Source organism: Borostomias antarcticus, assembly GCF_949987555.1.
Source record: "Borostomias antarcticus genome assembly, chromosome: 6".
Lineage (NCBI taxonomy): Eukaryota > Metazoa > Chordata > Actinopteri > Stomiiformes > Stomiidae > Borostomias > Borostomias antarcticus.
In genome coordinates this window covers 23,395,173-23,467,261 of record NC_140239.1, presented here as the reverse complement: position 1 = coordinate 23,467,261, position 72,089 = coordinate 23,395,173, and the positions used below count along the sequence as shown (strand labels likewise).

Below are 72,089 nucleotides of genomic sequence, written 5' to 3'. Positions count from 1 at the left end.
TTGTGATGATGATGATGATGATGATGATAATAATAATAATAATAATAATAATAATAATAGTCTAATAATAATAGACCATTTATGAAGTCTAGCCTATAGTCTGTGATCTCTATGGTTGTCAATGTTAGAATAAGTAGGCTATTGTGCCTGCTATTAGGTTCCTGTATGTTATTTGATTGTGCCAAACAGAAATATCATCCTTTCCTTTCTCTCAAAAATGTTCAGTGAAAATGCAGGTATCCAGTAGTCCGTTCATCCCCACAATCAATGCCATCACCTCCAGCCAGGAGCTCCAGTGGATGGTCCAGCCTGCAGTCCTAGGCTCCATGTCAGGCTCATGCCTGCTGCCTCACCCCTACGACCATCCAGAGAGGAGCAGCTTGAAGACTCTGAGCCACACACGTCTGGGGGTCATACGGACAGTTGGCAGCACGTATGGACGGACTAGACAGCATAATCAGGTAATGTAGTAGGCCTATGTGTAAGCACACTACCGCCATACTCATGCTAGAGTAGACTGTGTTGAGCAAAGTTAATGACAGGCCTAATTTTTCACATTTTCTGTATAATTTCAGCTCAACCCAGATGAGGAGGAGAAAAGGAGACAGAGGAGAGAGAGGAACAAGCTGGCTGCAGCCAAGTGTCGCAACCGAAGGACAGAGCTGACCGACCAACTCCAAGGAGTACGTAGAATAAAAAAGAATTCTTTACATTGAAAAATTCAATGTGACCTCTTAATAAAAATAAAAAATAAAAAAGTAAAGTAAAGTGAAGTAATTCTATGCAAGATAACAGCGACTGGTCAGTGGTAATGGACAGCGCGGTTAATGGTTGTCCTCTCTGTCGTCGGTGGTCATTAGCAGACTGAGGAGCTGGAGCAGGAGCAGGCCAACCTCCAGACCCAGGTGGAGAAGCTTCAGGAGGAGAGACAAAGGCTGGAGTTCATGTTAGTGTCCCACGCCTCTGTGTGCAGCCTCCTGTGTATGCCTGGCCTGACCCAGTACCAGGCCCAGCCAGCCACCCATCTCCCCCTGGCCATGCATCCCTCAGCAGCCCTGCCACACTCGCGCACCCCCCTTAAGGTTAAGCAGGAGCCTGTGGAGGAGATGTCGCTTTTCTCCCTTCACCATGAACACTGTGCGAAGCCCCCCTGCCACCATAACGCCAGAGAGTACGATCCCACTGTGGACTGTTTCAGTGCCTCGTCAGGAGCTGACCGTAGCCCGGGCTGGGTCATGGATCTCTCCACCCCCATGCCAGGCCACCCCGGCCTAGAAGGCCAGGACAGAGATGGGGCCTCGCCTAGAGAAGCCCTCTCCAAGGACATGCTCTCCAAGCTCCAGGCTGCCAGTACTGCCATGACTCTGGAGTATGGGACTCTAGCTCCTCTTTTCTCCCCCACTCTGCTGACTCTTTGAAACCTGTGTGTGTGTGTGTGTGTGTGTGTGTGTGTGTGTGTGTGTGTGTGTGTGTGTGTGTGTGTGTGTGTGTGCGCGCACGCGAGTGTGTGTGTGTGTGACTCCTTTGAATGCCATAGGCCTTACACTGAACTGAAGGGAAATCAATACATTTTAATTTCATCAGCACCTGTACGTTATAGGCACCAGATCAGATGTTGTTGACAGTAAGGCAAGGCAAGTTTATTTGTATAGCACATTTCAGCAACAAGGCAATTCAAAGTGCTTTACATGAGACATTGAAAGTATCAAGACAAAGTGCAAGAAACAAAACGAAATGTAAAAAAGGACATTTAAAAAAAAATACAGGGAAAATACAATACAGAAATAAAAGTTACAGTACAGTATATTAATTAATCATTATTTTATTTAATAAAAAGCAGCTGCAAAAAGAAAAGTATTCAGTCTTGATTTAAAAGAACAGAGTTGCAGCAGACCTGCAGTTTTCTGGAAGTTTGTGGAGCATAAAACCTGAATGCTGCTTCTCCATGTTTTGTTTTAACTTTGGGGACAGTAGAATGGTAGTATTTTTTTATCAACCAGCAGATGGCGCTGCAAGATACTGGTACAGCATGTGAACTTTTTCCATCATACAGTAACTCAGCACTGGTGAACATGGTGGCATTTAAATTGTAGAAGGTGTAAAAATGGACTCATAATGGTCTATTTTTATATTAGTGGGAAAACAGTCCATAATAAGGCAAGGCAAGTTTATTTGTATAGCACATTTCAGCAACAAGGCAATTTAAAGTGCTTTAAATTAGACATTAATATATAATAATAACAATATGAAAACATAGCAAGACCTGTGACCATCCAGCTACATTGTTTAAAAGTATATCTCCTACTGCAAAATACATGGTTGGATCATAGATAACGTTGAGCCAAATATTAACATGATCTGTTAATCTGTTATCACCTTTTGATGGAGTGATGGTGTACCTAATTTCAACTATGAGAGTACAGTCAATTCTTAGGAAAAACATGTTTTGACAGATGCTTTGATGACAATGAATTGAATATGAAATCTGAAAAACATTCTTGATTTTCTGGTTTAAAAAAATTTGACAATTGTGTGTGCTTTTCTTGATAAACTGGAGTAGCTACCATACTTCATTAGGTGCCTCATATGCGCTCTTATAATTTAAGACCTCGGTGAGACCTCAGTTCTTGATCACAGGCTACAGTTCTGAGTCTTCCATCCCTCCTTGGTTTTATAACATGGAAACTGATGTAATCAACACTCTTCCTCAGCTATATGTGTATCCCCAGAGCCGGTTGCTAAGCAACAGCAGGTTTTTGTGTCTTGCCGAGTTGGGAACGTCAGCTTCTGCATGTGGACCCAACTCACCAAAAAGAATCGAAAATCAGGTCAGTCAACATAGCGAGTGTACAGTAGGAGGTCTGTCTCGCTGTAAAAGGAACGCTTCCCATAGTCATCAGAACTCCACAGACTCTCCTGTGGCCAGGGCTGGACTGGGACAAAAAATCGGCACTGGCATTTTTGGTCCAGACCGGCCCACCACAATTGGTCGGACACCACCCACCAGTACAAAATCCTTGCAGTCCCTTTAAATATGCAATACCACTGTTCTATTTCCCCAAACCACTACAAAGATGAGTAAGTTTCAAGTGTACCAGTGCAAATGAACAAGTGGTGGTCCGATGGGGCCATGGAGTACACAATCTCCATACTTAAGTAACAATTACAGTAGAAGTACAAGAAATTGTCAAAGAAAAAGCTCTATAGAATATCAGATATCTGATAAGTCAAAATATAATTTCAAATTATTTATTAAATTATTATTATCTAAAGGCTAACCGCAGTGACTATATTTTTGGTCAGAATTTAGTTCCAACTTAAAATGAACTCTGGTCAAATCAGCCATCATGGTTTTTGGCCATATAAATTACCCCATGAATAGGCTACATATACAATTAGTGCAATATCACATATACCTATAACCCATTTGGCTAGCCAGTAAAAAAAAAACTGTCAGGCTGCAGGTACCAATGACTGTAGCCTAGTTATTGCAGTTAGCTTTTATTGGGCAGAACAGGTAGTTTCTCCAAAAAGCATTGCTATGAACATTGATAAATAACACACATGGTTCAAAGCCTAGTTTTTACCAGCCAAAAATAATACAAAGCTTTTTATTATTGCAATTTGCTCTTATTATTATTTTACATGTTATATTGGTCTCACATGCGATTCTCAATCAATGTTATTGTAGTGTGTGTATAATAGTTGAAATTTACTAGCAGGGTCCAAAACTAACTTTTTGGCTGCTTGGCTTCCCTAGCCCCCCAACAGTCCCGAAAGGTGCTAGGCTTACCAATTACCAGACAATCAGATTGTTTAGCAGCCTGCCATTCGCTAGTAAATAGAGTTAATTTTGGGCCATGACCACACAGCTAACATTAGCCTGCTCCTCATTTTCTTCAAAGATATAACAGTAGCCCAGCAGCAGCAACACTGCTAGGCTCGACCAGAATAGCTAACGTTAGTAGTAGTGCTAGTGCTAAATGAATAGCGAACGTAAGTAGTAGTGCTAGTGCTAAATGCCAAGCTAATGTGCTAACGTTAGCACTACTAGTACTGCCGTTATCTGGCTGGCCTAGACAAACAGTGTTAACGCTAGCTAGCTCACAAACGTTGATGAACAGCATGACCCGATTTGCTTGGCGGGGAGGTGGGTAGCTAGATAATGCTAGCTAGCTGTACCTAGCTAATGCTAGCTAGCCAGCAAACAGCCGTCAACCATTCATATTTAACGCTTTTAGCTATATATTTTCCTTACCGTTTCAATTAGGCTACTCACTCCTCCTTCTCACTCTGTCCCTCCTCGGCTTCCCTGTCCTGCTCCTGGCCACCAGCCACCTCTCCTTCAAGTTCGTGTTCAATCAATCCTTATCCAATCCTTAATCCATCCTTCTCCATCCACTGACTTTTGGCTCCTTAACGGCCCACGCATCTGACACGTGAGTCCACACATCTGACACATGAAACTGACAGAGGGAGGGGTGGGGCCTACATATGATTGGGCCAGCTCAGTGTCAGTATAGAAAATTGACTAATGGGCCGCTGTCCTTGCTTTATGAGCCGTTCGTTGCCCCCCCCCCCCAAAAAAAAAAATTGGCCCAAAAAAAAACAACAACATATTTTTTAGATCGGCCCATAACTAGGCCCGGCCCACCGGGCATTTGCCCGGTATGCCAGATTGCCAGTCCAGCCCTGCCTGTACCAGAACAAAGAATTCCTTCCCAGCCCAAAGCTCCTCATGGAGGGGAAAGGCCTATGCATTAGTGATATAGAGGTACAAAAGCTTTGACTCCGAGAGATGATTCTTCTGCTTGCTTTTCCAGTAACAACAGGCTGATGTCACATGACCAACAGGAGGGAGGCTGGTTCCTGAAGACTATAAATACATCCTGTGTTTGTGTCTCAACCAAAGTCTGGCTTTTGGTAGAGGGTCTGGGGGTGGGACTGAAGTGAGGAAGGTGACCTAGGAGATACAGAACCATAACCTCAAATTAACCTGTGGCGCTAAGAAGAACCCGGCTCCTTATCTCTCCTCAATACACCTCTCCTTGATCTCCTCTCCTGTCACTTCCTTGCCTTTTATATTTTCACCTCCTCCCTCCTGACATTCTACTCTTGTCATCACTTTATCTCAACCCCTCACCTCAGAATGAAAGGGGCCTTTGGAGAGGCGACATCTTGGGTTAGGGGAGCGTCTTTCACAGGCAGACTTGTTCATATCACATACTACTTATGTCCACCTGATGCTTCCTAAGGTAAGTACTGCACTATATATCTTGATAAATCAGCAGATACAGAAAAAATATCAAACAAAAGTGTATCCTTTGCAGAAAATATGTCTGCAATGGACATGTTTGATATTGTGCCACTGTATGTTAGCTTTTCATTGTGTCATGTGTTGTATGCTTAAAGGGACTAGCCACATGGCATGTTCTTGTTTGTTTTATGCAGACTGGTCAGAAGAAAAAACGTCTGCAACCTGTGTGTAAAATGGTGGATAGACCCATCCAGAAAACGGACACTGAATCCTGGGGTGGAGAAAGCAAAGAGGAATTCATACTTGCAGCTTTGGGCATAATTGGGACCATACTTAATCTTCTTGTTGTCATTTTTGTTTACATCTACACAGCCAGTTGAACATGGTTTAGTGTATGTTCATTTAAGTGAAGATACATGCAGTTTAGGACTACACTGTCTCACCTGAGGGACTACAGTTGTGTCTTGTCCACCCAAACCACGTCATGTCTCAACAGCCCTCAACAGCGACTACAGTATCCACAGATGGAGAGAATGAATCAGGAAATTACTCATTTCAGTTTTAGGAGAAACCTCTGTTGTAGGAGAAATTACTCGTGGACTGAAGCGGGCATCTACAGTCGTATCTGAGAGATGTAAACATGCTCATTGACCTTTTCCTCAGGCTTTGTGTGAATCAAATGCCATGGTGAACAATTTCACAAAAGTGTATGATGGTTAATCATTTGTTGCATCCTTAGGCGATTATATATGCTTATAACAATCACAAATGTTTCTGTCCTCTGTATACTTGAACGTTGATTAATTGCACTGCCTACATCATGGACACAGACATAGTCATCCATGATTGGACAGGATAAGTAGATGAGGATTATACTGATCGACTGCTAGACGACGGAGAGTATAGTAAATTGCTAGTTTGGGAACCTTTCAATGTCCAGCTGAGTACCTAGGACTTGGATGAGAAGCTGATTAGCACTGATAAGATACTGTAAGGAGAAGTGATTACAAGAATTCCAATGTACCTGTATCCGTACTTGTTACACATGACAAATAAACGTTCTATTCTATTCTGAACTAGTGTTCATTACTCTCTCATAGCCGTGGAAGATCTGCATCTCATCAATGTGTTCCATCTATTCCCTGGTAGGAGGAACATGGAGGTGTGAGAGGAAGGTCTCATAGACCAAGATGAATGCCCTTCCCCTTGATTAAGTACCGCATAGCCTGAGGATAAGAATATAGTATCTCTCTGGCCTCATATATGGCATGAACACCATATAATGCAGCTGGGTCAAGTCCTGAACACCCCAGGGTGCCCTATACACAGACCAGTGGGCGCAGGGTCTCAATCTCTATCTGTGTTATTAGTAGGATGGTATTGATCATTCTACTATTATCAGGAAGGCTTCTCACAAGAGGCCCACAGTTGAAGGACCGGAGGGACTGGAGGCTGTTCAGAGCTCCCTGTTTATCACTAGATAGAAAGAGAGAGGCTCTCAGGAGTTTGTGCATGTGTACAGTGTGTGTGTGTGTGTGTGTGTGTGTGTGTGTGTGTGTGTGTGTGTGTGTGTGTGTGTGCATGCATGTCTGTGTACTCTGTATAGTAACTTGACTTTTCTCTCTCGTCTTTTTCCTCCATCTCTCTGTATTTGTTTTCCCAGGCGATTTTATCCACAAGGATGAAAGATTCAGAAGACCATCACGGTCAACAACACACTCTCTCAGAACCTTACAAAGCAAATGCATGCAATATGAATCCAGAGTGTGAAAACAGTGGTGAAACATTTATGAGTTGTATCTCTCTGTAAGGCCATCATTCTCTTCTCTGGCATCAATATTTAACAAAGTCCTAGACAGAACAATCACATCACACGACAGCTCCATCCTCATTATTGATAAATCACTGTGCTCCTCCACCAGTGAACTCTCATTCACAATTGAATTAATTTCCTATTGTGCATCCCACAGTGGCTCATATACATAAGTGAACATCTTGCCACGTAGAACATGAAAGAGAATGGAATGAACTCGCTAGCCTGAGAACTTTGAGTAAGCCTACAACTGGACCAACAGTTTTATTTGAACTTGAAAACCATAGAAATTGTGTTAAATAATTGTAGAAAATTGCTCACCATTTTGTTTATGCCTATGGGTGGTACTGTAGCTGGTTATCCATTGTTTTGTTCCAATCTGTGTGGTTTGAAGAATTGAGGAAGTTTACCACACAGGACACTTCTCAGCATGGTGCTTTTTAATGAGGAGGGAAGCACATACTGTTCTGTATGCAGGTTACTCACAACCGTCACACAACAATCTGTTATCTAGGGCCCATTCTTCAAACAACTCTTTACATTATACAGTGTAAGCACAATGTCGCCCCAAACTATATGGTTAGGCTGTTACGGTTTGTAGGTACTGTAGGAGCCACTAATGCACAACAAGCCTTGTTGATGAGGCTGATGGCCATGGGGAAGAAGTTGTTTTTGTGGCGCGCAGACCCGGTCCGCAGTCTCCTGCTGGAGGGGAGTGATTCAAAGAGACCGTGACCGGGATGGGTCTGCCACAATTTTTCTGACCCGTTTCAGGGCCTTGGAGGTGTGCAGGCCCTGTAGGGATGGTAGCTTATAACCGATCACCCTCTCAGCAGAACGGACTGCGTTGCAGTCTGGCCTTGTCTTTTACTGTTGGGGCAGAGAACGAGATGATGATGGAGGAGATGAGGATGGAGGAGATGATGGAGGTGTAGAAGAGTACCATCATTGCCTTTGGCATGTTGAATTTATTCACCTGCCTCAGGAAGTGCATCCCCTGCTGTGCCTTTCTGGTGACGCACTAGAGACTGAGGGGAATGAAGGGACTAGTGGTGTGAGAGGAACTAGAGGGGCTAGAGAGACTAGGACAGGGATACTAGAGAGGGGATAGAGCAGGGAGCACTAGGAGCAGTAGGACTAGGAGCGCAAGGAGTAGGGGGCTGGAGCTGGGAGCCCCAGGACAAGGACAGGGACTGGAGTGGGACTAGGGAGGAAGTAGTGGTGACAAGACAAATGGAAGACAGGACAATGAACTCAAGAAAATACACACTAGGAACATGAACATATCATAGTGACTGTGTGCAAGAGTCTCAGGGGGGAGTGACAGGGAGTTCAGGGTAAGAGGACTGCAGCAGGCAGGCACAACTTCAGGGGTTCCGGGGTCAGGTGTCTGGTGGAGCCATGCTGTAAGCTCATTGACTGTAGCCTAGTGCACCTCGCCTCGCGCAGACACACACAGAGGTGCGGGGTGTGCAGGGGCCGAGAGTCACTGGGAGGAGAGGCAGGGGCGAGGGTCCGAGCCAGGGCAGGAGGTGAGCGTGGGGGGGGAAGGGGCTGAGAGTCCAGGGGCAAGGGTCCAGGCCGGGAGCAGAGCCAGGACCTTAACATAGGCTTTGACAAGGAAAAAAGAACCCAAACTTTAAACAGAGATCCTGGGACCTGGATCCTGGGAGTAAATGCCATTTGCTGCCAGTGATGTAAAATACAGAGATATCCATCTTAAGTTCTTAAAAATCCCTGTCTTTGTGTGATGTGATCACCCCCACTGAAGGGTCGTGTCAGTATAAAGAGAACCATTTGAGAATGTCCCTCCTTGCAGTAGGCCTAGTGATTCTACACATACAGTCTTATGAGCTCTACTGTCACTGTAATAAACTAAAAGCATATATTATTTAAAATAATATATCAGTAGAATATCTCACATCATAGTGTTTTTTCACCAGTTATTAATTTAATATTTAAACCCAATAATTTTCCCTTAGAATGTCAGTATGTGATGGCAATCAGATGGCTGGTGGGTATATTCTAATGACTTCATAAAGTGTCATGAATAATGTAACAGTGTAAGTGAGAACATTCACTGCAATATATCACTCAAACTACAGTAGCCTTGCACTGTATACTCGGTTGACGATTGAACTGAACAGTGACCATTTTCATCTCTCACTGCCCTCTTCTGGGGGGAGAGAGAGAGAGAGAGAGAGAGAGAGATGGAATGTGTAAGGAGAGACGATTCAAGTCCAATCAAGCATGAACACACTATTCAATATAACCATACGGTAGATGGCATGCTAAAAGCCTCTTGTATATACTATAACTGGGGGAACAATCATGGATGTTTATTCTTTGCTGTATTTTCAGTCTGAATTTAAAGTCAAATGATCCTAGCTAAAGTAAAATGCTAGCTAGCTCCTGGTAGCATTGTAAGGCGCACCTTGGTTTATGGGGTTGACCGTAGCACTGGACCTGAGCATAGAGCCTATCCTGCAGCTCGGAACTACTTTTTACTGGCACAGCACACTCAATTTGAGAAACGCTCACCCAAACAAATTCACACAGGACACTGCACTTCCCTCTGCCCTGAGCAATACACCTGCTGCAGTTCTCGAGATAGTCATGAGACGAATGGACAGACATACACCCAGACATATACCCCCCACCCTACCCCAACCCCTGCCTCTATCTGGGCCCAGGCACGCACACACACACAGACACACATCAGTGTTTGCCACACCTCTCCCATGATGCTCTTATCCTTTCTTGCTCTAAAAATGTAGTTTGATGTAATGTATTGCTCTATATATGGCTCTGTGTGCTACTAACCCTGTTCTGCCTCCCCTCTCCCTAGTGCCTCTCTCTCTCCCTCCTATCTTCTAACCAGGTCCAGTGGATGCCCCACTGTCACCAGCAGACCACCCTGAGTCCGATAGATACCCCTGTGTCTGCTGCAGATGTCGTAACAAATTAGTTAACACACACACACGTACACACAGACATACAACAGTCCACTTCCGGCTTTAGGCCTGGGCCCAGTACCCCCTACCCCTCACCCTAACCCGGGTCCGTATCCTCTTCCTACCCCCACCCTACCCCTGACCCCTGCCTCTACCTGGACCCAGGCACACTTACACACACACTGACATACACCAGTCCTGGGCTCAGATCCCCTTCCCCTCACCCTAACCCGGGTCCGTATCCTTTTCCTACCCCCCACCCTACCCCAACCCCTGCCTCTATCGGGGCCCAGGCACGCACACACACACAGACACACATTAGTGTTTGCCACACCTCTCCCATGATGCTCTTAGCCTTTCTTGCTCTGAAAATGTAGTTTGACGTAATGTATTGCTCTATATATGGCTCCGTGTGCTACTAACCCTGTTCTGCCTCCCCTCTCCCTAGTGCCTCTCTCTCTCCCTCCTATCTTCTAACCAGGTCCAGTGGATGCCCCACTGTCACCAGTAGACCACCCTGAGTCCGATAGATACCCCTGTGTCTGCTGCAGATGTCGTAGCAAATTAGTTAACACACACACACGCACACACAGACATACAACAGTCCACTTCCGGCCTTAGGCCTGGGCCCAGTACCCCCTCCCCTCACCCTAACCCGGGTCCGTATCCTCTTCCTACCCCCACCCTACCCCTGACCCCTGCCTCTACCTGGACCCAGGCACACTCACACACACACTGACAGACACCAGTCCTGGGCTCAGATCCCCTTCCCCTCACCCTAACCCGGGTCCGTATCCTTTTCCTACCCCGATCCTACCCCTGACCCTGCCTCTATCTGGGCCCAGGCACATTTATGCACACACAGACATACACCAATGTTTGCCATGTCTCTCCTATGATGTTATTATTCTCTCTTACTCTGAAAATGTAATTTAATGTTATTTATTGCTCTATAAATGTTCTTAGCCGGTAGACAAACATACTCCAGGAGCTTGCTCGATCGCCTCGTTGAGAGGGGTCAGGGAAGAATTTTTACAGCTCACTTATCTGGCCCCCGGGTGATCACTGTTTTTTTGCTTCCCTCTGGAATATGTAGGGGTGGGATGTCTGCCCACCTCCCTTGTTCTCTGTAAAGTGCATTGTGTTGCCTCTGGGTATGAAATGCGCTATATAAATAAAGCTTTGATTGATTGATTGATACAGATAGTCATGAGACGAATGGACAGACATACAGACAGTCATGAGACGAATGGACAGACATACAGATAGTCATGAGATGAATGGACAGACATACAGACAGACAGAGATTTGTGGAATTAGATAGATTGGAATACCATACACATACAGTGGACTACAGTACAGTAGATTCTCCAGATTTTTTGGATTCGATATGTTCCATTATGTCACACATCATATTCAAAACAATAACACACTTTGGTCCTCAACTGGTTTGCCGCAGCAATAACACTGTCAAGGTAGTTAATGTTAGTGTGGTGGTTAGATAGCTTATGTTAAAAATTACAAGCAGATATGTGAGCCTCCCAAAGGCAGAACAGTGGAGATATGTAAATAATAATCCCACTACCAAACAACAAGGTCCATTTTGAAAAGGTTTTCGCCTTGCTGACCAAGTTGCCCGACTTAAAATCCCATTGAAAGGGTATAGTAAACATAGAGATGCTCATACGACTGCAGCCTCGGTGTTGCTCCAGAGGATAACCTGAGGCTACAGACATGCTGTCTCCTATCGTTCTGGTAAATGGCGCATGACCCCTACGCAAAGGCCACACACACATACACACACACACAGACAGACAGACAAACACACACACACAAACACAGACACAGACAGACACACACACACACACACACACACACACACACACACACACAAACACACCCTTGAAGCACGCACAGGCACGTCTGCATAACTTGTCTGATTCAAGAAAGCTTTATACACAGTCCTCACTGGGCCCAGAAACTAATTTGACTGAATCCTCTACCTCCAAATAACCCCCTTCTGTTAAGAGACCATTTCCGCTAGTATCTATTATCTCCTATTGTTTCCACACTGAGGGGTCTCATCGGGATGAGCTACTTAATTTGTACATTTACATAAAGCTGTACAAATGGAGGGCTAGAACCAGAGAGCATCTTGCCACATTTGCATCCAAATTACATCAGCCCCCACAAACTAAACAACGGCTGGTTCCTATTCTCCTCCTCCTCCTCCTCCTTGTTGTTTTCACCCGCCACCGTCGTCTGTTTATTGGTGTGTGGAGTTCACTATTAAAGGCGTTGTGAGGCACCACACTGTGATGCCTAATAAATCATACCCAGACTTCGAGACAGACGGTGATTAAAAAGAGAGAGAGTGTGAGAGAGATAGATAGATACTGTAGAGAGAGAGAGAGAGAGAGAGAGAGAGAGAGAGAGAACAAGAGAGCAAGAGCGAGAGAGAATATGGGAGACAGAGAGAAGTAGATGGAGAGGCGGCGAAGAGAGAAGCTATGAACTGGGCGTGTGTTCTGTGCTGCGTGGCGGCACCAGCAAGAGGCAGTTCGATGGGTTTGGATGGCCGCTCGACACCCGGGGTATTTTGATCAACGCTAAATCACTTCTCTGTACTTTATTTACTGGAACCGTGTCATGAGAGAATGCCCCAGACGGTTCCCAGCCGACACTAAATCAGCCGTTGCCCGACGACTCCTCTCCTTCTCCCCTAAAACGCTCTTAACCTTCATGTCTCAGACAGCGGCGTGATCCATTCAAACTCAGTCAGAAATGTCTACCTTATGTAAGGCGTCATAAATAACCTTTTGATTCACCCACTTAGCCAGACGATATTGGACCGGGTAGCGTGTGTGAAGTAGAAGTATGCTGAGTATCCTCCATCCAGCAGATTTATAGTGCTGTTCTGTACTGGTACTACTATGAAGGCTTGCATATTATACAATGCAAAATGGGAGTATGTGAAGCTACATGGCCCAGTTATTTGGTTTACTTGTTTATATCTGATTAATACACTTAAGCTTCACCAGCCTCCGGGATATGGCTGTAATACCACGCACACACACACTCGGGTCACCTTACAGAAATAGTTTTAATGAAGTGCTGTGGATGTCTATTAGTTTTCCCTACTTCATCTCGAGGACAGTGGCTGGGCAGCTCCTATACTGTATTGCGCGGGAGAAGAAAGGTCATTGATTATCTGATCCTTTGACATTCATGTGAAGACTGATAAAGCTAGTAAAGTAGCTTTAATTGACCATCTTGCCTTTGAGGTTGGGTTTTGTGCAAAATGTATATTTTATATTATTATTATGATTATATGATGCTGTATGATGCATATCATACAACATTGAATGGAATATGTAAAAAGGATTTAAGAAGTGAAAGGTTTCCATCATGGGGAGTCTGATTTACGCTGGAAAGGGATGCCACCAACTTTTATGCCTTCACCCCTCAATCTCAAACTCTGAGCTGTATTCCAGATCCACCACTCAAGATCAGCATTCATGAGCTGCTCATCTGATTCCAATGCTTTATGAGAACTGGAAACGTGTGCAGATTTAGCAAATCAAATCTTGGACCAGTTTCCCATGTTGTGTTCTGGGAACCGTCTTGTAATGTCTCTCAATTCCCAGTGAGCAACACGAACAACACAAATGCATACACACACATGCACATAGACTGGCACTCACACACACAGACACTAATGTGTACACAGACACTAATGTGCCCCTGTCTAGGCTTAAATTGTCTAGGCTTAAATTGGGGCTATTCGAACTAACAAAACCCATTGCTTTGTTAGCTTCAAAGAAAAGATCCGGGTATGACTACACAACAGCAAGGGGGCTTATCATGCCAGCATTGACGTACAGACAGACCATGCCTGTCTGTAAACAAAGAGGTTTGAAGATAAGGAAGAACTTCTTAAATCATACTGTACCATGAACCAATGGCCCACTGAAGTTATACTGTAGTTGGCACCCCTATATCAGCAAACATAGCAGCAGAACAGCCTGTCAACGGCTTGCACTTACCCGAGCACTGTCTCTAGCCCGTCCTATGATAGCCATCGGTTTTGGCTGGGAGAGCATCTTAAATACTTTTAGACACTTAATTTAACTCAACACTGTGAGAGTTTGAGACAGATATATTTTTATATTAACCTACAGGAGAGTCTTTCCTATTGACTTGAAATTAATTTCCCCTTGGCTGCACACATCATTGCCTCATGTCTTGTGTGTGTGTGTGTGTGTGTGTGTGTGTGTGTGTGTGTGTGTGTGTGTGTGTGCACGTGCAAATCTAGCCACTTTGTACATCCATGATCAAGGGGACCTACTGTACATGGAGATAGGAGCTTCAAAAAGGAGTTGGGGGGGGGGGGGGGGGGCATTGTAGAGCTGTGAATGGAGGTGTAGCCCCTACCTGGACAATCAGTGGCTTGTTTATTGAATGGGTTATAGAATTCAATCATTTCACCTTGACTCAGGGTCCAAATAAATAACATGACACAATGTATTGTCATTTTCCAGTGCCCGAAAACAGTGGAAGGGTGGTAGCAAGTAGCAGGTGGATTCCAGACTCAGTGGAACTTCACAAACTGCCTAGGTGCTCTGAAGTTTAGCTTACTCTCCTGTTTTAATGTTTTTCTGAAATACCAACTGGTCCCCCCTAGGCTTTAGTTATCGGTGTAGGCGCCATTCCATTCTATGACTTCTGTCCCGACATGCCCGTACACTCAGATGCCGATTAAGCCGGGCAGACACTGTTATATTGCCACAATTTTGCCACGATTTAGTTGTCTCAGAAATCCTAGCATCGTGAGGCCAAATCGGGAGGTCGTGAGTTACACAGTGTGAGAGAGTCCAAGATCAGCAACTAATTGCTCCTATGTTCTAAAGACGAGGCTGCGAACTCCCGACAAATTTCTGGCATGTCAAAAATTGTCATCGTGGCTCGTCAAGTGTGAGTGGTCCTACGACACAATTCTGCATACATCCCTCAAAATAGCAAGGTAGGAACCTTCGTTTTATTCACGGTTCACAATCAAACAATTTCAACAAATGTACAAGTCGCAGCTCTTTACAATCGTGGATGACTACAATCATGGTGGAAACATATTGTCTTCCCGGCCTTAGATGTGCTCAAATGCCCCGACTCATCCCGAAAATTCTCCGATGTAGCCAACGGTGCGTGACCCACCGCACCAACTTGAGCCAATGACACTCACGATGCTCACAGGCATTCACGACGGCCAATTATCGGCCTGGTGTATCAGGGCATAGACATAATACACTAGACGCCACATTGACATTGATTTGATTGTTGCCGGACGAAAAATGCGGCCGCCATCTTGGTCCGGTACGGAGCTCCGCGAGTAAACTAGTGATGGGTCGGTCGCGAACGATACGGCTCTATGTGCCGGCTCTTTTAAGTGAACGATGATAAATAGATAGTTGTTAGCTGATAGATACAACTAAAACTGTTGGATGCTGCTGTTTTGCACTTTGTAATTTTTTAATTTTTTAATTTTTATTTATGTTATTTGACTGTTATGGATAGTTCAAAGACAAAAATATTTGTTTCTACTTATCTTATAGAGTTATCTCTTGATGAAGGGTTACTTTTACTGACTGAAACTGCTGAGGAGAGCGGTTGTCACGTGACAGCGGTACCGGACCAATATGGCGGCCGTATTTTACGCCGCTCAATCCATTACGAGTCATCTCGTGTTCATATCTATGTGTCAGGGGCTTTACCTTATGTTCACACAGGCCAGCCGAAGCGTAGCGTAGCGCAGGCGCAAAGTGTTCTCGTGTGAACAGGAGTGCTGTTGTTCACACCAGAAGTGCATTTCTCCGCACCCATCGGAGTTTCTGCCGCTCTCCACTTTTGGAATTTAGAGCCGAACTTCTGTAATATAATGGGAAAGCCATCAATTTATAACGTTATAATGCTATTTATTTATAATGTTATAGGCAAATGTCCAATTCTTTCGCCTATAGGATAGAAGGGTAAACACTGAATGAATGGACCACTTGGACAAACTTGATACCCAATCCGTTCCGCGATCTGCAAAGCTAGCTAGCTAACGTTAGCTACATATTTAGACAAGTTTATAGCAGCAAGCTACTAGCTAGATAGCTAAGCAGACTAGCTAAAGCTAATAACTTGGTATGAGTTGCATGAATCACACCCAAAATGTTTTATTGATCAAGCAAAACAGTCTGGGTAAGTGCAACGGGCAATCCCACTCTCACAACGTAGGCTAGGCTACTACCCTACAGGTAGATGGTGTCGTTGCATCACTTGTAACCATAATATAAATATAAACCACAAAGCATTCTACTGTTAAGCTGAGACTCGACAATTACACATTAAATGTTCAGCTTGTATGTTTTATTGCTGACTCGTTACACTAACAATGAATACAATGCTCATGCTTGATCAATAAAACATATTGGGTGATGGATTATGCACAGAACTCAGTATGTTACCAAGTTATTAGTTATAGCTCTTACCCCTTGACTCCACTGCGGCCGTCAGCGCCAGCGTAAACCATTAACTATCAGAAGCTAAGGAAATGAATCAATTGTAATTAATGACAGCGGCTCCACTGCAGCCGTTGCGTCATGTTTGACGTTAATATCAATGTAGAAGGTTCATTTCTTGTTTTTTAACCGTAGAATGTTGACAACTGACAGCTCACTGTGGATGCTGACGGTCACAGTGGATCCAAGCTGTTAGCTACTGTAGCTCCTATGAACTTGTTACTAGCTTTGTCTGCATACTGTAGCTGTCTAGCTACTAGCTAGTTGCTATGAACCTGTCTAAATATGTAGCTAATGCTAGCTAGCTGAATAGCTATTCGCCACATATTCACAGATTGCGGAATGGATCAGGTATCAAGTTTGTGGTTGTCAGTGCACGATTGGTTCCATTATCAAGTTTTTCAAATGGTATTGCCATACAAGATGACGGACCAGGCGTGCATGTGCAGATTTGGAAACCGATCGGGCAGAATACAGGACCCGGGTGGTCTTTATTCTGCTGTCGTTTAAAAATAGAAAGAATCTTCTGGAGAAAAATGCAGTTTAAACCAAATTTATTGAGCACGCCAAGCAGGTCAAAATATCGGCAGTACTGAATTTCACAAGGTGGTACCCGAGTTGATATACTTGGCTTCAGGCCAATGAGCACATGACAAACAAATTTGCATACAAGGGAGGTACATTTTAACACAGATCTGGTCAACTTGTCTTGTAATTGGTCAATAGGTGTCACTGGGCTCTGCCCCCCTCCGGACATGGGGGCAGTCTTGGGGTTCTTCCTGTGTCCTGCTTTGATCACGTTTCAACTGTACTTGAAACAACTTCAGAGGTGTTATCTTTATTGTCCTCAGGGGCAAAGGAATGCTTACTCAGGACAGGGCATCTGTTGTCATCTGCATGTTAAGTTGCTTGTAATTACAAAGTTCTATCTAAGGTGGAGTTTATTCATTATTCTTAGTAAATGGATTACTACATGAGTAATACAACTGTATTGATGTAATACCGTATAAAAATATACTACACTGCCACACAGTGATCAGACATTACATATCATGAGGCGACACGGTACACACATGCAACTTTCGTGGGCCACCAGTGGAAATTGTTCTCTGCATTTCTCCCATCCCGAGCCGTCCTCCTCCAGGCACAGCCAGGAGCAGTGAGCAGCCATCATTCATAGCGTCCAGGGACCAAGTTCAAGTGCTCAGTCCAGTCAGTCTTGGTCGGGGACTGGACTGAAGAGCCTCTGTTCTTCTGCATGTTTTTCATATTGGGTTCTTTTTTGGGATAACCCTTGCAAAATGGGGAGAACATGCAAACTCCACACAGAAAGGCCCGGAGACCTTGCTGTGAGGAGATAGTACAAGGTACTGCGTCACCGTGCCACACGTGAGCGATTTTGGGGTTCAGTCTCTTGCTCAAGGACACTTCGGCACACTCCGGAAGCTGGGATCGAACCGGGGACCTTGTGATCCCCAGCCGGCCACTCTACATCCTGATACGTGCCGCCCTGTACTGACAATATCGTTAGCTAGCTGGCTAGCAAGTGAGCCAGCTAAATTAGCTAGTTAGGCTAGCTGGTGTCGTGCCAATGTGTACTCCTGATAAGATAACACTAAAAGTGTCTACCCTCCAGTGTATTTCCCTTGAGCTATCGGATGATATAAAGTGTTTTCTCCCGATAGAAAGAGGTTTCCCCCGATAGACCCACCGAAGATGGGCGGGAGGGAACTCTTCCGTTGGGGTTTACCACTAACAGTGTTAGTTCTCATCAGCTTGCTAACTAGCCAACTGGTTTGTATTTGTAGGTACCCTCTATAGCAGGCATTCCCAAACTGTGAGGCAGGCCTCCCCTGGGGGGCCCCAAAGAAATTCAGGGGAGGCGCGGAGGGATGGTTAGAAGAAAAAAAAAAAAAATATATATATATATTTTTTTTTTTTTTCTATGGTTTTTATGAATGGAACATGATTTTAAAGGTCGAAATGAATAATGGGAGAGATGTATAATACATTTTTGGATAGTGCTGAGTGAGCCTCCCCCCGCAGGCATGAAGGTATTGTGCGAAAACATCATAATTTTAACTAGCAACAGGTGCCACCGAGCTAACTTAGATGTGTAACATTATGGGCTAGCTAACGCTGCCTTGCAAAATTGACAAATTTGGGGGGTTGGGGGGGCGCGAGTGTGTCACTGTTTTCAGAGGGGAGGCCCACATTGATGGAGTTTGGGAACCCATGCTCTATAGTGTTTGTCAAGTCAAACAAGTCAAAATGCTGCCGGTATGGAGTGAACCTCATTGTAGTCTACTTTGAATGGCTTGTCCTGGCGCAGATCATTCTAACTAAAGAGGACTAGTGTGCGCTGGCTTTGAAAAGCCTATCTGTGTTTGTGAGCTCTTTGGTGTTATTAGTGTGTCGTGTGTGGGATATCGTTCATTTCTCGCTGACTTGCAGATGTTACGCTTAGGGTTGCAAAGGGGTGGAAAATTTCCTAACCCTTACCATGGGAAGTTAAGCTCGGGAATTTTGGAAATGTTGACCTTTTTTTGTAGCCTATAACGGCTTTTTTTTTTACTACATTTTTACATTTTATTTTATATACTTATTTTAGGATTTTATCCCACTTTCATCCAATTTGGTAGTCAATTGACCCGGACCTAGGGTCCAATTACACCCTACTAACTGTTGAGTATTTGTCACAGAACCCGGCCGGTTGGCATTGTGAAAGGGAGAGACAACTCCATGACTATCTCAGCTCGCAACCATAATTCCAACACCAGACAGGGTTGCTGTTGTGTGACGAACTCTCAAGCCAAGATTAAACTAACCACCCTCAGGGAGCGGCGGCCCAATAGGCCACTTCCTCTGGGATTGGGCCATACTCGGATCTGGCGAGACCACTGGTTCCCGGTGGGCAGCTGCACTGGAACATGATGCATTAGACCACTACACCACCGCACACCCCTATAACAGGGAACTTAAATGTAGGGGAAAAAACATAAAATGCAATTCTAGATCTTGCAGCATAATCTTGGTTAAAACAGCCTGATTTAATGCAAATTCAGTAGAATTTCAACCCTACAGTATGCTGTGCATTCATCCATCACATGCACAGCTAATTCCTAGCATCCTACACATTAAGAGGGCTGTAGAATTCATTTAAGTTCTACTCACAAATAGATTAAGCAAAAAATGTAATTTTTAAAAATTGTATTAGAAATGTTTGCCTGCATGTCTGCTTATGACAAAGCAAAATGTTTATATGTATGTCTGTTTATGACAAGATAAATACAGTTGGTATAAATAACATCCAAATTCCCAGTTAATTCCCGTTAATTCCCATTAATTCCTGTTAATTCCCATAAATTCCCGTTAATTCCCATGGAAAGTTTCCAACTAGTTACGCTGCAGATGTGAAAAACTGTCTGACTTGGCAACTGCGGTCAGGGGGAGGAGCGATGAAGTTTGAATGGGTGAAGTTTGAATGTTGTGTTTACAAAACACAAATGACAAATCCTACTAATTATACACCTTTAATGTTATTTTAAAGTTTCCTTCTATTCTCTCTTAGCTATATCATACTTACAGTAAGCTTCAGTGAAGTCACATACTCCACATTCCATTTTATGAATTCTGTAAGGCACAGGTCCTGGAACATATTTCCATTGCATCTTGATTTGCTTGACATACAGTACTGTGTGAGAGCTGTTAGCAATCTTAAAACACATTATAACAAATATACTGTATTGTGTTGCCTGATCCTACAATCTCCTGTGCAAGGATTCTCATCTTGGTTGTTATTGGCTGTGATGATGCACAATGAGTTCCCTCTACCGGTCAAGGTCATTTCCGTAAACCAATCTGAACGGCTGCTCCCTGCAGATGTTCAGCTGGAAGGTAGAAACTTGATCCACCATGCAGGATTGGTCTGGCATTTTGCCTGATGTACAGAAGGCTAGATCTGGGATATTCTGTCCCTGTCAAAATTCACTGCTCTCCAAATGAGCTGGAGGCTAGACTGTCTGATCTGTAATCACAGACATGACCTCTGAGCAAAGTTTTCCAAATAGACTCAGAAAACAAATAGTTGGCAGCAAAGGGCTATGTAATCAGTTGTTTTAGTCTTCTGTACAGTACAAGTAGGATCAATAACACCACAGAATAATTGGCCACGGTTGATTGACAGTCAAAGGAATACTCATACGCCAGACAAATTCAATAGTAACTTTATTACATAGAGCACAAAATGTGCCCCCATCTCACAATGAAGCTTCCTGTTCAGTTAGCCTTCACAGTGGCCCTTGCCTATGGTAAAGTGTTGAGGGTATACTGGGGGCAGACGCCGCACATCTGCCTCCATAAGGTTGGGGACTAATGTTACTTCCCTGGCAGCAGCTGCCTTCACAAAGCATAGGTCAGCCTCACATGACAGCGGACCAACCGGGGCAGAAAATCAAGCCCTGAGAGTCCTTCGTAACACACAAAGAAACACACAGACACACACGCACTCTCACTCACAAACGAATACATGTACACACACGGCTGTGTGATGACGAAAACGGCTAGGTCAATGAAAAGAAAAGCACATTTAGAATCCAGTACCACCTTCCCCCAGCTAATCATCCAGCAAATAAGCTCAAAGGGAGCTGGCGTAGACACAGGATCAAGAGCTGTCTGCTACCTTCTGGACCCCGGAGGGAGGGAGAGAGGGCTGTGGAAACAGGTCAGGTCCACGCACAAGGACAAGACATGACGAAACCACTAATTCACCACAAGGAGCTCTGAATTCCAGCCAACGCCAGAGTTATGGGGCCTGTGACAGGAAACAGCGACGTCCTTGAGGGCCACACCCACAGATATTACCATGTGAAGCTCAATGCCTTTTGAGTCAGACTGTTGCCTCGTGCCTCACGACAGCAGCCTTTAACGTGATATATACTCAAGTCTAGCGTTTCGACCTGAATGCAATATACAGTACCGATGTCGCTCAACAAAAATGCTATAAATCAAATTGCAACCAATAGTACAGTGCCACAAATGTGTTAAGAGGTAAAATATAGAGTACCTCCTGGAGGTCTTCCAAACACTCTTGTCGTGAAAACCTAAGGGTCATTCAGTCCATTAACCTTTTTTTTTAACAGTGGACAACCTTTAACATTCTTTTTTTGTGCTTAAATCCAACTCTACCACAGAGCCATAATCACAGAAGTGGACATGAGGGGATGAGACATAGCAGAATCATCTCCCAAACCCCAGCATTTCAGCAAGACACCGCAAAACGTCTCCACTCACCCATTTACTAGGCTGTGTGTCCCCTGGTGTGCAAGACCCACTCAGACTATGGCATGCTGAGCACATGAAACTAAACCAGATATACAGTGCGCAATGTAAACCATGAACTACTGTACCCACGATGATCCACAGTAAAAATGAGGCATTCAAGTTTTATTTAACTCAAACGCAAAGCCACGTCTAAAAGATGTCTTTTAGATGTCTTTTTCGGACATCCAAAGACATCCAATTAGGCCAGAATGAAAGTTTTTTTTTAAATGTTCAGATATTGAACCTGTTCTGCACGTCCAGAGATGTCTAAGAGGGGTCCTAGCCAGACATTCAGATATTGAACCCGTTGTGCACGTCCACAGACGTCTTAGAGGGGTCCAAGCCAGACGTTTGAATATTGAAGGGTCGAGCAGACATACAAATGGGTTTCTGGACCGACGGACGTTATTAAGACATGATCTGAATGTCTCCATGACGTTGCGTGTTTGCTGAGAAGCTGCTTTCAATGCCAGAGTAAAGCAAGGCAGTGCAATACTTTAGCCTACCTTATTGGCATATGTGGATTCACTGTCAGCATAAACATTTGTAGGGGAGCACATTGATATGGCCACAGCATGTTAAACCTACCAAGTAGCCTAGATGATGACTTAGGGCCTAAGTCATCATCTAGTAGCCTAACGGTGAAAGAGTCGTACAGCACGCCTGTAACATCCACGCAAGTCTGTCACTGAGTAATGAGTCCAACTTGCAAATGCGGCAATCAGACTCAGAGACTGGAGACAACGTTGTGTATTTATTATTTATTTTGGATTTAATATTTATTTTGCTAAATAAAAAATATTTATTTTTTATTTTAAGGTTTCAAAACCATTCCATGTACCACCAGCAACTCCTCCACGTACCACCAGTGGTACGCGTACCACCGGTTGAGTAACCTTGACTTAGGCTACTGAGGAACACAATCATTAATGGATGGTCACCACCTGAGTTGTTTCACTGGGTAGGGCTGTGGACTGAACAGGGCAAAACTGAACAGGGCTACAGTGCATTCACTGTAGCCCTGCCCTACTCCATCTGATACTGCATCTGTCTTATCAAGGAGCAGCCAAATTGTAGACGCCAAGCCTAATAGATCTGTGGAGCTCAGTGTCCCAGTCTTGACTAATGACTGTGTAACAGCCCCTCCCTCCCACGCAGCTGCCTGCCACTGTCTAAATGACCCGTCACCAGCACATCCAGGCTCGCAAAGACTTACCCTGTTTACAAAGAAGGAACGGTTGCCCATATCACAAACAACAACGAGATATCAGATGGAAAAGCAGGTCTAATAGAGAACTAGAAATGTGCAATTTGGGGAAATTGCAAGTGTGGTTGCCCATTCTGTCATTAGTGTGGTTGCCCCGAAGGGCAACACACTCTAGTACTTGTTATTACTTAGTGTTGGGTGTGTGTATGGTGTGTGTGTGTCTTGAGTGTGTGCATTTGTGTGTTGGATGTTGTGTGCATGCACTTGTAGGGGAGACCGGTGGCAATTGTAACAAGGGGCAATTGTAACATCTCAAATTACACCAATCAGAAATGAGATAGAACCATGAAACTCATGCTCTGTGATGATCCCTCTCTGCCTGCCAAAGGACAAATTGCTATCTCATACTTAGCAAAGTTTTTCTGCCAAGATTAATTTTTGAGGTATGAAAGTAAATATTTTCAACTACAGTATTTTCCTCATATTGTCTTAACCTAGCTATGAATTTAAATCTGTCTAGTTTTGATGACTATTCTGTTGTCTGTTGACATTTGATATTTTTGTTAGCTCTGTTGTTTCTACTGTAGCTACCAGGGTAGCTTGTGTCATGGGTGGTACAGTTGGGGGCAATTGTAACGCTGTTACCTAGCTTATGTCATGTGTGGCATCAAAATAGATTGTTTTTTTTATAAATAGTCAGAAAAGTGTTGTGTTCAGTTTAAATGTTTATATACAAATTCTGGTAACACTTCACATTAAGTGTGCATTAACTACTATGTAATTACATAGTCGTAAATGCATTTATTACATAGTAGTTACTAGTAATTATGTAAATACTATATATATACCATATAAATACTATAATGTAACTACACTTTAAGTCAGCAAGTAAGACTTGTAGTGTAATTACATTATAGTGTTTAAATGGTATACATAGTATTTACATAGTAATACTAGTAACTACTATGTAATAAATGCATTTACTGCAATGTAGTTACATACAGTAGTAGTTAGCCTACATAGTTAATGCACACTTAATGTAAAGTGTTACCCACATTCTTTCTGACACATTTTACAGTGTAGGCAGTGTAGGAATTAGTTGATTGTGGTCCTTGGTATTTATATAAAGGTATTACGTGTGTTGTTACAATTGCCCCCATATGCTGTTACAATCGCCCCTGGATGTGGGGGCAAATGTAACATTTGACTTCTAGTGTTTCAGTCAATATTGTGACTCTAGCATTGCTTGTAAAAACATTTGTTGACTGTTAAAGGACAATGCTCGTTTTTGACAACCTGGACCTTATTTACGACATATTATAAGACGTTTGACTCACCGAGATCACTTTGGTGTAGTTCGGAGGCCTGTAGAAGAAATGTAAAATCCAGCGCGAGCCAGTATGTAATGGCGGTGATCGGGGCAACGAGAATGCAGCTTCTAAAAATCTATTTTCTGCCGCGAAACGGTTGTTTTCATCAATCTGTCTGGATGAATCGCTAGTTGTGCTTACATAGAGAGAATCGGCCTGTTGTGGTATTTCCAATGCCTCTGTAATATGATCTTTAGAAACGTCGTTAGACACGAAATAGCTTCCTCACTTGCTCCAGCACGCATGCGCACAGCGTGCTGGAGCAACGATTGCGCGCTGTGCGCATTAGTGCTGGAGCAAGTGAGGAAGCTATTTCGTTTCGAAAGACGTTTCTAAAGATCATGGCATGTGAAAACCACAACAGTTATGCTCTATGTAAGCCCAACTAGCGATTCATCCAGACAGATTGATGAAAACAACCGTTTCGCGGCAGAAAATAGATTTTTAGAAGCTGCATTCTCGTTGACCCGATCACCGCCATTACATGGATATACTGGCTCGCGCTGGATTTTACATTTCTTCTACAGGCCTCCGAACTACACCAAAGTGATCTCGGTGAGTCAAACGTCTTATAATATGTCGTAAATAAGGTCCAGGTTGTCAAAAACGAACATTGTCCTTTAACAAGTAGAACACAGATACAACTTACCTACATAAAAAATTATCCAAATAGTTCAAGAGGTTTTTGAGTAATGACATCAAAACCTAAAATTGTTACAATTGCCCCCGGTCTCCCCTAGTTCTTCGGTAACTGTAGGCCTTAAGGTTTCCGAGATAAAAATATTTGAACTGGAGATTTTCCCTATTCCCATTCAAGTCAATGGGGAATTTTTATTCACTAATAAATTAATATAAATTAAACTATCAAAGATATTGCTTAGCAATGAGGAGGCACACGATTCCCGATGAAGCCGGTCGATTTGACATATGACTTGTGTGTGTGCCATTAGAACTGTGGGAGGAGTAGGGTGGCAAACTTTTGGGGTTGCTCTAGATCCAAACCAACAAATAAAGTCGACCAAGTAGGCTACTAGAGTGTGTTGCCCTTTGGGGCAACCACACTAATCAGTGAAAAGGGTGGATCTGTGTCCTTGCCACTTTGTGCTCAATGGCAATGAGGCAGTAAACTGAGCTGTTTAAATCTAAGTGTCTTATGAGGGCCTAAAGCTATGGTAGCCTACAGGATATATGAAGGAAATGATCTGAGGCCCAGAAAAGTTTTAAAACAAATTTTCATCAAGAGTAATAACCAGTAACCTCTGACCTCAGGTATGACAGATGCTTTGGAACTCACCCAATACCAGAAGCCAGTTACCCCCTCCACCAGCACCCCTGTAGCCTAACTGTTAAGATTTATCATTGTCATTTTTTCTTGGCTAATATCCCCTGGAGGTTTTGTCCCTTTTGGCAAGTTGTTCGTAGCTCAGCAGGTTATTTCACCACCCAGATGATTCCAGAGAGCCCGGGAAAAAGGCAGCAGATGAAATATTGATGAGTTTAAGAGATTGTGTGTCAGAGCAGTTGTTCTTGTAAATTAATGCTCAGCACTCATGGGCAATTTCCGGCTGGGTCCTGAAGTAGATACATCATTATAATCAATTGAATATCATTACATGATATTAATTGGATATTTTGGAATACAGTAGCCTATATAATCAGCTTTTTATGATGAGCTAGAAATCCCATAACATATCAAGATAGGAATAGCACAGTGTGATCTATAATGATGCAATGCCACTTTGTTCTAATGGCTGAATATAGAATGGACAGAGTAGCTGCACTGTAGTTCCCCTTTGTATAACAGCCAATATAGTGACATGACGTATTACCATACCCCTTAGAATGCTCTATAAATAATGCACAGTAGGCTACTGTAGTTTTATAGACTGTAGTGCCCCGCCCCTAACTTATGACTTAAAGCAGCCTAAATATATTATAGTAGTGTTTTCTTTTAACCTCTAATAATAAACAGGCCACGTATCTCTGTGGAGACTGGGGACTGCAGCAGGGCGGCAGGTTGCTAAATTAGACTTTTCAATTCATCATAGCCTATGTCCTGATAAACGGAGGCAAAAAACAAAGTAAGGATGTCACCCGTATGTCATCATCCTAAGTGACAAGGAAAGCATTGGGATCCTGGAAATAGACCGGATACATTAAATATTTACATATTCATCAAAAGACCATTAATCATACAGCCTCTTTTGCATTTAACATAGGTAGTCCACTCAGCACCATGATGAATTGCTGAGATACCCGCGCTCTCATTAAAAATAGCGCGCGAACATGATTTCCAAAGCACTCTTGCATTGTGGGGTATTTCAATATGCACGGCAGGAATGAGGAACTAGAAGACATCGCTGTCATGACTACAATACCTTGGCACTTTACTTTAATGAGTTTACATTCGGTTCAGAAAAAGAAGGTAGAATAGGCCTGGATAAGGGAAAGGTGTGCTCTAGGAGGCTTTACCCAATATGCCAACAGAGGATTCTCTCTCTCTCTCTCTCTCTCTCTCTCTCTCTCTCTCTCTCTCTCTCTCTCTCTCTCTCTCTCCCTCCCTCTAGGCTGTTGCGCTCTCGCTGTCACTGCAAAGGTTGTCGTCTCGTCTGTTCCCTTCATCAGTCTCTGTATTCCTGAACTTGCCTCACGTTTCGAGCTCGGCTGGTTCCGAGGATGCAATTTTGACGTGAAAGGGCTTTCTTATGTCCTTTCGGGGAGTATAGGACGATTTGATTTGACACTGTTTCAGTTTGACACTTGTGTCCTCAAACGCGTAACGCCATGGATCTCTCATTTATAGCTGCGCAGGTAAGTAAATGACCATTTTTGTATCGTTCATTATATGAAGGTCTAATGCAAGGTATCAAGCCTGGCTAGTTCATTGAACGTTTGAATGTTCAGCAGATTTTTTTTTTTAAGGATTGAAAATGATCTGCTTTTTTACCCTAGTCATTGCTTTAGGTCTCTACGACGAGGCTGGCAAAGTTTCCCTTGTTGGAAACAGCTATACCAAAATGTAATTTGCTGCAATAATGCGATTATGTCTCTCACACCCGTTCTAGAGATGATAAATATTTGTTGCATCGCAGCCTAATAGGCTAATGCAACTTGTTGATCAATTTCAAATTGGTCTGATAAATTGGTATAAAAAGCGAATAGAAAGCACTATTACAACAAATTATATCATACTTATAATTAAATTGAAGTCAATTGATATACAGCACGTAGCCTACATTTTTTGATCAATGACCACAAAGTCACTATTATAGATATATTATTACATATATAACATATCTGAATTGTAGCTCATTTAAATTATCCTCTTATCGTTTCAGTTGCTACATCCAATATGTCAGAGAATGTTAACCAATAGTGTCAATAAAGTGAGCAAGTTTAATAAGCTTGGATCTATATACAGTTAGAGTGGACTTGAGGTTGATCAATAACTATTAAGATCCACTAATGACAGCTACAATGCCACATAATCATGAATTAACTACCTCTAGCAGGCAATTCAAAACAGGCAATTCAAAATGTGCATTACACGCAACATGTTTGTGACATATAGATTATGAGATTCTCTAAATACCCTCATTGTTGCTCATGCATTTCAATGAGGTTGGCTACATCTTTCAGATTACATTGGCGATCCATTAGTAGGCTATGTTGGCCAGGATAGTGGACCATTTTCTCAAATCCTCTTATCATATCCTGTGTTCTCTTTTCAAGGGTAATGTAGATCTTGCAGCGTGCCCACAGCATATTTTATTAGCAAAGTTTAGTAGGCTATGGTCCAATGGCGGGACCACAGCCTGGGAGCATATCTTGGCCTTGGGTTTGACAAAAAGATCAGCCGCCTTCGCCCTGAACCTTGACCTTTCACACACGGAGTATGTAGGCCTACTGTATGTATTACATTGTGACTTGTCATGTAAGATGAAAAAAATGCCGTTCCATATCATTAACTTTGGCAAGGTTGTCATTTAGATGCATCTGCAAATGCACATGATCTAGAAGCAGATTAAGGTCCACATAGTCAGAGGTAAACTGGCATACAGCATTCTGGCATGAAGACATGAACATTTCAACTCACTAACAGGGCTGACCAGAATCGTGCCAAAAACCCACACCAAGGTTTGGCTGAAAAATTATGCAGGATAGAGAACTGTTGGGTGAAACATAAACGAAATATAGAGAAACAATGTTTTATCTCCATCAAATTGAAAAAGCAACCGTACTGTAGATCCTTACTCATGTACAGTATTGGCCTATGATACAATAAGGTGGGTCCTGAATGGGGTGTTTTGGGTTTACAGTACGTCGTTTGTGGGGTACAGGTGTCGTGTTTCTCCCAACGACTGCAGGGAGCAGTGCGATGATGCGAGGGGCGGCTGACAACTCTCCCCCTGGCACCGTCGCACAGCTCTCCATTAGTCTGTGCTGGGTAGTGATGCCTCAGTCTCTGTCCAGTGCCATCTCAGCCTGACAGGCCAGAGACAGCACCTTTAATATTAATACCTTTGCTCACCTCAGCCATACTAGACCAGGTTGCAGAATAGTGCTGTAGACGTTTTAAGGGTAGGCTAACACTTTACAATACGGTGGACACAAATGTGAGTAGTTACTAAGGAACAAGTGAGGGACGAATTAATCGTTAATGAGTAGTTCCTCATTAAAGCTACATGAGATAACTCGGCACTTTGGCAGCCCCTCTGGTCATGGCAAAATTGGCACTGCGTTTTAAGAACCACACTTCCCACAATCCCCTACTCACTTGCTGTAATGATGGGAAAAAAACAAACGTGCGTGGAGCAGACTAGATTGGAAGATTGTAGCTACTTTAATGGACTTTCTGCAAGGATGGTTTCAATGCAGGTAAATACTAGTCTTCTTTCTTTTATGTGCTTAGCAGATTCTGTTTTGCGGGGCGAAGTGTTTGTTGTCTTCCTGATATTGTGACACGCAAAACGCGTCACGTCCGTTTCCACAACAAGATTTCCGGTAACACTTTACAATAAGGGTACATTAGTTAATGCATTATTAAGCATTAAGTAACAGTTAACTAATGTCTCTATTAACCATTTACTAATGTTATTTATGTTAACTAAGGTTAACTCACCTAACCCTAACCCTAACCTTAACTAAGGTATTAATTAACATTAGTAACCTAACCTAACGCTAAATAAGCATTAGTTAACAGTTAACTAATGTTTTTGTGACCCTTATTGTAAAGTGTGACCAGATTTCCCACCAGTTTACTAGCCAGTACACCGAAATTCTAAAATAATAAATTCACAGGGTCTCATGCAGTCTCATGTCACGAAAATGACTTTTGTGATCTTGCTAAGGCCAATTCATAAACTAATAGCAAGTACAGGTGAATATTGAACTATAAAAAAAAGGTATCTCATTGAGCTTTAACTCTGAATCCATAACTATATAGAAGATAATGATGGGTTACTAGAGAACAGACTGGGAAAAACAAGTGAGGCACAAAAGAATCGTTAATGAGTAGTCCCTGATTAACCCTGAATAAACAACAGACTGGGGAATACTATATTAATGAATAATTTGGTAATGATTAGTTCATGAGTATCCGTGATTTGGAATAACAGCCACTTTCTTTCATGAGTCGTTCCTGAGATTAACTATGAATGATCTAACCTGACGCACGAGATGGTTTGCTTCACACAGCCATCTGGGAACGCTCAGTTCAAAACTGTTTGGAAAAGGGCAGGCACTTTCAAAAATACTTGGCAGGTGATTGAATGAACCATCAGTCTACTGTACACTGTCTATCAAGCGCTAACTTCTTCAACCATTCCTCATCACACCTAAACCTGCCCAGCATAGCTGTTTGTATTTCAAATTCGTCAGAACCAACACTGATTGGCGAGATTGTTTTCTAGTATTGTGATTCAATACTACAATTTATTGCAATTTTTTTACACGAACATGTAAAACAGTTGTATCATACAACCTTCAACAGTACAACAGTCAAATTCAATTTGATCTTTCAAAGTTTTATTTCAGTTGAACAAGTCCTTAACATTTACTTTATGTTGAATATTGTTTTTTATATTATATTAGGAGTATTCTGTCCTATAATATATATTATTATATATCTTTCCAAGTTTTAGTTTGAGCCTAATTATTAACATGGACTCACAGGGCAGCCAACAAATAGAGAAAAAAAATAAAAATATGCCCAATATTAAGTTCAAATGTATAGCCCCTTAAAGTGCATACAAACAGCACTAATGTGTTTCTAAAGCTGACAGTCACTACCTGAATTTTGTGAAGCGTTCCGCTGTAGCCGGAAGGGAATCATGGAACATATTTGTTACTTTTTTCCGCCTCTAATAGTATAATATATATATATATATATATATATATATATATATATATATATATATTTATATATATATATATATCTTTTAGATTTTTAGATTTATTTTTACAAAATTGATTTTGAGGCAGCATGGCGATTTAAAAATTGTCACACACAAAAATAGTTTTCAGACTGATTTGCGAAAGATACAGAACATGAGCATGCAAAATCAGGATGGTCTCACAAGGCTATGAATGATCTGCTGAGCAGAACAAACTAGTAATAAATAATTATTTAATCATTAGTTACTTTTTGTGTACTGTATTGTAAAGTGATACAGCATACTGAGTAACTAAGAAGTCCTGCTAGGGTTGCACGACAAAAGATAATAATTGTGATTATTTGCTTCAAAATTAATAATTAATAAAAAGTAATTGTGATTAATAACTGCGATTAATATTTAATATATAATATTAATATATGATAACCAAAATGCTCCCAAATCACGGACGTTGATCCCTTTTTGAGAGTTTATGTACCATCCAGGCATCCTTCTCATTATGCAATGATTGATGGGAAATCACTTGTCGAGTGTCCTGGTCCAGACTTGAACCAGCAACCTGGTGGGATGCTCTAACCACTGGGCTACCGCCATGTATAACTGAGCTGATTGCCTCATAGTGCCACCTAATTGGTTGAGGGTGGTACAGCCCTGGGCATAATGGAATTGCAGTTAATGGGGCTGTGGGTGTCCTGGAGCTCGCTGAAGACTAGTCATCTTTGCTGTGGATGAGGTACAAGAAGATGTACTTTATCACTGACTCTACTACAACCAGGGACAGGTTTTCCTAAACCTCTGTAGCCAAAGAAGCACTTCATTCCACTCCACAGCTCACCTCCACAGATACCAGAATCAATGCTTGACACACAATCCTTTATGTGTGAATGAACCAAATCAAGCTAATGTACTGTAACACCTACAGTCACTGCTGTATGGGAGGCTTTAGCCTAGTGCACTACGTTACACTGAGTGTAACATCTGTTACTAGGTCGGCTACAGAAACAGAGAACTACTTTCACTTAGATGGCTTTGAGAAACTTCAGGACGGTGAGAACATCTCTCAACTGTTAATAGGTTTTAGACCACGCTCTTGCCTGGAACCCTCTACCTGACATCACTGCACTGGCAACAAATAGCCTTAATTGTTTCCCATCCCAAGTGTTAATTTGCCTTGGCATAGCTTTGGGGTGTGTCAGAGACAGTGTACTGTAATTAGCTTGGAGAGCCTCTGGACTGGGTCTCTTCTGTGGTAGTTTTCCATGTTCTAGCTACCAGCCCTCCTTGAATGGGTGAATGGGCAGGCTAAGGATGAACACTGCTGGCTGTTGACAGCTCTTCAGGGTAGGCAAGAACTTTCAGGGACAATCAAGTGGTTCTCAGTGCTTTTAATGAAAACCTTTCACACAATGTTAATGTAAAAGAAGACTTTTGATCAAATGATAACTTCCCCAAAGTACCATCTAGAGCTGCATGTAGAGTGGAGAACTAGATCTAGTTCTCCACTCTACATGCTCACTCAAGATCATGATCACTCAAGCATGATCACTCAAGCATGATGCTTGAAGGTTGTTTTCCCTGCATATTTAGAATGGAAATTGGAGTGCAAATGAGAATGGCAGTGCATTGTAAGGGATGCCATATAGTTACTGAATCATGGCCTGTAGCCAGAGGGGCCCTCTCTAAAAGCTGAGCAAAGACAGCCTAAGCTAGGCAGCATATTTCCAAAACTTAATGGACTTAAAACTGTCTTAAAAAGATTGTCCTATGTCCTGGCATGGTCAAGTGTGGGGACAAATTATGTTATCTAATATAGTCCTGTAGGCGTAGAGTTGTCTTCTACTGCTCTTAATAACCAAGGCCTTGTGAACAAACTGTATTTTTCTGTGTTTCATTCTTCATTAGACTGTCTATGCTTGCATGATGGAAGGGACAAATTATACCAATGTCTTATTTGCCAAGACCGTTCTATTAATACATCCATGGCCAACACCCATATCTTTTGGCATGCTCATTCTCTTCAAATGATGTGTGAGGAAAGCAGTGATTTAGGCAACTGTCTTTATGATATATGTATGCAGCAGCTAGACTTTTTTCAAAGTAAGAATTGGCATGCAAATGTCTTCATGTATTCAGTGCCAATTAGCATGGAAATTAAATTTTGCTTTTCCCAAGTGTTCCCAGGGAATTTGAATATAAAAATCTAACCATTGTCATGCATTTGTATGTTTAATTGAATAGATGACTCATGATCTACTGCATCTATTAATTCAACTGTGAAATATTGTATGGGATAATTTTTCTTGAAGAAAAATCGGCATTTTGAAGTGTGTTTTGCTTTTTAATTAATATTCCTTTTCTGCCTGCCGAGTGGAGTTAAAAATAGGCTTCTTTTTGTTTTATTTTCAGACACTACTAAACCATTGTTTTCTTTGTTAAATGTCACCACAGAATTATTTCACCCAGATTTAGACCTCTCAATGTAACCTTTCTGAAATCATTCAAACATTATGTAGAGCAGATTTTGTTACACATCTCAAGCAATGAAATATAGTTGCTTTCTCATGCAGATCTTTAGTCATGGTAAGGGCTTTTTCTGACCTAGTGACATGCAGAGTGCCCCGATCATGTCCCATTACAGCACGCAGCACTGATGCAGCTTTCCAGGGGACACAGTCTGCTTGCTGGTACCTCGATTAAACACAGTTCAGGATACACAGCAAAATCCTCCCAGACCTCCCAGACCCTCAGAGACCTCCCAGACACATCGTGGACTGGAGAGTAGTGCGGTGACTTGTCATCTGTCCCATCCAGTGACTTGTGTGTGACAAAAAGAAGGCCAAGGGCAAAGGGATGGATAGATCTCTACTCTGCACTGTGGAGCTCTACTGTAGCTGTAAGAGAGGCTGAAGGCTTGGTGAAGTTTCTCTGGTTACTGCAGTGGCATGGTTTTGGCTATTGGACTCCTGTTTGGATTTTCTGTGGAGGTTCTAGCAAAATAAAGATCTTTGAATCATTTAATCATTTAAACATGCAAAGTCATAAGCTGTCACATGCAAAGTGATACACTGTCAGTCATGAGGAATAGCAGGCATTAATCAGTTGCTTTTCTTACCCCTGCATATCTCCTATTAAAGGTGCAGTATGCGCTTTGGCATTTCCTGTTAGACTTCTTCTTTTTTTTTAAGATTTTGAAAAATGGAACCAAACAATCCTCACCCCTTCCTTCAGGCCTCCCTCCAAAGCCACTCCTCCAAACTGGGGTGAAACAAATGACACTCAGTAGGTTGACAGGCAGGTAAGCCATCCAATCATTTGAGGTTGGCAACTTAAAATGATTGGACACACTTATTATAGTCCTGCAACTTCCACAGATTACAGATGTATTTAATTTTAGTGTCAGAGCACTTTATTCATTAGCCTGGCTTCGCCAGACTCAACTCGGAAAAGTGCGAAGGGTCTGGAAACTCACAGTTGCTTTCCGATTCCCATGGGGCATTACCAACAGGCGTAGATCAAAAAGAATAGACCTACAACCAACCAGTGAAAATGCCTCTACGCCGCTCCTCTGTTCCTTCATCTTATTAAACCCGCCCCATATTAGATAACCGTTTGTGATTGGCACAACCAAATTTCAGTTCGAGCAGATTCTGTTACAACGGTTGGATGTCCAGAGTGACTGATCTGCGGAATGAAATCGAATGTGACCTTGCGAGATCAGGCTGGCGACGCCAGGCTATTTATTCATTGATGCTGATGTAATGAGAATTGCAAAGATTGTAACAAAATGGGCTTCTGAGCCAAACCACATACTACACCTTTAATGTTGCCACAAAAATGTGTGCTTATCTCTGTGGGGGCCAGGCACTATCAGTCTGCCTGCCATGCCACTTTAATCGGAACCAAAACCCAGTTGTCTTTGAGTGGTAACAGCATGCTGGTCCAAGATGTGGTCAGAGGATTACAGGCTGGATTCTTTTTTTTCTTTTTTTAAATTCTTTAATTTTTTTAATTCTCAAACACACTTTGTTAAAGTTATGATGTTAAACCAATTACCCTTCATTGATGGGATGGAATAATTTAGTGGAAAATTTAAGGTCCTGTGTGTGTGTGTGTGTGTGTGTGTGTGTGTGTGTGTGTGTGTGTGTGTGTGTGTGTGCGCGTGTGTGCGCGTGTGTGTGTGCATGTGTGCGTATGTGTACTGTATGTCTGTGTGCATGCTTGTGTGCGAGTGCGTGTACACATGCATGTGCACGTGCGTGTGTGTGTGTGTGTGTGTGTGGGCGTACATTCGTCAGTGCATGTACACGGGGGCGTTCTGCTTTCCCCTGTTGGTTTGTGACCCTGGGGATGAATGGCTTGTGTGTGTGTGCGCACATATTAAACAGCCTACTGCCTGTGATGTAGTCCAGCCCTGGGTGAATGGTGTTACATCATAAGGATGCCCAGAGCAGCTGTAGCAACTAACACAGAGAGAGATCCCACCTCTGTGTGATTTACGGTCTAGTGGGTAGGCATTGCTGGGCTGCATACAACACTGAAGACTCAGCCAGGCGCGAGCAGGAGGAGACATCTCAGAGAGAATATCCCTGTTAATTCTCTCCTGTCTAAGAAATAGTCGTCTTGCTCTGTACTTTGTGTGACCACCTCAATAGCAAGACTATTAGCAAGACAAAGGTTAACCGTACTCAGACAAAACCCATTTTCTCCACTGTTTATTTAAAGAAAAGAAAAAATGTTGCCATTATTTAAACTCAGTGGGACATTTCAACTGCGTAGACATGCTTATCTAGGTGCAGGGGAAATGCATAGGAAATTTAGAAGATACAGTACCTGAGTGGGAAATAGGGTGAATTTATCAGAAGAAGACATGCCATGTGATTAGTGTTTTGTACTTCTGGAGTTCTGAGTGAATATGAGAGTAGCTGGCAGCATCCATTCGGTTGCAGATATGAGACGGGGAGGCAGGTTTAAATAACTGGCTGACTCTGTTGAGTCACTCAAGAGTGCTTCATCTTCAGTAATGTGATATCACTTTTACTGGTTTGAGAAATGGCGGCTAGCCAAATATTACTGAAGTAAAATGGAGCTCTGCAATGTGAACACTGCTTTTTGTTCCAGCATCGATATTCTTGGTGTGAAAGGTTCATTTAGTTGAAGACCTCATCGTATGACCTAGGGAAATAGGCTATGACTATGGATTGCAGGTGCTGAAATCCAATAATTGCTCCACATCCTCAAAATAAATTAACAAGTCTCACACAATGGGATTAGCGTTATCTCCAGAATCATAAAATGACAAAGTGTTCCTTACATGCCTCCCATACAGAATACAGTATTAGAATATCAATAGGAGGATAGGGGATTCTGAGAGTGACATGGAAGGAGTTCATTTCCATTAATATACTGTACACAAGCTAATAATACATCTCTCTCCACATAACTGTGCACCATCATATTATAACCATTACTCGTAGACTCCACATTCACTGCACACATATTTGTTTCCAGACAGACATATGCTCAGGGGTTGTAATGTGATGTATTTTGCCGATTTAATATACAGCTAGCAAAAGAGCCCTGAAAAATGTGCAACACATGCAGCATTTTGCTTTGCTAGTGCACATGTGAGATGTGCTTGGCCAGATTGAAGCATGTGTGCCTCAGTGAGGAGAAGCAGCGCATACAAGGCATCTCTGTCCTTTGATTGTATTGCTGGCCATTCCAAGATAGTCTCTCAAAGCATCGACTTCCTCAATATGGTCCTCAGCATATTTTATGCATATTAATGGGATGGGATGTAGTGCACAGTACTACAGTCTAGGAAGGGATCAGTCAAATTAAGGACATGCTTCCAGTACAACATGAATGTGAACACACAGTAGCCTATGTGCACTCCTAGAACCTCACTCTGAGGTTCTAGTGTGAAAACAGTAGCTTTGGGTTCTCTACTTCCCTGTTAGCTGTCTGTAGAGTATAATGCATCATTTTCCCTTCATGTACAGCATTTGCAACCCCTGGCCATAGGGGGGGAAATAATTTAGAGCACAGAAGGCACTTAAATGAGTAGTTTGGTATTTAGCATCATACACCCTGTTATAAGGTTATTTACAATGAGATCTTGAGATATTAGTGCTCATTGCTCATGTCACAGCTAAGTACACAATTGATCTCTATGGGCATGTGTATGGGCCTTAATAGGCCCACAGAGATCCATTGTGTACTACTTAGCTGTAGCACTAATATCTCAAGAGTGCAAAGTCTGTCATTTTTAAAATATGGACTGTTGTATATGATCGTAATAACCCTGTAACAGGGCTGATGATGAATACCAAACTACTCCTTTAAAATGCCATGACTAATGCCATGGACTGAGAACTTATATGAGAAACAGCCAGTAGCCATGTAAAGATGCACAGAAACCATATGGCAGTTGCTTTGTAAGGAGAATCCTAAAGTGCTTTCCAACCTAAGAGCACCAGGCTGGAACTTACTCAAACTCAGCAGAAAATGACCATGGTATGTCAGTGTTTCTTTAATGGAATACAGGCACACACAGTGCCTGGTGCAATGGTGCATATGAATAGTCATGTTTGAATGACACTGCATGTGGGGAATTTGTTTGAAAACAGTTCATTGTAGAACACTATAAAATAGTTCAAATACTAAGAGCCGAGCCGTGAAAGAATAAAATACATTTTCAGGAGGTGAGCACATTGATAGAATAGAGTAACCATTTACTAGAACATTTACATAGAGATGTGACAGTAATAGAAAAAGTATGTTTTCATCAGCGCAGAACATCAACTGAATTGAGTTAATAAATCCAGGTTGTATGTCCAGGCTTCGCATGAAGCCCCAGCCTCACTATCTTGTTGATGTCTCTTAATTATTGGCTCAGCTGTGAGTTAGTGCGGTATCCACAGGGGAGCCAATGTGAGATCCGTTTGTTCTACCCAGAAGGCCATTTTATAAAGCCGTTATGGGCTGTGACAGGCAGGCAGGCACCCCTGTCAGCTTGAGTGTGTAAAGTGTATTGATGTAAAATGTTTTCGCATTGTTTTATGACCTTTTAGGGTTTTATGATTCCAAATTGGATAAAATGAAATAAAATATTACCTTGTAGACAGAACTTAAATGGCCAGTCGGAGAAAAAAACATGTGCATGAGCGAATGAGCATTCGTCTCTCATTCAGACTGAAGTGTTTGTCTCGTAGGCACACTTACAGGACATGGCACTTGGTGCGTAAGGAGTTAGTGAAAAATATATCTACTGTATGTTTACAGTACATGCATGTGCAATGTATGTTTGTTTGAGAGACAGCATGTGTGTATTGGGATGTGGGGTGCATTTGGGTATAACAGCGACATCTCAATAAGGTAACATGAAAAATAAACCTTTGTGTCCCATCTGTTTCCATCAAGTTATATTGATCATGTAAATCATTGACAGTATTGATAGTCCTTGGTGACACCTTTTATAATAGACTGTGTTTCCATAATGGAGAGTCAACTCATTTCTCCCTTTCAAGCACGTTCATGCCCTCCCTACAGTAGTACAGTCAACCTGGCTGAATTCATAGGATATTGAAGTCAAACAAAAAGCTTATTGATTGTATAATAAGAAAACAGATGATGTGCAATGGTGTGAGATGATTCTTCTAAAAGCTTTTGGACTTTTCTCAGTTTCAAGGAAATTGAGACTGAAATTGAGACTGAAGGAACTTTCCATCCAAATGACATTTTCCTGGCAGGTATGTAGGCCTTCATCAGGAGAGCTTGTCACCTACGATTTTAGTTATCCATAGTGCACTATCCCTTTAAATTCTCTTGACTGATCTTTGATGTGTGAAAAGCAAGAGCAGTCAGGTGGAAAACTAAGAAACAGACTCATCTACTGTGCATTCCTTTGGGCATTTCTCTTATCAGGTCTTAAAGGGGTTCAATCCATCACCTTAACTTAAACGTGACTGCCTGTTAAGAAATAACAACTTTGACACATTTGCAAAATTGGGACGCACTCAAACACAGTAGCCAAAATCCTTGGTGGTCTACCCAGTACACAAGATGAAGTTAAGTAGATTAAAGTAATGTCCTTGAGGTAAAGTAATCAGTGCGGGCACCAGACAATTATTAGCAAGAAGGCCTGGGGTTTTCACGGATGATCACTCTTTTTTTTACATGGTCCTAGATATGACAATGCTATTTAGGGACGAATGCAAAGCACATCTAAAGGAACCGACCACAACCAAATGGACTATCAATCATACATGAATAGCCTACTCCCTGACTATCAATCATACATGAATAGCCTACTCCCTGACTATCCATCATACATGAATAGCCTACTCCCTGACTATCCATCATACATGAATAGCCTACTCCCTGACCTTACATACCCAGCAAGTAGCTTCCCATAGTAAGTAGCTATAAGTCTACTTTCTTTTAGCCTACCCAATAATTTGATGATTATTACAAATAGCCAACATGATCTACCATTGCTGCTGTCGCCGCAGTGGGAGAAAAAACCTGGATATTTCTCCATGGCGGGAGTGACAATTGCAGGACCATCGCCAGCGCCTTTGCACTTAGCCAAGCCAAAATTACACAATTCAATCTCATTAGCACAGTACAACAACACAAATCAATGAATTTGGCCAATACAGAATATCAACAAAAAAAACAGCAGAGCCAGCCTACGTGAGTAGTAGAGCTGAAGGCTGGGAGGAATGAAGCAGGCTGTATCTGAGTGAGGGAACACACTTTTGAGAAAGGATAAGGAGTTTTTGCAAGTCATGGTCGAAGCACCAAATACCAAGGCCAGGTGAAGTGAGTTCAAGGCACGGCAAGGCATCAAGTGATTTATGGTGTTTTGACAATAGTCTCTGAACTGTTGATTTCTCCTCCTAGGCCTCTCCTTACATTTGTGACTGGAGGAATCAATGTGCAACATGGCAACTCCTGTTCCAGGATCACACGTTTCGGCCTCCAAAGCTGCCCCTCCAGTAATTCACTTCCAATTGCGTTCATCAGTTGGAGTGTGGTCCAAACAATGCAAAGAAAATTCTCACTGTTTGAAAGTATTTTCCATGAAGAAAAATAAAGTTGAAGAGAGAAGGGAGAGAATTTTCAAATCAAAATGTGTATAGTGCATTTCATACACAGAGGCAACACAATGTGCTTTACAGAGAGCAATGGGGGGATGGACATAGATCCTACTCCTACATTTTCCAGAGGGAAGCAAAAAAACAGTTCACCCGGGGGCCGAAAAGTTGAGCTGTAAAAATTCTTCCCTGACCTCTCTCAACGGGACGATCGAGGAAGGTCCTGTAAAATGTTTAAGTCTATTGGCTAGGAACATTTACAGAGCACTAAACACGGGCTAAATATTTCATAAGAGAGACATGACTGTCAGTAGAGTAGATAAATAGTTACAGAGATGTTACCTACATGGTAGACCATTATGTGTTAGCTACTGTATAACTGTAGTCTATAATTAAGCAATAAACCACGAGAGGCCGTGTGATAGTGATTTTATAACAGCTAGGGGGCGTTGTTAGGCACGACGCGAAGCGGAGTGTCTAAAACCCCCCTAGCTGTCATAAAATCACTATAACACACGGCCTCGAGTGGTTTATTGCTTTTATACAACGGTTACTACAGCTATAAGTGTAAAATAAACACACAGCAACAACAACGTCTACAATGCATTGGATCAAATGGGAGGCGCATTAATACTGAAAATGGAATGATATGCGGTCCCAGGTGTGTGTTACAAAGTATTTTAACACGGCTTCCAGACAATCAGAATCAAGAACCAGAACAAACCATTGTATAATATAATATTTAAGTGTATCACACAATAAAGCACTTAGCAGACAGGCTGCTAAAGAATATAGAGTAAACTAGGTAAGGCCGCTAAGCAGAAGTGGGGAAACAAAAAGCAGAGAGACAAGAAAAAAAGGTGGGGGGATTTCCCGGACCTGGGTATAGATGGGTATATACAAGAGGGGGAGACACTATGAGAGAGGAAGACCGGATTAGTACTATAGCTGCACTGGACCTCTACAGCAATCACAGGGATTTCTACCGGACCCAGGGTGGTCTGCAGATGACAGAGGGGCATCCACTTGACCTGGTTAGACAATAGGAAGGAGAGGCTCTAGGGAGAACAGAGGCAGAACAGGGTTAGTAGCATGAAGAACCACATAAGCAACACCTATCTTCACCAAACAATGCCAGTCGCTATAACACACATATAGATATACACACACCCCATAAAAGGATACACACCAAGGATGTACACAAAGGATTCACTAGCAGGCTGGAGGCTGCCTCTGCGTGTCTCTAGGTCCTGGCTAGTGGTAGGTGTAGGTGAGATTGAATAGGCACATCTTAAGATCTCGCTTACAAAATTCCACAGTTTCAGCCCCTTAGGTGCTCTGGCAAGGTGTACGAGAGGTTGGGGGCATAGAAACAGAAAGCTGCCTCTCCGTGTCTCTTGTCCTGGTTTTTGGAAGTGTTAGGAGTTCAGTACCTGAGGACCTGAGGGATCCACTGGGCATGTACCTAACAACCATATCTGAAATGTATTCAGGTGTGTGACTGTGGAGAGATTGAAAGACTGGAAACATTTTGAAAGAATTTTCATCAGGACATTGCCTCATCCTACAGATAAGGGTTCTGCATTAAACATGTGAACCACCAAACCGTTTCTAGGCCCCTTTTCTTCAATTCTCAGGTGGTGTTTGAGAGAATCACACAAGATAAGTGAAGGGAATGTCAACCAAGAGAAGGAGATTATACTATTGGGCTGGCGATATGGAAGGGGTATTTAGCTACACATATGAAAAGTGTGTTATTATTCATCAATCATTGTGCACAGTTTGATTCCCTCTTGGCACCTAATTGGCTTCCTTATCTGTCTCTCCCCAGATCCCGGTAATGACGGGGGCCTTCATGGACTCACCCAACGATGACTACAGCACTGACCACTCCCTCTTCAACTCCTCAGCCAGCGTCCATGCAGCGTCCATGGCAGCCCACGGCCAGCAGGAGGAGCCCCAGTCTATGTCCCGCGATGCCATCTGGCTCTGGATCGCCATCACGGCTACCATAGGGAACATTGTGGTTGTTGGTGTGGTGTATGCCTTCACTTTCTGAGCCCGAAGCTGTCACTGTATCAAACAGTAGCCAAAAAAACAACAACTGCTGGACAGTTCCCCAGGACCTGAGCTTTAGGACTGAAGAGAGGCAACATGTGTGAGTCACAGCTATTATACTGTACCAAGGAGTATGTGACCCATGCCATGAAATCCTGTTTTATCATGTGAAGACAATGGACAGATCACAAAAATAGGTTATAGGTAATTATATCTTGTTATATGGTGGTCTTGTTATAAAATCACTTCCGAAAAGTGATGCATAGATGTGTAATATTATGTACAGATATTATGTACAGATTTTCTGTCAGCTGTATGTAAAAATGTCCATTTGTTTCTGACAAAGCTTTAAATGGGCAATGGACTTTAGCAATAGTGTACATTGATGTATATTTATCTCCCAATGACCTCAAAACCCCTACCCCTTGTCAATTTTGGAGTCATCACAAAACATTGGAACATATCATGCATTTTTGAAAATCCAAACAAACTTGTTGATATCTTTTCAACTTAATTTCTCATTGTAAAATAAATTGCCCAAAGCTAGACCATGAAAAACAAGAATTGGTTCTATTAAGAACTTGATTTAGATAATCTGGCCCTTTGAAAACATAGTTCACCTGACAGAAATGTTTTGGATCCAAAATCTATGATTTTCCCCTTTCTCACTAAGTGAGTCTTAAGCTCTGAATAGACAATCTTTTTCCTGCATATCTTTATTCAGTACAATTTTAAGCTTAAATTCGTTTTTACAGGAATATATGGCTGATTAGAATTCCCTTAAAGCTTATCAGACTAAAAAGTGTCACTCACCTCATGACCTCAGGTCAGTTTCATGTAGATGTGTAAACAAAATAATACAAAATAATCCCAAAAGTTGTTGAATGTAGATTCAGTCTGAATATGATCTTTTTTTTTATTATTCCCTTTCTTCTTTGTACCTGTTAAACACTCTACACCCCAAATGACACTCCTGGTTGATTTCTCTTAACAAGTGTGGAATGAGAGGTGCCTGTTGAAGAAACACTGGTCTCCCTAAATGATGCAAAGCCTCTCGTTCCCAGTGCAGCACATCTGCTGTTTGACAGCTGCCCACGCACGCACACACACGCACACACACACACACACACACACACAGCTGTCTCCCACGCTGTGTTCATTTAGCCTACACGCACACACCACACACACACACACACACACACACACGCACACACACATACACATTGTTCTTTTAGAGAAAGAAGATGGATAGCAGACATACACATATATCAGTACACCTGATATAGCTAGCAATTATAAAAAGTCCCAAGGCATGGGCTCCATGTCAGATGTGGCACAGAGGCTGAGAGGCTAATGACATCCCAGGCAGCAGATAAGGCAGGGAGGTCACTCACTAGTGCATTAATAAAGTCACTGAACCTAGGGAACAGGCCACGCTGCGGCTGTGACGGTCACAGCGCTCTGTCATCCTGGGAGACAGTGTCCCTCTGAGTATGAATGAGACTGTCCATCCACACACATCCACACAGCTAACGCCTCAGCGTTAGCTGGCGCAATTAGTAGATCCATCGCAATTAGTAGATCCATTATTGACCTTGATGACCCTATCCTTTACTGAGTGAGATGGATAACTAATAGGAATGAAGTTAATGACGTGCTAATGAAGGAATCTCACAGCTCTTTTGCGACATATGATTTATGAAGTGGAAAAGCTCCTGTTAATTTGTTTTGATAGTAAAGTGCACTACTAAAAACTGCGAGGGAAGGCTTAACAATTTGTTGCACTGTATTTTTCAAGTGCACATGAAATTGTAGTTTTCAGAAGTTTTGAGACTATTGAGTCTCAAAGATGTCGTAGGCACCAGTAGCTACATTTTTTATTAGAAATCTAAATTACTTTACAACTGAACATGCACCATGGACATTTAGTGTATAAGCTCTGCATATCTGAGCAGTCAGTTATCAAGTTGTCAGCAGTATCTGAAGCAAAACAACCATTTATTAAGGTGGAAACTGATGTGTTCACCCACACTGTAATTATAGTCTTCTGTATCAAAAAGTTATTATTAAACTACTGTATCATCATTAAATGTCATATGGCAGGTGTTGTAATTCACTGAGAGATAGGATTATCTTCCTGCTTGGATATAAAATGTATTTTGGGGTAATTAAAGTTGTCTGAGATCGATCATGTCTGTAAATCTTCTTCATCATCATCTAAGAATGGTACATACTCAGTTCACCATTTGACATTTGCATTTTTGTGTCGATCAGTAAACATATTCTGAGCAATTCCATCTATCTACAGTATAAAGGCACACATCTATGTATGTATGTATGTATGTATGTATGTATGTAAGTATGTATGTATGTATGTGACCATATGTTTGATATACTGTACAGTAGAAACAAATGTGGTAGTGAGTGAACTGACTTGGGAAAAAGATCTTTACTGAGTTTATTTGTTCAAAAGACTTTTAAGGAAGGGGAGTTGTTTCAATCTATTGTATGAGTAGATTAATTTTATTTAGTGCATTTAAGAAAAATTTAACAATGCATAGCGACAGCATTTATAAGGAATTGTTGAACCTGTTTACAAACACAAAAAAGGTCTGTATTTCTGAACAGGCATGTTTTTAACTGCACTGCAGTCAACGGGCACGCACAGCTTCGAGTGTGAAGTTGTTTGTATAAGCGATCGGCGTGTTTTGAACAGCACGGGCACTGCAATAGTTAGGTCAGTTGCAGGAATTCTTGCATCACTCGTTACGTCATGAAAGTCCTTGTATTTATATATGATGCTTTCAAGTCTTACATGACCCCACCCACCAAAAAGATGTGTGTGTGTGTGTGTGTATGTGTGTGTGTGTATGTGTGTGTGTGTGTGTGTGTGCCTTTGATCAAGCTCATTAAAACAGTGTAACAAGATTCCACTTAAGCAATCAATGTAGAAATTCCCAGTGCTCCCATGCTCTAATGCTCTTAGTGATGACTTTAGATAGGTTAGATTAGATTAGATTCGATCAGATTTGATTAGATTTACTGCCTTATTTGTCCACAATGTGGACATTTGTCACAATGCAGCAAAGAAGAGTCACACAAACACATACAGACAATGGGCCTCATTCACCAATATCTTCTTAAGTTCTGTTCTTAAATTTCTTCCTAAGAACGTTTCTAAGGGAAGCTCCCGTCTGATTCACAACGTGTTCGTAAACCGCTGGATGAGTTCGCACCTGCCTTCTCTTAGTGGTTGAAGGATAAGCTAGTGATCATGTCAAAGCATAAATTTAAATCTGATGGGGCGCCGGCCAAAAGAAGAAAAAACTTCTGCAGTGCTGAAGTGGAGCCTACTGCTGGAGGAGGTCAACAATCCCAGCTGGCACACAACCAACCTTCAACGTTGAAATATAGTTGGATTAATGTCAGTCATCGTTTCAACTGGATGCTCAATGGTTGAAAAAGGTTGATAAAATACTTATAAATCAACGTTGAAATTATGTTGAAGATCTGTACGTTGATGTACAGTACAACAACGTCAACATGATGTCTTCAACCTGCCTTATCCCTTTAATGCACAATATGGGTAAAAAGTGGCCTGACAAAGGTTTTGCTTTATATATCTTTGCAATAAATAAATTTTATTGGCCACAAATCCTTATTTTGCACTTGCACAAAGATGAGATTCGAATTTCCTTTCGTGGACCTCAGAGGATGTTGTATTATGGACACCATAGTTTCTTTGGAAATTTTGGTGCGGTGCATCATGTGTAATGTTTGTCTCGCACTAGCTGGACGTAGCTAGTATCTACATATATACAAGCTGATCAGTCATTCCCTCTTTGTCCAACGTTTGCCTCTACTTGTAGATTGTATGCTTACTATATTGTTTAGCTTGCTAGATGAGTTGGTTTTGCTTTCGCGTTTTAACAATGGCTACATCCTGGGTCGTATTGTGCTGCAGAGGCTGTATGTTAAGAAAGCTAAAAGCTGTTACCAGCTGGCAGATTGACTGTGCATGCCTTTTTCTGTAGCATTGCTGTGTAGAAGGCGGTCACAAAATGTGTGTTTGTGTGTGTGCATGCCAGTGCCACAAACACTTATTTTTCACATTATTGTTGGATTGATGTTGTTGCTATTTGCACAGTTGTCAGAGTTGTTGCAACCCCATTCACAGCTGTTGTAGCCAGGCCTACATGTGCATCTTGATTCTAATGTAAAATAAAATTGTAAAAAGTTTATGCCTTTGTTCTCCGTGGCTACATGCATTGTATTGTATGCATCTTATTGTAAAGTAAGAAGGTGAAACAAAGTTGCAATTTCAATAGTGATGCAACCTTGACTCAAAGACCCTAATTCACCTATGTTGAAGTAAGACTTGAAACAAAGTTGGGATTTCAAATTCAACACATATTCAACAGTGATGCAACGTTGATTGTAAGACCTTAATTCACCCATGTTTAAGAGTAAGATGTTGGAACAACGTCGAGATATCAACGTTAATTCACCTTTCAAAATCAAAACCTAATCCACCGTTGATTCACGTAGTCACATGACGTTGAATCACCTGTGAATCAACGTTGAAATGCCAGCTGGGATAGACGGGCGGTCATAATCAGTAGTGTCAGCAGTGGCTATAAAGCAACACAAAAGAATGAAACATGGGATGCGATCACCCGTGCAGTTAATTTAGGCCCTAGTATCAGGAGAAGGGCGCACAATTCCTGAAATAAAAAAGAAATGGGCGGATGTGAAATCGGACAGCAAAAAACGCATTGCGAAACATAGGTAGGCTATTAGCACTGGAGGTGGACCGGCGTGCCCACCGTAGTCCGAGTTCGACCAGCGCATTGGCGCCATAATAGGAACAACAGCACTGTTGGGTGTGCCCGCCGCTGGCGATATGGATACAGACACCAGGGACACGGACTACCACCCTCTCCGCAGCAGACTCTCCGTCTAGCACACTTCGCATCCAACTGTAGAATTGAGTTGACCGCAATCACCAATTGATGAAATGGTCATGGATTTGTTGGTATTATAGCTTATGTAGGCCTATGATAGCCTACAGCGAAATCACACGGTGCTTTTGCAGAACGGTCAAAGAATTCAAACAAAACACAGCACTCATTAATTTACACTAAAATCGCATTATTAATACACAATCGAAATATTTTCTCAACATCTCCAAGACTGATCAAGACGAATAACAAGCATTTCGGAGCGAAATGATTTAAACAATGACATAGGCTATCAGGTATTCTGACACACGTTTACAATGGAAATTATGGTTATGAGTAGGACACATTATTGGGAATTATGCAAATATAATTGTATTTCAATCATAGGCTATATCATCCAACTGTAGAATTGAGGTGACCGCAATCACCAATTTTGCATAGTCTACATGTCCGCACTCAAATGGCCTACTTGCGACTGCTATTCAGTGTTTGTATATTTTTTTCTGAGAACAAATCCCAGATGAGAAACCATTGGTGAATGCCAGAATTTTCTTAGAAACGGCGTAAGCCTACAGTTTAAGAAGAAATCCTTCCTAAGAACTTCTTTACTTTGTTGGTGAATGAGGCCCATTGTTCAGATCACAGTGATGCAAAAGTGTAACACCCATTACTCCCAATTTATACTGGGGTCATACAAGGTTGAAGCCAATATTTCCAGTTCTATGAACTAAGACTGGGCACACTGATTCAAAGCAACTGGAATCATGTCTGGATGGACCGTGAACAGCACTCTCTCCATCTTCACATCAAGTGGGGCAGTTCTTTGCGTAAGTCTGTGAATGCAGGGCAGAGAGAAACAGGGGCAGCTGTTTGCAACCACTCAGGCTCACATTCTGCATGAATACACACTCAGCCAACCTGGACGTCTCAACGATCAAGCTCTCGGGAATGATCTGACACATCCTCCTCCTCTCGCCCCTCCTCCTCTCCGCTCTTCCCCGGGTAGGGGGGGTCCCCAGAGCATTCACATAGCACCCCGCTGTCCCACACAGCTCTCTCATCCAACACTGCCCAACTGAATGCCACGCTTCAATGGGGCCAAGGAAGAGCAAGTCGTGACCAGCCAACCCCATCTCTCAAAACCCTTTCCGCTGACGCCACCATTCCCAATGGACAACCAATAGAAGCACCACAGAACATCCATTTGGATTCATCTTTAAGATGTATCCAGTTACACACAGAGCAGTACACCATAGCAGCGTTCTGGTTTTGTAGACTACGGATAGGAGATCTTTGTTTGTGTGGCGTGTGTATAGCTAGCCCACGGCTGGTTGTAGCTGGAGAGAGTCATTATTGCCCCGAGGTTGTTTTCGCTCTGGTATGTTGTCCTCCTAACATTCTCCGTGTGAGTCTGACCTCAGTAGACCCAGAGGTCATCTTCACGCCTAGGAGAACCTATTCCTGACATTCTGTTGAAAAATTAAATGTTTTTTTGTTGTTCATCCAGTAAGGAAGCGCTGGATTTCTCTGGCTGAATTGTTCTCTAATTTCAAGAGGATTTTTTATGATTTACTGTACGATTTTGAATGTCTTTTGGGTAAAATGTCAGACAAATGAACCCATAGCCTCATGAATCAGGCCAGGTGCCAACTGTGTATCAAAACAACATAAAGAAAGGCAAATGTAAAATATAAAACATCATACAATGCTAAAATGATTGCGAGCCAAATCTTTTTGATGGACAGGAGAGATAGCCCCTTAAAGCCGCATGTACACTGTGCGATAAAACCCACGATTCTGAGGTCGTAAGGTGGTCGTGGGTTGTCGCAGACAATCATAGCTCATCGTATGCAAAATCGGGACTCGCAAGTCACACAGTGTGAGAAGGTGTACGATCTGCGATTCATTGTTACGACGTTCTACAACGAGGCTACGACCTCCCGACAAAATATCAGGCATTTCAGATATTTTCGTCGTACATCGCAGATCACGTAGAAGTTCAGCCAACATGAATTGTGGGCGTAATAGCGGCTGACAGAAATCGCATAGTGTGAATACACAAATTGTATGGTCGTATGGTCTTGAGACGGAGTCTTAGATCTCCAATCTAAGATTTTTTCAGTCGTACAGTGTACATTCGGCTTTAAGCATGATAGCTGTGGTTGTTTTTTCAGCTGGGGGAAGCTGATTGGCCCGAGGCCTGTAGTCAACAGAAGGTTGATGCTAGGAATAAAACAAACCCAAGACCCCCAGAGCCATGCATACGGATCATTACGTAGGAACGTCAAGTTTCATACTGTATCTGTCACTTTCTTGGCTCATTCATTTAATGGTTGTTATATAATAGCAAACCAGCATGTTTTTTTTCCTCTCTGTAGGTCCCATGTCCCCGTGAAACATACACAATATATTGTATAACATCCATCACCATAATATATCCCTCATATCCCATCACAGACATTCTATTTTTGGCTATGATTACCACCTGCACCCATGGTAACCCCTCGTGCTAGACAGGTTCCCTGTTTCCATGACGTTGTCACCATGGTAACTGCTCTCCCAATGGCGTAACCTCACAGTACCAGGGGCCTGAATGGGATGGGCTTGTTTAAATTGATTCCAAAACAATGGGTGCAATGTTCTTCGAGCAGAGATTAGGAAGGAGAGGCTGCTCAGAGGCAATAACCATTCTGCGAGCCGGCCTAACAACCTAAATGGAAAGAGAGAGAAGAGAGAGGCGCTCTGGGAATCCTACCAGCCCTGTGCTGCTCCCACTGTCTCATATCTTAGTGAGAGTGAACACCTGTTTGTCTGGGGTTGTGATATTGTGTTTTGCAAAAGACAAGGCGTCAATAACGTACATCATTATACCGGTAAAAGGTTTCAATGGCAGATATTTGGCTGTCACTCTGCCTTTGATGAATTATGGCAGCCGATCCCCTGTTGAGACTTGTGGAGGAGATTGATGACTCAGGCCTCTGCTTATAAATGCTTGTTGACATGGCGGATGGGTCACGGCCAGCTCCAATTATCACACACACCGTCCAGGATAACTCCTTGACAGATGGTTTATCACTCTGCAGCATCAGGTAAACTAGTTTTCTATGTGTACAAAGGATCTTATGATGTCCAGGAATTAATGGGTTGGTCATCAGGGGGAGAACGATAGATGACAGAAATTTGGATGGCGCTGTCAGAAATAAACTGAGATGGATCAGTTTTATAGAAAGCTGGTAAAAGCAGGACTATTATTCAGAGTTGACTTTATTATTGTTTTTCAGGAAAAGGTCAGATTTTATACCAGAAGAATGTAGCGCCTTGTCAAAAAAGATTAAGGAAAATATGTTTTTCAAACAAACAGAAATTGTGCAGAAAGGAATAATTATTTATGGAATAATAATTTATGTCCAATAAGACTGACTAGATTGGGAAAGCAAAACATGAAAAAAGGTTTGAGACTCTGTATATTTACAGTATGGAGACACCTAACAGCTGGTGTCTCAATGGGGAGTATTGTGGTGACTGTTGGGACACAGGGTTGGGACAGGTCACTGTTGGGACAGGCGCTCATCCAGGCCCTGGTCATCTCTCTCCTGGACTACTGCAACTCCCTCCTTGCTGGGGCCCCCGCGCTGGGGCCGCCCTCCCACCCCCCTGCCGCTCTGGCTTCAGTTACTCATGTAAATTCTGGGGGGGACGCATGTTGTGACTGTTGAGGTATAATTTATCCCAGAACCTTTGGGGCGGGGAATTGTTGTTGGTGGCAGTCACCATCACACTATTTAAGGGCTCACCCTTCCTGACTGCTTCCTCTTTGGTGGTACGTTAAATCACACGCAGTCACGTGAGGGGAGACCAAACTTGTGTTGGTGTCGTCCTTCTTTCCAGCGCCAACCACGATGCTTCAGTATCCTGTATTTTTTCTTGTATGGCAATGGCTTTGTGAGAGCTCACAATTCCACAATACATTCCTAAGACTTCTTGACAATCACTTTTTCAAAAAAGCTATGGCTCATCTTTGCTAACAAAGCTCATCATCCAACTGTCGTGGGTTGCCTTATCTTCACCTTTGTTTGCAAGTGTCAGTTTCAAAGCCCAGCCTGAGGCGGTCACTATGCTGCCTAAGGCTATTGGCCTGCCTGTTTGACGCTCACCAAACCTGACATTTGTCTGGAGAAGAGACTAGGGGAAATCATCTGTGTGATTCAGTTCCTCTGTCCCGTTCTGAGACTTGACAGGAAATCCATCAATGTCTTCATCTCGACTGGACTTTCCAAACCTAAGGAGGCTCAGCATCTCACAGACCCACCTTCTCAGGGCAATCTTCCCTGCTTCCTTCTTACCATGGGCATGTCTTAGGTTAATTACACTTTTCTATTGAACACCTGTGATGGTATTTCTTCCTTTTCCTCTCCATATTTTCCATAGAAAAGCAATCAGAAGGGCTTTCATCAACTATAGGCTCCAGGTCACCAAGCACCAGTCATCATGCTGAGAAGAGAACAGCGTCTCACTGTTACTGGAAATGAAGACGGACACCTCCTAGAGGGATATGAATAGAACTTGGCAGGTAGTAGAGCCACAAACTTTCTTGGGTGAGAGTGTGTGGGTGTCGGTGTTTACATGTAGAAACATCTCTTATGATGATACGTTGCCGCTGGTGTGTTCTGCGTGGGCCAGAGTTGGGGGAGACGCCGCTCCCTCTGAGACGTCCCAGCCCGGCCTGGCCCGGCCTGACAGGAAGAAGCCCTTGTATGGTCCTGGAGAATTTATCTATGTAAACACCACCGGGCCCCGGGCTGAGCAGTGGAGTGTTGCAATGCTGAACCGAAGGGGAAGAGAATCTGGAAGGGACAAAAAAGGAGCCGCTTTCTGTGTCCACAAGACAATCTGTCATATCCGTCAAGGTGGGCACAATCATGAACAGTGATATAAGTGTTATTCTTTGCAAGGATCAGATAACAGTCAGGGCAGGCAGCCACTGGAAAATAGGTGCCAGGTCAATTTTAATGGTTTGTGTCTACATACATTTCTACAGTGCTGTGTTTTAAACCTACTCCCTGACATCCAGTGTAAAAGCTGAATTGACCATTGATACTTAAGCCTTACAATTATCAAAGCCCATTAACTAAATTTGAAATGATCATCACATTTATTGGTTTTGCATACCCTAATACTGTACATCCATGATACCACCGGGCATACAATTTCCTCCCGGTTGATTGCTTCCTGTGCGTCAACAAGCTATACCTGCTGGTTAGGCTTCTGTGGGAGGAGGAGGATGTAGAGAGGTCTGGCTGAGTGACGATCTTATCAAATTCAGTTACTGACACTCCCTAGGGGTTTTCAGAGAATTGCTCCTCCCACAAGACAATATCTTGGGCCATTAGCGATTAGTCAGTAGCCAGACATGCAGGGGAAGTTCTGGTCCATGTCAGGCTGTTCCCTCGTTTCTTCTTCAGCAGCAATAGTTTTAATTTAATTATTTAATTGAATAAAAAAGTTTTTAGGCTACTGATATGTGTAAACACATTATTAGTAAGTGCTGTGGGTGATTTCCATCCCTTGAAATCCCCTATCTGCACCATTCAAGCCTCTACTCCATCACAAAGCTAGGCTGGAGTGCTGCCGCTTCCCCCTCTGGACGACTTTGACTGGAGTCTGGAACACAGGTCTGCCGTCTCCCTGCCTGGGTCCAGGGGACACCATATGGCCGCTGCTCGCCTGACAAAAGGAGTTCCTATCACAGTGTTAAATAACATGTGAAACATGTTTTATTGAATGCCGATGATTGTACTTTTGAACGGCAGGGACAGAGAGAGGAGAGGAATACCCAAACATGAGGTTTGCTGTGTTGACTACCTGGCAATAAAACTGATTCTGAGCACTGCCCTTCTCTGCTCATTAGCTGTGCATGGAGACAGTTTGGCTCCACTGGGAGTTGTGTTACACTCACACCACTGCCATTGCAGGAAATGATTATGGAGGTGGAACATTCATTAAAACTGAATATTAATTCTAGAGAGCATTGACTTTTTCTGTCACTTAGCAAGGTACACCAACACATCACGCTTAATTTATGCATCATTTCCACTCCTAACATTGAGGGATTGGGAAGAGCAGATATAAATGAGAATCACATTGAAGGTCGATCTGTCACTACCCAAAATGCCTCAGCCTCTCTGAGAAGCAGCTGCATAGTCCAACTTGCTACACAGTATGGAGACCTCACCCATTTAGCAGAGATGTAAGTGCTATCTTTTTCCAGCTTCTCAAGAGTTGAACAGACAAATGCCTGAATTGTGTTCTCTATCTGTACTAAATCTCTTCTCTGTGAACATTTGTTAATAGAATGTTTGTTTCTTGGAAGTGTTGACACGTACTGTGCTACTATTGTGCTCACAGCCAAATGGTTCCCTTGTATTGCCAGGTGTGTAATTACATAACGAGGCGAGGTAGTGGCTGACCTGTGAGAGAAGGCTCTGAGCATCAGGTGTGTGTATGCATTAGATAACATTTGGAAAATGCACGCAACTGTATGGACAGTAAAAAACAAAGTAGCATTCACAACACAAAACATGGAGCAGTGACATTTAAAGGAAAGTGATCATAATAGTAGGGTCTAGAAACTCACTTTTATGACCATCCCCTGGCTAGCATGTTTTGATGTGTTTAGTTTGTCATCGGCAGTCAGACAGGATATTACAGGGTAGGTAAAAGGGATAGGGTGGAGTGTGTGTGTGTGTGTGGGGGGGGGGGATTGTGGGTGGCTGGATGGGCATTTTGTTCACACCATAGCTCGAAAACAAATAACTCTATGACATTCATCCTTGGTACTGTACATGTACATGTTCCGCCCAAGGTACCCTGGAATTGATTAGATTTTGGAGCGAATCTGAATTGCAGGGCGGATCCACAAATTATTTTTTCTTTTGTTATGAAAGTATAGGAGTTATTAATACTTCTGACCCACCACTAGAGGGCAGCAAAGACTACCTTTTTTCCAGCGAATATCTTAGTTATACAAGGTTGATTCATCTAGGGAAGCAGTTTTGTATTTGTTTTTGTTTATATGTGTGTTATTTATTCCCTTTCCGATTGGTCTCGAGTAGTGGAGAACTTCTCTAGCCAGCACATTAAACGGGAAACCCCCTCTATGTGATGTTCTATTGACGGGCGTTGCTATGACAACCAACTACAGAAAACTATTTTGAAAATAAATGGAAATAAGATTTGGTCCCCCCTAATGTTGATTCCATGGTTACGGCTTTGCCCAAAACCCTTGTGTAACTGTGAATACCTTTAAAATTTCTCTGCGACACCTATTAGACAAGCTTTTCGTTGTCAATCAGGCAGAGACTTAATTATGTTTTTCTCGTATGCTGGGACAAGGGACTGTAGATACGGAGAGTGTTATCTCCAACATTGTTGGCCGTACCTAAGGGGACCAAGAGGGGCTAGTGAGGGCTATGTAACACCCGGGGGTGGAGCCTCAGGGCTATGTAACACCCGGGGGTGGAGCCTCAGGGCTATGTAACACCCGGGGGTGTAGCCTCAGTAGTCATGCACTGGGGGGAGCGCAAAGACTCAGTTGTTGTTTTTTTTGTTTTTTTTAATAAATGTATTTCTGATTTTGTCCCATTTTTCATCAATTTGGTATCTTATCACACTCGACCTACTGCCCGTGACCGTGACTCTGACATCAGATGGGGTCGCTGTAGAGCAGCAGATCCTTGAGCCGAAATTAAACTAACCACCCTCCAGAATGGCAGCCCAATATGCCACTCCCCTGTTGGCCATATGTGCCGTTGGAGTTGAATAAGGCCACACATTCCTTGACAACACAATGTTTCAGCAATTCTGGGAGGCTCACAAGTTGACTGATCTCAACCAGATTGATCACTGCCTTGAGAGCGCTCTATTCCATCTCAGCAGCTCTGGGCCACATTGTTCCCATTTCTGGAGTGAACCAGCTGCTGTTTCTCATTTTGGTGCCCTTTGTACGTCATTTTGCTGCCCTTGTTCATTGGATCTACATGTCCTAGGCCATGTTGGAGTAGGGGTTTCCTGTGATGGACTGAGTGAAGTCAGTATGAAGGACTACTGATCAGCAGGGAGTGTTGTCATTATTACCCAGAAGTCAAGCAGCCACCTCCCCTGCCATCCACGGCAGCATGAGGTGCAGAGAGCTGACACACTCATCCTAGTTGCAGATATGGACTGCGTGCACATTCTGCTCGAGTGCATCTGTCATGGACAGGAAGTCTCTCCAGTAGTCTGCCATGTCACTAGCCTCCACCTGGGTGAAGAAGTTGGTGATGAGGCTCTTGGGGTCAGCATCACCTTCCAATGCCACATGAGCAGCAGTCTTGGGAGAGACTGGTATCTCTCAGAATCTCAAGGTTATCCCTCATCTCGTCAGCCAGGCTGAGCATGAGCCTCTCCTTTACCAGCTGACTCATTAGCGCCTCATACATGAACCTCAAGCAACACAGCGCCCTCTTGTAATGCTTGCCTTTCAGCACATGATCGATGGAGCCCTTGGCAATAACTCCTCCATCCACGAGTACATCTCCTAGCTCACTCCCCTTGTAGTAATCGTAGCGCTCGTCATCACACACTGTGTATGTTTATTTGTGTGGTTCCATAGGGTTATTGGCTGACACAAGGCAATCTGAGCTGGGACTTTTTCCAACATCTCATTGGCCCCATTGACTTCCATTGTAGCTGGGGGTGCGCCTGCAGAACAACTGTAGCTGGCTCAATGCTGAGGCGATCAGGGAAATGATAGTCTCTGTGTCAGGTTCATGTAAGACAGACCATGAGTAGCCCTGAAGTCCAAAATAGTGGATTTATGCTTTAATTTAACAAATCTCAAACATCACATCTTACCTTTCTGTACGAAAGTTATGTTTCCACTCTACTGATTTCTGGGTCAAAATGATTTCATAATGTCAAACTGTTCAGAATCTGAATCCACATGACTTATGTGAAAGGTTCAAGAGGTTCAGGTTCAAGAGTTAATTTGTCAAGATGGCGCCAGCAGGTATTTTGGATTTTTGGGAGGGAACTGATGGCAATTTTTAAATAAAAGGTCCATAGAACTCAAATCAATCATCAAAACATGTTAGCCAGAGGATGGTCACAAAAGTGATGTTCTAGACCCTACTATAAAGATTGTAATATCTATCTGCTTGTAGTAGTACATCCAGAGGGAGATGGTACAGTATATTGATAATGCATTTGTTAATACATTATTACTACAACACTGCAAGATGTGGGTCACCTGGTTAATATCCTTCTCATCCAAATCCATGCATCCATTCGTCATTCTGTATAGATTAATTCCTTGAATATACAAAACAGGAATGATTGGACAAGATGTCTTAGTAAGACCCTCCACTCTCAAACTCTCATCCACCTCCAAGTCTCCCACTAACTCATCACTGCTGCCCATTTTAATTAAGTCATTCATCTCCGCTGACAGGCTGATCTGCAGATTGTGGTGCAGCTTGCCTCCTTGCATGCTTCTGTGTGACCCGGTTTGAAAAGGGAGAAAATAGTGTGTGAGAGAGAGAGGTGTGAGGTGTAACAGAGAGAGAAAGAAAGAAAGAAAGAAAGAAAGAAAGAAAGAAAGAAAGAAAGAAAGAAAGAAAGAAAGAAAGAAAGAAAGAAAGAAAGAAAGAAAGAAAGAAAGAAAGAAAAAGAGAGGAGTGTGTAACAAAGAGAGAGAAAGAGATAGAAAAGAGAGAGAGAGAAAGAGATGACCGTCTGATCTTGGCATAACAATGGCCCCAGGCACCAGTACCACCAAGAGGCAATGTCCCGACAACACACACACATACATGCACACACACACACACATCCTTTACACACACACACACTCACGTACACACACATGCATGCACGCACGCACACACACACACACACACACACACACACACACACACGCACACACACACACACACACACACACACACAAATACCCCTGCAAATATCTCCTCAGATAAATACACACTGATCACCATGATGGATAGCAAAGAACAACCGGGTGTCACTGTGCTCTCCTCTGTGTAGGGGCTGGGAATTGACAAAGCACACCGTGTCTCTCATTTAGATGACCCCTGGGGAACCAACTGTGGCTAATGTGTGTTCCTGTAACCCTGTGGACAAGTTGATATAGGATTACAGTGTGAATGGGTTACTGCTTCACTCATTCTCCGCTGATTGATTTAGCTATTTCAGCACACAGCAATATCCCAATCAATACCTCACCCAGAGAAATACAGCAGCTTTGTTCCAGGGAGCAGAGCCTGCCTTGGTGCAAAAGAGAGAGAGAGAGGTCTTTGTTGTGTAAAATCTCAAAGAAAAGATCTTACAGATGGTGGTAATCAGACAGACCCAATGCTCCTCAACATACAATACATTATAATAGCTTTTCTCTAAGAACAAGATTGCTGCTAGTAGCAGGCTGTACTTTACAAGATTAGTCTGAACGAGCCTAAAGGCTCCAGGGAATCATAGTGTGAAAGGCCGGTGGATGCCAGAAACATCGACTATAAACCCAACACCAGCGATTATGTAACTTTTGTGTGTGAGAACTTTATGAGACCAATTTATAGTCAAGGGAACATAAACTCCTTACAGCATTCCTATTGCACATAGACAAACAAAAAACAGAACTCTTTCCATTTCTTTCATTTTTCTTTCATCTATTTATTTTATTTCTTAAAATATCTATTGGTCTTATCAAATCTCAGACCGGTTGAGTTAAAGTAGTTAAAGGCATCAAAATCCTACCGCTTGGTGGAAATAAAGGAATTACTAGACAAGCACTTACAGTACCATGTCCCCATAGGCCTTTAAATCAGACATGGGAATTCATTGTAGAGTCAGCGTATATATTTTAATAAGAAGAAGAATATATCACTCAAACCTGGGCCCTTTCATCACTTACAGCAAGTCTAGCACAACACCATTGATATACAACTATTCGATTTGTGAGCTGTCACTGAGGAGAAGATGAATGTGGTCTCTTTTTATATCTACGGAAATAGGATACAGTACCAGAAGTTAGTGGATAACATTTGGATGAGCCAGAAAGAACTATGTGGGGTGAAAAAAGGCAGCGTTCTGCGTTCCCCAGAGTGACGACGTGATGATCTCCGGTCTGCTCATATAAGAGGGTCCACTCTCGCAGAACAAACACTGAGCAAGATCGTCATGATTACACATCTTGGTTAGACCCAGAGCACATCTGACCACAGAGCACCCGGACCTCTGGAGATAAGGTGAGTTGTTTCACGGCCAACTGGCATATTCATTTCATGGAAAAAAATAAATAAGGCAGATGTGGCTGTGATCAACAACCATTTATTTTCTATTTGGACGCCTTGTGAGTGAGTGCAGGCCATATTGGAAATACCATAAGTTACTGAAGAAAAATGTCAAGGGATACTACAAGTGAGATCAAGTTGGAGTAAATCTGAAGTATTTTGATTATTATCACTTTGACATTTAACTGTTGGTGAATTATGTTTGATTTGAGTAAGAACATTACCTAAGGGGTGCTTTTAAAGGGTAAACGTTTTAAAGGGTACACAGAGTTTACTGAATGACCTAGAGAGACTGCCTTCATACTTTGAGTTGCATAACCTTGCTGATGATCAGACAAAAAGTACTTGATTTATCATGGAACTTTTCTGCAGTGAATCAGGGTTTTGGAATGAATAAGAAGCCTTGGCCGGCTTTTGAGACAGTCTTCAGTGATCAACTGTAGTGGTATCTGTTTCCCGTTATCCCACTGGTGAATGTATGATCTGACGCACAGGAATATCCCACACGTCACCTGGTAGAGTCATCCTCTTAGGTTGTTCCTTGACCAACCTTGATCAACCTTTGATCAACCTTTATATCTACTTATGGTTTTCAGGTTCTCCGTTTAGAATCTGCTTAAAAAAAACAGTTTGTGTTGTGTTATTCTTTAAATTGATGGAGATAATCATAGACGGTACATTTTTCTTTGCAGTTTTCTAATGGTTCCGAATGTGACGGAGTGGATGGTCCCCACAGTGGAGCCAGATATGGACCCCTGCGGTAACTACACTGCATTCTGGCGGCTGTTTTCCTCCCTGCAGCCCCCCTATTTGGTGCTGATCTGTGTGGTGGGGGTGATGGGCAACGGCTTGGTCCTCTGTGTCTTCTGCCTGCAAAGGAAGCCCTGCACTGTGGCCGATGTCTATCTGGGGAACTTGGCCACTGCGGACCTGGTCATGGTTTCCTGTCTGCCATTCTGGGCTGACACCATTGCCCGCCAGCACCACTGGATCTTCGGTGAGGTGCTCTGCAAGCTGGTGAACGTGGCCATCTCCATGAACTACTACTGCAGCATGCTGTTCCTGGTGCTGGTCAGTGTGGACCGCTACCTGGCCCTGGTCCGGCCCATGTACCCCAACAGGCTCAGGAGGGCGTCCTGGGCCTGGCACATCTGCCTGGGGATCTGGGTCCTGGGCTTCCTCTTGAGTTTGCCTGTGCTGCTCTTCCGCAAGGTTAGCTACATCCCAGACGCAGGGGTGGACGCCTGCTATCTGGCGTACCCCCACCACTCCTGGAGGATCTCGCACAACGTCTTCAGGAACATCCTGGGCTTCCTGGTCCCAGTGTTAGTGGTGAGCTACTGCAGCTGCCATATTGTGAGGGCCCTGAAGGAGGGTCAAACTAAGTTCGTCCCACGGATGAGATCAGAGAGGAAGGCCACACACCTGGTCCTCGCCGTCCTTCTAGTCTTTCTCATCTGCTGGACTCCCTACCAGATGGTACGCCTCCTGGACACTCTGGATTACCTCCAGCTCACGCCCGGATGCCTCTGGGGTCATATCCTGGACATTAGCCTCCAGCTGTCCAGCTACCTGGCATACACCAACAGCTCAGTCAATCCCTTCCTGTACGTGATTGTGGGGAAACACTTCAGGAGGAGGGCTAAAGAGGTATTTGGGGAAATGTTGTGCCCATGTTTGAGAGACAAGACTTTCCTGACCGTCAACTTTGCCTCCAGCGGTAGGTCCAATGTCACTCAAAGAATATCCAGCAAAATATCTGAAAATCAAACTGTTACGGGACTGTAATGAAAGAGAGTATAGATGTGTTTAAGCCATTCTTCTCCTACTTTATTTATTATAATCATATTTTGTGATATTACTCTTGTAATTGTTTTAAGTGTTCTATAATTGTTGTTGACACAAAAGGAAGTGTAAAAGTGATCAGGGATATCCAGATGACTATTGTCTTTGTAAGAATGTAATTACCGGGGGCCATCTGTTTCATTATTGTCAAGACATTTATCACAGCAAATAGCTAATTTGCCTCTGGTCTACCTCCTTCCCAATGCCATATCTACATGTTTCTAGTCATTCCTTTGTTGCTGTATTGAGAAATACTTGGTCCTATACGAACTCCATTCGGCAATGCACAATCCTGAAGATTTATGTTGTCATAATAATGTATGCACTAAATAACTACTGTCTAATGTTGAATATGAGTCTAAATGTGATCTATGAAGTCTTTCGTTGTCATTGAGCTTCTTCTAACTTTGATGGAGCGGGCTATTATGGGGAATGGTTCTCCTGGTCCAGCATTATGAATCTGACATAATATGCAGTGTGAGCTAACTGAAACACGAAAGGTTAGATTAATGTCCTTTAAAGAGCTCACATAATGTAACCTCAAATTCTAGCTAACTCAGTTGAAAGCCTTTTTCTCAAGGGCAAAGTTGTATTGAAAATTGTCTTCATTGTAAATTTTTTCATAGATAATCTTCTTAATCTAAATACAGTATTTTTCATATAAAAGAGATGATCTTCCAAATGCTGTTTAATGAAGCTATGAATATCCATGCTGCGTGTTGATAGCTCTACTCAGTATGTGTTCTTATGATCTAGGGTAATGTGTTCACTATACCAGGGTTTTGATGCTGATCTATGGAGCTCTCCTTTAATCTCCAGCAGCAATCTACTGTAGCAAGTCAGTTCTCAATAATGTTGGGTGCATCTCCCTCTCTGAGATTCTTAACCAAGGCATTGACCAGTTTCTTAACACATGCCATTATTTGATGAAGAAAGTGAAGTGTCTGAATCTATGATTGGGTTTACATCCCAAGTGATCTAAACAATGGGGGAGAAGAAAACGCTCTTAAAACACTATTGGAATCAAACCTGCTGGAGGTCACCGGCCCCACCGGTATTCTTTGACACAGTTCATGATGCATGCAATGAGTTCTGAAACCAATTACTGTCTTTTTGAGTCTTTGCAGAAACATATTATTGCCTTGCTTGGAGTCAGCTGAAAGCTTTTTAAAAGAGGTCAGAAAGTAATTACCAGAAAGGTGTGACTCCCTGTTGTCCTGCAGACAGGTTGGTACTATATGCACTGCTTGGCTCCCCAGATGGATATGTTCTGCTGTGGGCCAGCAGGGTGAATTGCCTGATTACTATGTGTGGGTATGGTTAGAATTATGTATGACAATGAAGCTATTGTAATAGACTCTAATCGGGGCTCAAGAGTTGTCGACTCAAAGGAATTTGTTTGCATTAACAGGATAGATGGGCTTTAGGTCCACAGACATCTTCTGATTATCATTATTGATGCATGATGATGCATGCATGTTTAGCTGCGACCAGCAGCTCTATAGCTCTCTCTGTCGGTCGGTTGGCCCACAAAAATGTCCATAAAAAATGGGTTGGGCTGCACATGAGCACTGCGCCGCTTCACACACCCGTACGTGGTCGCGGCTATTGAGAATCTGTGTATTTGCATTTCATTGAGTGGATGCTTTTATCCAAAGCAACTTACAATAAGTAGCCTACATTTGTTAAGAGTATGTGAACCGACCATATCCCATTCATCATCAGTGAAGCCTTCTATAAGAACAAGTGACACCAGTAATTACAATGCTAGATCAGAGCACTATTAGTGAGCTGACTGTAGGCTACATCCCAGTTATAGTCAGTAGAGCCTTCTAAGAACAAGAGACACCAGTAGTAATAGAACAAGGAAAAGATTTTGGGGGGTTAGCCCAATGGATATAAACCCAGTTTAGGGATGTGGTTTCCATACACACAGATGTAAGTTAAACTAAGATAGGTATCAGTAAGAAACCATAGGGGATACTGTAGTACGCAGTGGAGAGGTCAGTTGAAGAGGATCCCAAGTGGTCCTTAAGGAGATGGGTCTTGAGCCTCTTGTGAAAGACCAGTAGAGGGGGCTCATTCCACCATCTCAGCGCAATTTCGTCAATGGTAAGATGATGTACATCTATCAGGCTGTGGTTGGGTTGCTGTCATCTTTCACAGGTCCAATGTGAAGCAGGAGTTGTTGCTCCTGTGATCCTCTAGGGCTACATGTCAGCCACGCATCTAATGATGTTTGAGATGCTGCCACTGTCCTGTCATTAGACATAGTGTGCATCTGGAATAACACCAACATTAAGTAATCGATAAAGGGGCTTGCTGTGCTCGGAAGCTATGGGATTTAGCTTACACATTTTGTAGAATCATACACATAATACAGTACCAATGTTATGCTATTGCAAGGCCTATTTTTGGATGTGGTGATTCACATTAGAAACAGTTGAGAAATCAGCCACCAGAGAGCAGTACCTCACCACAGTTCATTCTGACTGAGGAAGGCAAAGGCCCAGATCTGACATTGATGACTGGACTGTCTTGACATATATCAGTGTCATGTAACAGTGTCATGCATGTTGTACAATGTAAAATGAGATCATATACATTTAACACATTGCATTTATTCTCAGGAAAACTGTAATTAACTGCAATAACATAATCTGGTCAAATGGAGTCTTATGAGTTCTCCAAATGTAATTTTGCATTAATGGAGTTTTCTTTTTCCATCAATGTCATCCATTTAGGTACACTGGCACATCTGGGGACCTGCAGTAACTGACCACAATAGGGCTAGACTCATGAATCAATCTCTGAAGTCAGTTTCTGGGGGCTGCACGTAGCTCGGGAGGTAGAGCGGCTGACTGGGCAACGGAAGGTCTCCGGTTCGATCCCAGCTCCCGGCTGCGTGCTGATGTGCCCCTGAGGAAGACACTGAACCCCAAATAGCTGGCACATTGCGTTACACCGCCGTCTCACAGCAAGAACATCCTGGGCTGTCTGTGTGGAGTTCGCATGTTCTCCCTGTGCTCACTCGTTCCCTCCACATAGAACCCCAAAATGAAAAACATGCAGAAGAACAGATGCCCTGGAGAAGGACAGCTTGGATGTGACAAATGCAGAGGATAAATTCCACCAGTGACTACACATGCATCTGTCCCAATGCATGTGTTTGTGTCAACTCACGTGTGTGTTGTGTGTAGTTGCTATGTGGCGAATATACAAGGTCCAGTAATTAAACACTGCACTCAAAAGTCTGGTATCGCAAGACAGTAGGCCTAGGGCATAGGCTACAGTCAACAGTCAAATTTCACCCTGGGAAAGTCTTATCTTATCTTCTGGGTTTCTATTGAAAGGCTTTAGATAGCAAACAATGCCCTCTGGTGGTTCATTGTGCATATAATGAAACAATGAATAATTTTCTGACACGTAGGCTATGCAATATTTTCATATTCCACTAATAGAGCATTCCCATATTTAAATATAACTTTAAACTGATAACTACTGTATTCATTTGTGAATACTGCATCTGTCAACAGGTTTGCTGCAATGCTGTGTCTGTCTGACCAAAGCAATGTTCAGCAGTCTGACGGTGCTGGACTCAGACATTGGCACAAGGCTGCTCCGAGACTTTGTATGCCTGTTGCCTTGGTGACAATAGCCCAGCCGGCCCAGCACATCACAAACACATTCCCCAAGCTGTGAAACAGACTGATCCATTCACAGCTGCTGTCTGGCTAGTCTTAGGTATGTCTCCTCCCAGAGTAAACAAGATAAGTCACATCAAATCCCCTTCTTTTGAGTTATTTTCTGAGAATATGCATTCATCGTTTTAGGACTTAAGAAGCTATACAGTATCTAGGGGTTTATATTTATTGTGTTGGAAGCCTAGGGCGAATCTCTTAGTTGCTCCATCATTTTGGTTCTGTGGTTACATTGTGCTACACTTCCCATCTTATTACTTCAAATTATACCTATTATCATAATTTTCTTAAATAGAAGTGCATAAATGCAAACCACACATTGTATTTGCATAATACATCTGTATTCAGACACAAGGCCTATATCCAGTGGTGCACTTTACTCAAACAAACACAAAGTTGACACAAACACATACTCTCTGACAAAATCCCCATAATTTGTTTAGAGCTACATATTTTGACAGTTACCTCCACTGTTAGCCCTTGCTGTAAAAACTACTGTTAATTACTTTAAAATGCCCCAATTAAATACCTTAATTAAAGCAGGTCTGAAAACCGGCCTCTTCAAAAAGGCCTTTGTTAAAATTGTGTTGTGCTTTTTTCTGTAGTGTTTTTGTTGTGTTATGCTTTTAAACCTGTAGCACTCTAGATTTTCACTGTAGATTTTCAAATGAAAAGTAAATTATAAATAACTTATTATTATTATTATTATTATTATTATTATTATTATTATATACATCAATTATATGCTATAGCATGACACTGTGAGCTTTAAGTAAAGTGCCAGCAATTGTTTCATACTATAACACAATTATGAGGTCATATGAGCAGTATTTGTTGGCTGTAAGTAAAGTGTAGGAGAAAACATTCATAATTGTGTTATAGTATGATAATGTACAATTGCTAATAACCTTATTCAGTTCTGTCACTTTGCTTAAAGATCACAAAGTCATGCTATAGTGTATTATTGACTGTTTTTTCATTAATGCGCTGGTGTAGTGGGTCCTCTCCTTTTTTCCCTCATCTCTGGGCTCTGTCATTCGCTCGCATGGCTTCTCCTATCACTGCTATGCCGATGACACCCAACTGGTCCTGTCATTTCCCCCTTCTGATACACAAGTGGAGACACGCATAGCTGGGTGCTTGGCTGACATCTCAGAGTGGATGACGACACATCACCTCAAGCTCAATCTGAACAAGACTGAGCTGCTTTTCCTCCCGGGAAAGGGCTGCCCGCACCGGGACCTGGCCATCACCATTGAAGACACAGTGGTGACACCGTCTCGGACTGCGAGGAATCTGGGTGTGACTCTGGATGACCAACTGTCGTTCTCCGCACATATCACATCCGTCACACGCTCCTGCAGATTCATGCTTGAGGAGGAGGATTCACCCTTACTGATGAAACAGCGCCAAACCCCTGGAACTTGTCCAGAAAGCTGCTGCTCGCCTGGTGTTCAACCACCCCAAGTTCTCCCACACAACTTCCCTTCTCCGTTCCCTACACTGGCTCCTGTAGTGGCTCGCATCCAGTTTAAAACTCTGGTGCTAGCCTACAGGGCAATGAAAGGAACAGCCCCCTCCTACAGTGGCGGACTGGGGACTGGGATCAACCAGGCCAGGTCCAGCCTGGCTTATGTGTGTTGGCTGGCTTGTTTCTGTGTGGGACTGGTAGGACGGTAATGTCTGATAAATAAAGATGGGTCTTGTCACCTGGACACATCAGTTCCAATGCTTCCAATGCTAATCCAGCACAATAAGAGCGGGATAGCCAGTTAGCTCATGGGCTCACAACAACTAGCAGCAGCTTCCATAACATTAATGGTAGCGGTCAGTGGCTAAAGCAGTTACACTGATGATAACATAAAGTCATCCCCACCAGGAACCCCGGTCTCCTGGGTGGGAGTCCAATGCTCTCACCACTACTCTACTTGTGCAGTGGAGATCGGCGGGTGGGTTTTGGTGTCCTTCTTCCAGTCCCTAGTGTGGGTTGGGGTTAGAATATGGGTTGGGGTTGGGACAGGATCTTATCTATAAGGCAAGGGGTAAAGGTTGGAGTGAAAGGATGAACATGTGGAGGTTTGGGTTATAGTCCCATAAAGTCATCCCCACCGGGTCTTCAACCCCAGTCTCCAGGGTAGGAGTCCAATGCTCTCACCACTACTCTACTTGTGCAGTGGAGATCGGCGGGTTGATTTTGGTGTCCTCTTGATTTTGGTGTGCTGGGACTACTGCCTCTTGTGGTGCCAACAGAGAAATGCAGGCCAACATTGTCCGCAGTAACGGAGGGAGGGAGTGATAACCGGACGAACGCTATACTAGGTGCGCTGGCTTAAAGCCACGCACAAAAAAGCATCAATACATTAAGCTAATTTCTCCATCACCACCTAAAGCTGTGCCAGTCAACAGTCAGTCTAATCACTGAAAATAAACCACATAGGCGTAGAGCGACTGGTGCATCACATCCTATACAAAAATGTATTACTATAGGATTTGAAGTGTCCTACTCCTATTATTAATTAGTAATGAGGACTGTCTGTCTATAATGCAGTAGCGTACCGTGGGGTCTTGCACAGGGTCTTCTCTGACATTGTCTTCTCTGACATCTCTCTCTCTCTTTCTCTCTCTCTCTCTCTCTCAGACACACACACACACACACACATGCTGACACACACGCACACACTCATACACACACACACATACACACACACACACACACACACACACACACACACACACACACACACACACACATAGGCAGTGACTGAGTCCACCACCATACAACAATGCAACCTTATCTAGTTCCAGTGGAGGACATGGTAGGTAGACAGTGTCCAACACCACAATACACACAACACACCCTCCAGACTCACCTGTTATGATAAGTATTAATGTAAAATGAATCAAGCATGTATGGTAGATGTGGTGTTTTAGGCTGCTTTGTGCACTCACTTCAATTTAAATCAATACAGAGTGGATTTGGAGGGTGACTTGATTTCCTAGGAGGTCTATTTTTAAATGGGGTGACCACACCCCTTCACTTGAAACACAGTTAGCTGAGAGGACAATAATGTTACATGGCACGTCACAATATCAGATTATGCCCAACCTTATAGATCCAAGATAATTGTCCTCACTAATTGAATTCCCTATATCAAAGATATGGCCTGGGCAGACCTCCGGACTCTGATAAAGGAGCAGTGCACTATAATCCAGTCCACATAAACATTATCAGTCCTGACATTGAATCTTGTCTTCTGGGGGAAAGATTATGAATGAGATGGTCTGTTAAATTATCCATTACAGTTTGTCATAGCATCCCTTTATGTGTTAGGGTCTGTGATTCTAGATTCAGGGTTCTGAGCAATATGGGCTACAGTGGTTGCCTGGCAGTCCTTCAGAGTAAACAGGAGTTAAATGATTCATAAATACCTGAAATATTTATAATATTCTAGTGTACCTTCCCGCAGAAAATTGTTCCAGAATATTTGGGTTTGGTAACAGAATAAGGACCTCATCCAATACGTTTTACCAAAAATATTCCAAAAATGGATGACATGGATTTCATCCATGTCATATTTAGCATATAAGTTAAGTTACAGCAGTTACAGTTCAGAACTCATAACAGCGTCTGTCTCTGTCCTCTAAGTGATTTTGGCAAGTAGTTATCTTTCATCCTTTCCCCGTACCTGTTCTTCTGCAGACCTGATCCCTTGGGCTCCCCATCATTGTTCCTTTGGTCCCCCCCCTCCCCCCGTTCCTAAACCATCATTTTAAATTAATGATAAATCCAAATAGTGTAACGACCCCGGAAGTGGGGCCTTCACAAAAAGTCATAGCTCAACAAAAAGTTCCATGGAGGAATGAGGAGATAAATCAACTTAAAAGAGCATGCAGAAGAGCTGTGTGCACATGGAGGAAGACCAAGCTACAGGTCCAAACACCATATTCTTAAAGAGCATCTTTACTCTTTTAATAAGGCCATAAGAAATGCTAGAGGAGATCACTTCTCAAAATTGATTTCTAGAAATCAAAACAATTCCAGGGTGCTTTTCTCAACGATTGACAACCTCTTAAATCCCACCCCATACACCTGTCAACATGTCCTCTACCTCCAAGTGTGAGGAATTTGTGTAGCATATTTTAGAGACAAGATAATGGACATTAAGATGAATATCACCCAGTCAAGACCACATGTTTTGCTTGATGACCCTCTTCCTCCACGAAGCAGTGGTTGACACAGAGATGTTGAGCAAAGTGGTGTCACAACTTAAGTTGTCTACCTCCCCCCTAGATCTTATTCCCACCAAGTTCTTCAAGTTATTTCTGTACCTGTGGACACTTTATCTACTGTTAATTGTTCCCTCAGTACTGGCGTTTTTCCATCAGCACTTGCCCTGGTAAAACCCATTCTGAAGAAAAACAACTGACTCCTCAGTCTTCCGTAATTTTAGACCAATCTCCAACCTCCCCTTTTGAAGTAAAATTCTAGAAGGAATTGTACTCAAACAGCTAAATGATTTTCTAGCTGCAAATTGTATCCTGGATATTTTTCAGTCAGGTTTTTACCCTCATCATAGCACAGAGACAAGGTCAAGGTTGTCAATTACCTCAGAATCAATTCTGACTCGAAAAAGCTCACTGTCGTTGTCCTCTTGGACCTGACACGGTAGATCATAATTTTCTTGTTAGAAGACTTGAGAACTGGGTCGGCCTCTCCGGTCCAGTCCTTGACTGGTTCAGGACTTATTTAACTGGGTTGAGCTTCCCAGAGGCATCGTAGCGCTATGATGAACGCCGTAGCTTACGATGAATGTAGCGCTACGATGCCTCTGGGAAACTCAGCCCTGGCCAGGAGTCTTTCATCACCCTTGGTGACCACCACATCTCAAAAACATGACAGAGATGACATGGGGTTCCACAGGGATCAATTCTATGGCCTTTACTTTTCATTCTGTACATGTTACCCCTACGCGATGTCATGAAAAGGAACAACATTAGCTATGCTGATGACATCCAGCTCTACATTTCTGTGACACCCCTTGACTACAGCCAGGCCCGTGCAAAGTAATGACAGGGCCCCAGAAAAAGTCCAGTGAACCTGCTTCACTCAAACCAATGTGCTCTCAAACAGATAGACTTACGCTGTGTTAAGGGCTAGATAAGCACACATGATGTGCAGGCACGCACACCCGTACACTCTCTCTCTCTCTCTCTCTCACACACACACACACACACACACAAACCCTTACAACCAGGTCAACAAAGATCTGCTACACTCAAAACACAATGCTTAGATGTAGAAAGTATTTTCCTACCTTATTGCTTCTTCCTCTTTGCCTCAGGCTCTTACAGCAACATCCTCCTGGTCTTCCTGGATGCAAAGTCCTTTATAATGTCTTTAAAGTCAATCTTCTGAGCCAGTTCGCACTCAACGGAGAGTATTGGCAGGTTATTGAGCCTCTCCTGACTCATTGTGGAGCGAATATAATTCTTTATTATTTTTAATTTGCTGAATGATCTCTCTCCTCCTTACGGAAGAGCATAAGTGCCAACAGCAGAGTTTTTTTTTTTTTTAAAGCTTCTGAGTTTAAAGTCAGAAATTCTGACTTTTTTCTCAGAAGTTATTTCTGACTTTTTTCTCAGAAATTCTGACTTTAATCTCAGAAATTCTGACTTTAATCTCAGAAGTTATTTCAGACTTTTTTCTCAGAAATTCATTCTGACTTTAAAGTCAGAAATTCTGACTTTTTTTCTCAGAAATTCTGACTTTAATCTCAGAAATTCTGACTTAAATCTCAGAAGTTATTTCAGACTTTTTTCTCAGAAATTCTGACTTTAAAGCCAGAAATTCTGACTTTAAACTCAGAAGCTTAAAAAAATAATGAACTCAGTTGTTGGCCCTAATGCTCTTCCGTACCTCCTGCTACACTTATAGGTAGTGTGCAAAATATCCGCAGCGCAATGCAGATGTCACCATAAATGCTCTAGCTAGCTCTTCTACTTCTTGGCAGTTAACGTTACCCTGGCTCTTCTGCGCTAATACAAAAATGTTTGTAAGAACATTTTGTTTATTCAGGTCCAGTGCCCTCGATTGCTCCCTGTGTTTTTTCTCCTTCCTTTTCTGCGATCCAGATTTATGTGTAGGTCCCGGCGTAGCTAATTCCTAACAAAACAACTAAATTACCTGGCTAGTTAAAGTGGATATTCACCAGTAGTTTTTTTTCTTGAACAAAGCACTTCACACATGACGTTGCACACAATTGGACTTAGGCTATACCATTTTGGGGGAGGGGTGGGGGTAATTTGGTAATATGCTACATTTTATCAAAGCAACGAACCACATTTGGGTAAAATATAGTTTTGTTCTAGTAAGTGATTATTTAATTTAAAAAAATAAAAACAGAAAAATATTTTTTTTTCTGATTCATGGGCCCCCCCAAAGCATTACCCTTTATCCCCCCTTATGCACGGGCCTGACTACAGCTCAGTTAACCATTTGATAGAAGGTATTGACATAAATGTGTTAACTTCCTCCAGTTAAACCAGGAAAAAACTGAAGTAGTGATCATAGGTGAAAAAGGTGAAAGAGAGAGACTATCAGTGCACTTAAAAATACTGACGCTGAATACGAAATGCCAAGCCAGAAACCTAGGTTTCATGCTGAACTCTTATCTTAACTTTGAGGCCCATATAAAAAATGACCTGAGAAACGCTGCCAAGGTGAAATCTTTCCTATCCCAGACACTGAAAGACTAATGCATGCTTTTATTACTGGCAGATTGGATTATTGTAACGCTTTCCTGTCTGGCCTACCAAAAAAGCAATTAGTCAACTCCAACTGATTCAAATGCTGCAGCACATGTTCTTAGGATGGTTCACATCACACCAGTTTTAAAATCACTACACTGGTTACCTGACAGTTTTAGAATAGATTTAAAGACTATTTTATAAGTCTATAAATCCATACACAATCATACATGTAAGACATGCTTTTAAAATATAGGCTACACCTACTAGGCCATTCAGGTCCTCTTTCACTGAGCTTTTAATGGTTCCTACAGCCAGGACTAAGAGGCACGCTGAGGCAGCCTTCTTCTTCTTATGCCCCCAACCTTTGGAATACCCTGCCTGAGAATGTCTGAGAATGCGTTAACTTTTAAGCAAGATCTTAAAACATAATTTTTTTATATTGTTTTTACCAATAGATGTACAGTAGCCTACTTAAGTTAATATCTTGAACTGCTCTTACGTTTTATTCTCTATTCTTTTCTTTAAAATGTCATTGTTTATTTTAAATCCATTCTCATTGTGTTTACATGATTTATGTTTTTATCCATCTCCTTTTTATTTAAAGCACTATGTGCTAAACTGATTTGTATGATTAGTGCTATTGAAATAAAACACTTCCTAAACCTACTCCAATCTGGCTGCCTTTGCTGTTTTCACCCTCATCATAGCACAGAGACACGGTCAAGTTTGTCAATTACCTCAGAATCAATTCTGACTCGAAAAATCTCACTGTCCTTGTCCTCTTGGACCTGACACGGTAGATCATAATTTTCTTGTTAGAAGACTTGAGAACTGGGTCGGCCTCTCCGGTCCAGTCCTTGACTGGTTCAGCATTTATTTAACTTAATTATTCAAGGGGAAATTCATTTTCACAGGACTGCAGCACAATACATTTAACAATGAACATTTTACATAGACATCGTAGGTGGACATTACATAGACATTGACAGTGCAGTACAGTAACAGACACCACCGCCCATGGACAGACACTACAAAGTTACACCCATCACCATCGCCATTGAACAGACCTTGTTCAGCGTGGTCTGCTGTTCAAGGCAGCAATTGCTGTAGGGATCAGGCACTTGCTCTTGAGTTCCTCCTCTGGCTAAGTGTTCAGCAAACAAATTGCGATGGACCTGTGATACTGTAGCCTCCATTGACTCACTAAAGGAGAGTGCGTATAGCCTACATCACATCACACTGTGTGTGTGTGTGTGTGTGTGTGTGTGTGTGTGTGTGTGTGTGTGTGTGTGTGTGTGTGTGTGTGTGTGTGTGTCTGTATTTACACACATCAAGTCTTCATATAGATTCACAGACCCACATCACACTGTGTTGTCAAAACTATTTACAGTATAAGGATTCAATCATTCTCTCATGATCTCTCATTTATCTGTTGGACCAAGACGCGGCTAATACAGCT

At 42.6% G+C, this 72,089-nt stretch overlaps 2 protein-coding genes across 2 annotated transcripts; both read left to right on the top strand.

Annotated features, from left to right (window-relative positions):
* Positions 1–27,267: 27,267 nt before the first annotated feature.
* On the top strand, positions 27,268–42,038 carry LOC311309910 (uncharacterized protein C14orf132; the record flags this gene model as incomplete). Its single annotated transcript, XM_084439259.1, has 2 exons — positions 27,268–27,294; positions 41,811–42,038. 2 exons carry the CDS (start codon positions 27,268–27,270, stop codon positions 42,036–42,038), a joined length of 255 nt encoding a protein of 84 aa, XP_084295385.1.
* Positions 42,039–59,033: 16,995 nt separating this feature from the next.
* Positions 59,034–60,122, top strand: LOC311310566 (B2 bradykinin receptor; the record flags this gene model as incomplete). The annotated part of the gene is made up of 1 exon (XM_084440076.1): positions 59,034–60,122. One exon carries the CDS (start codon positions 59,034–59,036, stop codon positions 60,120–60,122), a length of 1,089 nt encoding a protein of 362 aa, XP_084296202.1.
* Positions 60,123–72,089: the final 11,967 nt, after the last annotated feature.